This window comes from Crinia signifera, chromosome 9, assembly GCF_055691185.1.
Source record: "Crinia signifera chromosome 9, ASM5569118v1, whole genome shotgun sequence".
In the NCBI taxonomy this organism is placed as follows: domain Eukaryota; kingdom Metazoa; phylum Chordata; class Amphibia; order Anura; family Myobatrachidae; genus Crinia; species Crinia signifera.
In genome coordinates, this window is record NC_139225.1 from 167,955,985 (window position 1) to 168,028,073 (window position 72,089).

General features: G+C 46.7%; 1 protein-coding gene and 1 long non-coding RNA gene across 3 annotated transcripts; one reads left to right on the forward strand and one right to left on the reverse strand.

Moving 5' to 3' along the window:
* Positions 1-7,613: 7,613 nt before the first annotated feature.
* Positions 7,614-41,243, reverse strand: LOC146036427 (RNA-binding protein Nova-2-like). 2 transcript variants are annotated; one of them, XM_083160425.1, is made up of 4 exons: positions 40,651-41,243; positions 25,073-25,216; positions 10,305-10,471; positions 7,614-10,060 (listed from the first exon to the last, which is right to left on the reverse strand). In XM_083160425.1, exons 1-4 carry the CDS (start codon positions 40,802-40,804, stop codon positions 9,218-9,220), a joined length of 1,308 nt encoding a protein of 435 aa, XP_083016551.1. In that variant the 5' UTR covers positions 40,805-41,243; the 3' UTR covers positions 7,614-9,217. The 2 variants fall into 2 exon arrangements, with proteins under 2 accessions (XP_083016551.1, XP_083016550.1); XM_083160424.1 differs by having other exon boundaries at positions 25,073-25,219.
* An 8,668-nt stretch (positions 41,244-49,911) lies between these two features.
* On the forward strand, positions 49,912-50,532 carry LOC146036797 (uncharacterized). The gene is made up of 2 exons (XR_014460967.1): positions 49,912-49,962; positions 50,369-50,532. It is a non-coding gene; the product is annotated as an uncharacterized LOC146036797 (long non-coding RNA).
* The last annotated feature ends 21,557 nt before the right edge of the window (positions 50,533-72,089 follow it).

Consider the following 72,089-nt stretch of genomic DNA (forward strand, 5'->3'; position numbering starts at 1 on the left):
CATGTGTCATACATTTCTGCATCTCAAGACTCTTGGTGCCGTCTGTTCTATATTGTGAAATATTGCAGCCGTATCTATTGTATGCTGGGTGAGTGCCGATCCAATACATCACAACACTCTACAGTATACATACTGTATATATATATATATGTGGCTTGAGCACCCCCCCTTCAGCTTAGGAGTGTGCACAGCAGCTCAGAGGACTCTATATATATATATATATATACTGTATATATATATATATATATATATATATATACACACACACACACACATCCAAATATCCCTTATCCAAATTATTCCGAAAACCATTGTTTCCAAAATTTATTTTTTTCTTTCTTTTTTTGATAAAACCCTACTGGGTATATCTGTAACTGACACTACTGGGGACATGATATGTAACTGGCACTACTGGGTATATCTGTAACTGACACTACTGGGGACATGATATGTAACTGGCACTACTGGGTATATCTGTAACTGGCACTACTGAGTGCATGATATGTAACTGGCACTACTGGGGACATCTGTAACTGACACTACTGGGTATATCTGTAACTGGCACTACTGGGTATATCTGTAACTGGCACTACTGAGTGCATGATATGTAACTGGCACTACTGGGGACATCTGTAACTGACACTTCTGGGGACATGATATGTAACTGGCACTACTGAGGGCATGATATGTAACTGGCACTACTGAGGGCATGATATGTAACTGACACTACTGGGACATGATCTGTAACTGACACTACTGGGGACATCTGTAACTGACACTACTGGGACATGATCTGTAACTGACACTACTGGGACATGATCTGTATCTGACACTACTGGGGAAATTATATGTAACTGACACTACTGGGGACATGATATGTAACTGACACTACTGGGTAAATTATATGTAACTGACACTACTGGGGACACGATATGTAACTGACACTACTGGGGACATGATCTGTAACTGACACTACTGGGGACATGATATGTAACTGGCACTACTGGGTATATCTGTAACTGACACTACTGGGGACATGATATGTAACTGGCACTACTGGGTATATCTGTAACTGGCAGTACTGAGTGCATGATATGTAACTGGCTCTACTGGGGACATCTGTAACTGACACTACTGGGTATATCTGTAACTGACACTACTGGGTATATCTGTAACTGGCACTACTGAGTGCATGATATGTAACTGGCACTACTGGGGACATCTGTAACTGACACTACTGGGGACATGATATGTAACTGGCACTACTGAGGGCATGATATGTAACTAGCACTACTGAGGGCATGATATGTAACTGACACAACTGGGACATGATCTGTAACTGACACTACTGGGGACATCTGTAACTGACACTACTGGGAAATGATCTGTAACTGACACTACTGGGGACATGATCTGTAACTGACACTACTGGGGAAATTATATGTAACTGACACTACTGGGGACATGATATGTAACTGACACTACTGGGGACATGATATGTAACTGGCAATACTGGGGGACATGATCTGTAACTGACACTACTGGGGACATCTGTAACTGACACTACTGGGACATGATCTGTAACTGACACTACTGGGACATGATCTGTAACTGACACTACTGGGGAAATTATATGTAACTGACACTACTGGGGACATGATATGTAACTGACACTACTGGGGACATGATCTGTAATTGGCACTACTGGAGACATCTGTAACTGACACAACTGGGACATGATCTGTAACTGACACTACTGGGGACATCTGTAACTGACACTACTGGGGACATGATATGTAACTGACACTACTGGGGACATGATCTGTAACTGACACTACTGGGGACATGATATGTAACTGGCCCTACTGGGGACATGATATGTAACTGACACTACTGGGACATGATATGTAACTGACACTACTGGGGACATCTGTAACTGACACTACTGGGGACATGATATGTAACTGGCACTACTGGGGACATCTGTAACTGACACTACTGGGACAGGGATTCACAGACGCCGACTGTACAGAAAATCAGGACAGCTGAGCGACGGCTCAGCTGTCCAATCGTGTCTCACACAGCAGCCTGCCCTGCAGCACAGTGAATGACTGGGCAAGCAGGTTAGAGAGGAGCAGGAGGCGGGATTTTTGGGGGGAGGTGGGACACCATAAACTAAATTGACAGGGGGGAACAAATTTTATAGTTATGCCACTGGATTCCCCATCGCTCCCCCATTAGTGCCCACAGCCCCTCGCTCCCCACCTAACCCTGCCCGTCTCCCTGAAGCGGAAACGGGCTGGGATTCCGCCCCCCGCCACCGAGTGATGGCGGTGTGCGTGTGTGTGAGATGCTTGCGCTTCCCCGTCAGATGGGGCCAGTGGGGGGGGTTGGAATCTGGCGAAAGCTGGTGTTGAGTGAGAGGCGTTTATATGTGTATATTTATCTCAAACTCTCGTTATATACTGTATATATATATGATCATGTGACATCTCGTTATATACTGTATATATAACTGATACTGTGACATCTCGTTATATACTGTATATATATCTGATACTGTGACAGCTCGTTATATACTGTATATATATCCGATACTGTGACATCTCGTTATATACTGTATATATATCCGATACTGTGACATCTTGTTACATACTGCAGATATATATCCGATACTGTGACATCTCATTATATACTGTATATATATCATATACTGTGACATCTCGTTATATATTGTATATATATCCGATACTGTGACATCTCGTTATATACTGTATATATATATATCCGATACTGTGACATCTCGTTATATACTGTATATATATCTGATACTCTGACATCTCGTTATACAATATATATATATCTGATACTGTGACATCTCGTTATATACTGTATATATATCTTATACTGTGACATCTCGTTATATACTGTATATATAACTGATACTGTGACATCTCGTTATATCATGTATATATATCCGATACTATGAAATCTCGTGATATACTGTATATATATATCCGATACTGTGACATCTCGTTATATACTGTATATATATCTGATACTGTGACATCTCGTTATATACTGTATATATATGATACTGTGACATCTCGTTATATACTGTATATATATATAATACTGTGACATCTCGTTATATACTGTATATATAACTGATACTGTGACATCTCGTTATATACAGTACTGTAGATATAACTGATACTGTGACATCTCGTTATATACTGTATATATATATCTGATACTATGACATCTTGTTATATACTGTATAGATATCAGATACTGTGACATCTCATTTTATACTGTATATATATCGGATACTGTGACATCTCGTTATATATTGTATATATATCTGATACTGTAACATCTTGTTATATACTGTATATATATCGGATACTGTGACATCTCGTTATATACTGTATATATATCGGATACTGTGACATTTCGTTATATAAAGTATATATATCTGATACTGTGACAGCTCGTTTTATATATATATATATATATATATATATATATATAGCTGATACGGTGACATCTCGTTATATACTGTATATATATCGGATACTGTGACAGCTCGTTTTATATATATATATATATATATATATATATATATATATATATATATATATATATATATAGCTGATACGGTGACATCTCATTAATATATCTGATACTGTGACCTGAATACTTTCTTTGCTACCATCCTGAGATATACTTCATATACTGATTTATTTATATCACATCTGCCAAAAGCATAAAAAAATGGTCCGAGAGGTTCTTATCTGCCGCCACATTGTATGTGCAAGTGTAACCCTGCCCCCTAACCCTATTACCTTAGCCACACCCCTTATACCCTGACCCCTAATACCTCACCCCTAATGCAATCCCCTGCTCTGTGTTGTCCCCAAACACCGTAATCTGGATGTAGTGCATACTGTAGAAATGGATATTCTCATCACCACATTGGTCAGACGTTCTATTACTTTGTAAGACTGAGGGGGGGGGGGGTTCTGGTTTCCCGGAAACCCTGCTCCTCTTGTCAAGTGCCTTAATTTATGACAATTGCCCTGGTATAATATGATGAATAGAACTGCCACCACACCATGCAGTGTTAGGGACAGAGCAGAGCTGCCATCACAACATGCAGTGTAAGGGACAGAGCGGAGCTGCCACCACATCATGCAGTGTAAGGGACAGAGCGGAACTGCCACCACACCATGCAGTGTAAGGGACAGAGCGGAACTGCCACCACACCATGCAGTGTAAGGGACAGAGCGGAGCTGCCATCACAACATGCAGTGTAAGGGACAGAGCGGAGCTGCCACCACATCATGCAGTGTAAGGGACAGAGCGGAACTGCCACCACACCATGCAGTGTAAGGGACAGAGCGGAACTGCCACCACACCATGCAGTGTAAGGGACAGAGCGGAGCTGCCACCACAACATGCAGTGTAAGGGACAGAGCGGAGATGCTGCACATGCCCAGTGTACCAGCTTTTTCTACCACATTAACTACTACTCAAACATTGCACTGGACCAGAGTGTCTCACACAGCAGCCTGCCCTGCAGAACAGTGAATGACTGGGCAAGCAGGTTAGAGAGGAGCAGGAGGCAGGATTTTTGGGGGGAGGTGGGACACCATAAACTAAATTGACAGGGGGGAACAAATTTTATAGTTATGCCACTGGATTCCCCATCGCTCCCCCATTAGTGCCCACAGCCCCTCGCTCCCCACCTAACCCTGCCCGTCTCCCTGAAGCGGAAACGGGCTGGGATTCCGCCCCCCGCCACCGAGTGATGGCGGTGTGCGTGTGTGTGAGATGCTTGCGCTTCCCCGTCAGATGGGGCCAGTGGGGGGGGTTGGAATCTGGCGAAAGCTGGTGTTGAGTGAGAGGCGTTTATATGTGTATATTTATCTCAAACTCTCGTTATATACTGTATATATATATGATCATGTGACATCTCGTTATATACTGTATATATAACTGATACTGTGACATCTCGTTATATACTGTATATATATCTGATACTGTGACAGCTCGTTATATACTGTATATATATCCGATACTGTGACATCTCGTTATATACTGTATATATATCCGATACTGTGACATCTTGTTACATACTGCAGATATATATCCGATACTGTGACATCTCATTATATACTGTATATATATCATATACTGTGACATCTCGTTATATATTGTATATATATCCGATACTGTGACATCTCGTTATATACTGTATATATATATATCCGATACTGTGACATCTCGTTATATACTGTATATATATCTGATACTCTGACATCTCGTTATACAATATATATATATCTGATACTGTGACATCTCGTTATATACTGTATATATATCTTATACTGTGACATCTCGTTATATACTGTATATATAACTGATACTGTGACATCTCGTTATATCATGTATATATATCCGATACTATGAAATCTCGTGATATACTGTATATATATATATCCGATACTGTGACATCTCGTTATATACTGTATATATATCTGATACTGTGACATCTCGTTATATACTGTATATATATGATACTGTGACATCTCGTTATATACTGTATATATATATATAATACTGTGAAATCTCGTTATATACTGTATATATAACTGATACTGTGACATCTCGTTATATACTGTATATATATATATCTGATACTATGACATCTTGTTATATACTGTATAGATATCAGATACTGTGACATCTCATTTTATACTGTATATATATATCGGATACTGTGACATCTCGTTATATATTGTATATATATCTGATACTGTAACATCTTGTTATATACTGTATATATATCGGATACTGTGACATCTCGTTATATACTGTATATATATCGGATACTGTGACATTTCGTTATATAAAGTATATATATCTGATACTGTGACAGCTCGTTTTATATATATATATATATATATATATATATATATATATATATAGCTGATACGGTGACATCTCGTTATATACTGTATATATATCGGATACTGTGACAGCTCGTTTTATATATATATATATATATATATATATATATATATATATATATATATATATATATAGCTGATACGGTGACATCTCATTAATATATCTGATACTGTGACCTGAATACTTTCTTTGCTACCATCCTGAGATATACTTCATATACTGATTTATTTATATCACATCTGCCAAAAGCATAAAAAAATGGTCCGAGAGGTTCTTATCTGCCGCCACATTGTATGTGCAAGTGTAACCCTGCCCCCTAACCCTATTACCTTAGCCACACCCCTTATACCCTGACCCCTAATACCTCACCCCTAATGCAATCCCCTGCCCTGTGTTGTCCCCAAACACCGTAATCTGGATGTAGTGCATACTGTAGAAATGGATATTCTCATCACCACATTGGTCAGACATTCTATTACTTTGTAAGACTGAGGGGGGGGGGTTCTGGTTTCCCGGAAACCCTGCTCCTCTTGTCAAGTGCCTTAATTTATGACAATTGCCCTGGTATAATATGATGAATAGAACTGCCACCACACCATGCAGTGTTAGGGACAGAGCGGATCTGCCACCACACCATGCAGTGTAAGGGATAGAGCGGAGCTGCCACCACAACATGCAGTGTAAGGGACAGAGCGGAACTGCCACCACACCATGCAGTGTAAGGGACAGAGCGGAACTGCCACCACACCATGCAGTGTAAGGGACAGAGCGGAGCTGCCACCACAACATGCAGTGTATGGGACAGAGCGGAACTGCCACCACACCATGCAGTGTAAGGGACAGAGCGGAACTGCCACCACACCATGCAGTGTAAGGGTCAGAGCGGAGCTGCCACCACAACATGCAGTGTAAGGGACAGAGCGGAGATGCTGCACATGCCCAGTGTACCAGCTTTTTCTACCACATTAACTACTACTCAAACATTGCACTGGACCAGAGAGCAGCTGCCAGGAGGAAGAGACAGGAGCCTTACCATGGAGTAGGAGAGGGTGAGATTAGAAAGTGCAGCACTGGTTCTATTATGTTGTGTATTTATTTATTATATGTTTAACCTTTTCCTGACCACTTATCTTATTTAAATGTGTGGAACAGCCTGTGCTATAGACCATCTGTACATATTAATACTGTGTTCCATGCAGTATCCAGTGTATAATAAGACCAATATTCAGGGCTGTTACCGCTCCCCACACTCCTCTACATACTCCAATGCGCTGCAGAGTGGGAGACTTTGGATTACATTTGGAAACCCCCTTCTAAAAATCCTGCGTTTGCCACTGATAGCGCCTGTGCCAGGTTACCCCATCAGTTCTGGACTCTCGCCCTGTTCTCCATCTAGTGGGTTCTATGCAGTGTACACCATGGAAACCAATATAAAGCCAATGATGAGAGGCAGAGCCTGGCAGAAGACGACACGATACGAGGAGCCACCAGTAACAATGTACACGTATAAATCTCCAGGGTACAGCACCCAGATCCCTACAATGTGACACAGTGACATCACAGTGACATCACCAGCCATCAGCCTGACCCATGTCTGCTGCAGTGGTCCAAGTACACAGATACAGGGTAGTCACATATATAATCATGTCATTTATTTACTGCGATGCCACAGCATATGATATCAGAGATATTCCTGTGATAATAATAGGGAATGTGCTTTTCCTATAGCAGACACTGCAGGCCATCTACTTCACGTTGATAACAGAGAACAATAGCTTGCAACCAGCTGTTTAGAGAATGTAAACTTTAAACACATGGGAGCTTTATTACAAAGTGCGTGTGTAGATGTCGGCTCAGCGCACAACATGGGGACACAGTTCGGCCCCTCGCTCTCAGGAGACCCCTCCACAAACTAGGACCCCAGGCGTGCAGAGGACCAGGGGACTGTGCGACGGAGCAGATGCTAAGGTGCAGGACATTGCAGTAGGTGTAGCTTTCCCAGGCTCCTGTATGGCTTACATCAGAAGGTGCAGACACACTGAGCAGTCCCATCTAGTTGGTGTGCTGATTACGGCTATAGACGGTGTCCCACATGCCGACACAGACTGTTTCTGCCATAGTATAAGCTGTTGAAACGGCCATTTATCAATGATCACATTTACAATGGAATCTGGGTGCGATATCCAGGCCTGGGTCACATCGGGGGAATGGATCACCCTGCAGGGGCTCTGAAAGAATCCAGTCCCTGCGGTGTGCCACGCATTAGACTGACCGCCATACACAGACCATTTCCGCAGAAGGTTCCTGAAGATGGCGGTAAATCTGCCGCAATCCCCCATAAATACTGTGGTCCCTCCTATATACATTCACTGGATAATATTTGCTGTAAACGGGTGTATTGGGAAAATAGCTCCACATACTGTTGCTGAATGGGTCTCTTAGTGATGGGTGGAGGCTCAGTACTACCCCACCCAAGGGCCTAACTACCATAGGTGCAAGGGATGCAGGTGCTATGGGGCCCAGAGCTGGAGGGGGCCCATCTTTGCTGTGTAAGTAATATCACCATCAGCTGCTAAATAGGGGGCCCTTACAAACTTTTCCTATGGGGCCTACGAACATCTAGGTATGCCTCTGACCCCACCCATGGGATGCCGGAATACACAATACTGAGATATATATATATATCCAGAGACATATCACGTTTGGCGTATTATTTCCCAGAAAGCAGCAGCAGGGAATTGAGATCTGTGTTACAGCCCTAGAGGTATCCTAGCTATGGGGAAGGGTTTACGTGCAGGGGTAGGGGGTAGGGGGTTTGGCACTAGTTCTAGGTATAGACTGGATTTGGCACACAACTGTGGGTTAATCGGATGCGTAAGGGTACATGAGATGCCCACACCATCTATGTCACCCTGCGGGGGGGTAATGGCAGCGATATTCCACCCTCCGCTGTTATAGAGAGGGGAACGTTCGGACCACTCAGTGCAAAGTCTGCTCTTATTGCTATTGTTTCTGATACAAACTGGAATCTTCACATTTATAGGGACAATATAACACGTTCCCTCTGCCCTGGAGCCTGCGAGGAGCATATTTAACAGATCAGTTTCTCGAACCTTATGGTATTTGGTTCTCAGGTCCTGCTGCCATAAAGGTTCAAGCTCCCACTATCCCTCACACCTACAGGTTCTCCCCTCCCTTCCCCCCACACGCACCCACCAATCTCCCCGCCTCGTGTCTCTCTTTACCCCACTTTTTGCGGGTTGCTAGACCGCACACCTTGCTCGTAAGCCACTCTCTGCCCAATGAGATACTGGGCCGCTTGCGTTGCACCGGGAGGTCCAGTGATGGTCACCTTCCTGCTCCTCGTTCCTGGGACAAATTCCCCTTTCTTGGAGATTTGGATTCGAGCTCCCGTCAGTTCTTGGTACTCAACCAGTGTTTTACCACCTTTTCCCAGTATTGCCCCGACCAGTGTTTCTGGGACAGCCATCTCCAGAGTCTCCTTGCCTGTTACAGTCTCTGCTGCCAACTTCTCCATGAGAATCCCTCCCCCGCCGATCCCGAGAGCTGGGCCAGCATCCCCAGTGTAGGATGCCAGCAGACTGACGGCTGCTGGGTGAACACTACCCACCAGAGGGTTGAAACCCAAACCTGTGCTGTAACCATAACTGGCCAAAGTATTTAGGGCAGTAGAGATTGCCAAGAGGTCTCCTCCTGAGATTGCTGGTGGAGCTGGTGGCGCAGCTGGGAATGGCGCAATGGTCGGTTCTGCAGAACCTCCAGCATAAGGAGACCCTGTGGGGTTGGAGTTGGCCACAGGACCCTGTGAGTTGATGTAGCTGATGTTGAGATGGGATGTGCCCTGAGGTGGGTCCTCCCGTGCTTTGTGTATGATGCTTCTCATGGCACGTTCCACCTGACCAGCTTCTCCACTCACTGTCACCACTCGCTCCTGAAGGTTGGGTCCTGCAGGTTTCTGTGAGAGCTGGACCCATGCCCCAGATTCCTCCATTATGCTCCGCACAGTGGCACCACCCTTGCCAATGATCAGACCAGCTGTTGTGTTGGGCACAATGAGTTTGGCCTGAGAAAGAATTAGGAGAAACATGTTAGATGCTGCGTGTATAACGTGGCTAGTACATAGGGCTGCTCTGTACACACTGGGCAGATGTATTAAGCCGGGAGAAGAAATAAACTGGAGACAAAGCACCAGCCAATGAACTGTGGTTGAAAACGGACAGTTGGGAGTTGATTGGTTGGTGCTTTAGCTCCAGTTTATCTCTGCCCCAATGTCAGGTATGGGAGGGATGATAAGGAACCACACAGACCTGCTTGGCGCGCTCCACACTCATATTGTTTTGGGTGGGAATAAGGACTCCCAGGTCGCTTTTAGCTGCTCCTTGTGGGACCTCCCGCACTTTCTCTGCGATGAAATTGTGTACAGACAGCAACGCCTCTGCGGTTCCTTGCACCAAACACACTCGTTCTGTGGTCCCTGCAAAGACACAAACAGGGCGTTTCATTTCTACCTCCATATTAACAAGGCCACATTTGTTGCTATTGGGGGCAGCGGAGATTCGGCGTAACATACTGCAACCATTGCAACTCCCAACACCCCGTGTTACTGCAGCAGGTATATGAGTCAGTTTGTGCCCAGGGAACAGAGAATCCAGGACATTATATTATCTGATGTGCCCAGCATTGCCCATTCCTGTGTTACCTATCATACCCCCCCATTCTGCACCCGACAACAGCACCACAATCTCAGCCCCCACCCTGACTACAGCACCCTGATCTCAGCCCCCACCCTAACTACAGCAGCCTGATCTCAGCCCCCACCCTAACTACAGCACCCTGATCTCAACCCCCCACCCCATCTACAGCACCCTGACCTCATCCAACCCCCCCAACTACAGCACCCTGATCTCAGCCCCCCACCCCATCTACAGCACCCTGATCTCAGCCCCCACCCTAACTACAGCACCCTGATCTCAGCCCCCACCCTAACTACAGCACCCTGATCTCAGCCCCCCACCCCATCTACAGCACCCTGATCTCAGCCCCCACCCCATCTACAGCACCCTGATCTCAGCCCTCACCCCATCTACAGCACCCTGATCTCAGCCCCCACCCCCCAATTACAGCAAACCAATCTCAGCCCCCACCCCAACTACAGCACCCTGATCTCAGCCCCCACCCCAACTAAAACACCCTAATCTCAGCCCCCACCCCAATATCAGTCTCCCCCCAACTACAGCACCCTGATCTCAGGCAACCCCCAACTAAAACACCCCAATATCAGCCTCCACCCCGACTACAGCACCCCAATCTCAGCCCACCCCCAACTACAGCACCCCTATGTCAGCCCTAACCCCAACTACAGCACCCCGATCCCAGCCCGCCACCCCCAACTACAGGAACTCAGTCTCAGCCCCCACCCCAATATCAGTCTCCCCCCCAACTACAATACTCTGATCTCAGCCAACCCCCAACTACATCACCCCAATCTCAGCCCCCACCCCAAGTACAGAACCCCAGTCCCAGCCCCCACCCTGACTACAGCACCTCAATCTCAGCCCCCCCAACTACAGCACCCTGATCTCAGCCCCCACCCCAACTACAGCACCCTGATATCAGCCCACCTCCCCAACTAAAACACCCCAATATCAGCCTCCACCCCGGCTACAGCACCCCAGTCTCAGCCCCCCTCAACTACAGCACCCTAATCTCAGCCCCCACTCGAACTACAGCACCCTGATCTCAGCCCACCTGAACTACAGCACACAAAACTCAGCCCCCACCATAACTATAGCACCTCGATCCCAGCCCACCACCCCCAACTACAGCATCCTAATCTCAGCCCCCACCCCAATATCAGTCTCCCCCCAACTACAGCACCCTGATCTCAGGCAACCCCCAACTAAAACACCCCAATATCAGCCTCCACCCCGACTACAGCACCCCAATCTCAGCCCACCCCCAACTACAGCACCCCTATGTCAGCCCTAACCCCAACTACAGCACCCCGATCCCAGCCCGCCACCCCCAACTACAGGAACTCAGTCTCAGCCCCCACCCCAATATCAGTCTCCCCCCCAACTACAATACTCTGATCTCAGCCAACCCCCCAACTACATCACCCCAATCTCAGCCCCCACCCCAAGTACAGAACCCCAGTGCCAGCCCCCACCCTGACTACAGCACCTCAATCTCAGCCCCCCCAACTACAGCACCCTGATCTCAGCCCCCACCCCAACTACAGCACTCTGATATCAGCCCACCCCCCCAACTAAAACACCCCAATATCAGCCTCCACCCCGGCTACAGCACCCCAGTCTCAGCCCCCCTCAACTACAGCACCCTAATCTCAGCCCCCACTCGAACAACAGCACCCTGATCTCAGCCCACCTGAACTACAGCACACAAAACTCAGCCCCCACCATAACTATAGCACCTCGATCCCAGCCCACCACCCCCAACTACAGCACCCTGATATTAGCCCACCCCCAACTAAAACACCTCAATATCAGCCCCCACCCTGACTACAGCACCCCATTCTCAGCACCCACCCTGACTACAGCCCCCCCAACTACAGCACCCCTAACTCAGCCCTAACCCCAACTACAGCACCCTGATCTAAGCCCACCCCCCCAAACACAGCACCCCAATCGCAGCCTCCACTATGACTACAGCACCCCAATCTCAGCCCCTACCCCAACTACAGCACCTCAGTCTCAGCCCCCACCCTGACTACAGCACCCCTATCTCAGCCCTAACCCCAACTACAGCACCCTGATCTAAGCCCACCCCCCCAAATACAGCACCCCAATCACAGCCTCCACTGTGACTACAGCACCCCAATCTCAGCCCCCCCCAACTACTGCACCCTGATCGCAGCTACCACCCCAACTACAGCACTCAAAACTCAGCCCCCACCCCAACTACAGCATCCCGATCCCAGCCCACCACCCCCAACTACAGCACCCCAAACTTAGCCCACCCCCAACTACAGCACCCCGATCCCGGCCCACCGCCCCCAACTACAGCACCTCAATCCCGGCCCACCGCCCCCAACTACAGCACCTCAATCTTAGCCCATGCCCCAACTACAACACCCCGATCCCAGCCCTCACCCAACTATAGCACCCAAATCGTAGCAACCCCCCCCCCAACTACAGTACCCCAATCTCAGCCCCTTTCCCAACTACAGCACCCCAATCTCAGCCCCTATCCCAATTGCTGCCCTCACCTCAACTATAGCACCCTGATCTCAGCCCCGACCCCAACTTCAGCCCCCTGGTGTACATATTAGTGACTGATAGGGAACTGTACGATGAGACTACAAGGTATGAAGCACATTCGGCACAGAGGACCCGGTGTCAGGTGGTGGCTAAGATGGGGACGAGATATGGGGACAGGACACGGAGATGGCTGAGATGGGGACAGGACATGGGGAAGGACATGGGGGCAGGACAAGGACATGGCTGAGATTGGGTCATGATATGGGGGCAGTAACTGGAGACAGGACATGGGAATGGCTGAGATTGGGACAGGACATGGGGGCATCTGAGATGGGGCAGCAGGACATGGAGAAGGCTGAGTTGGGAGAAAGGACATGGGAATGGCTGAGATTGGGACAGGACATGGGGACATCTGAGATGGGGCAGGACATGGGGCAGCAGGACATGGAGAAGGCTGAGGACATAGGACCCCGCCTGGTAGTTACAGTCCGCCCCCGCCTGGTAGTTACAGTACCTACCCGCCTGGTAGTTACAGTACGCCCCGGCCTGGTAGTTACTGTACGCCCCCGCCTGGTAGTTACAGTACGCCCCCACCTGGTAGTTACAGTACGCCCCCGCCTGGTAGTTACAGCACGCCCCCGCCTGGTAGTTACAGTACGCTTCGGCCTGGTAGTTACAGTACGCCCCCGCCTGGTAGTTACAGTACGCCCCCGCCTGGTAGTTACAGTACGCCCCCGCCTGGTAGTTACAGTACGCCCCCGCCTGGTAGTTACAGTACGCCCCCGCCTGGTATATACAGTACGCCCCTACCTGGTAGTTACAGTACTTCCCCGCCTGGTAATTACAGTACGCCCCCGCCTGGTAGTTACAGTACGCCCCCCACCTGGTAGTTACAGTACGCCCCCCACCTGGTAGTTACAGTACGCCCCCCACCTGGTAGTTACAGTACGCCTCCCACCTGGTAGTTACAGTACGCCTCCCACCTGGTAGTTACAGTACGCCCCCCACCTGGTAGTTACAGTACTTCCCCGCCTGGTAATTACAGCACGCCCCCGCCTGGTAGTTACAGTACGCCCCCCACCTGGTAGTTACAGTACGCCCCCCACCTGGTAGTTACAGTACGCCCCCCACCTGGTAGTTACAGTACGCCTCCCACCTGGTAGTTACAGTACGTCCCCCGCCTGGTAGTTACAGAACACCCCCACCTGGTAGTTACAGAACACCCCCCACCTGGTAGTTACAGAACACCCCCCACCTGGTAGTTACAGAACACCCCCCGCCTGGTAGTTATAGAACACCCCCCGCCTGGTAGTTACAGAACACCCCCCGCCTGGTAGTTACAGAACACCCCCGCCTGGTAGTTACTGACTGTGGATGCTTTGGTCGACAGTGTCTACAGCATTCATACACCCAGTCATACAGCTGAATACAGCATTCATACACCCATTCATACAGCTGAATACACCCAGTCAGACATCTGATTACAGCATTCATACACCCAGTCATACAGCTGAATACAGCATTCATACACCCATTCATACAGCTAAATACAGCATTCATACACCCAGTCATACAGCTGAATACAGCATTCATACACCCAGTCATACAGCTGACTATAGCATTCATACACCCAGTCATACAGCTGACTATAGCATTCATACACCCAGCCATGCAGCTGAATACAGCATTCATATACCCAGTCACACAGCATTCATACACCCAGTCATACACCCAGTCACACAGCATTCATACACCCAGTCATACACCCAGTCACACAGCATTCATACACCCAGTCATAGAGCTGAATACAGCATTCTTACACCCAGTTATACAGCTGAATACAGCATTCATACACCCAGTCATAGAGCTGAATACAGCATTCTTGCACCCAGTCATACAGCTGAATACAACATTCATACACCCAGTCACAAAGCATTCATACACCCAGTCATACAGCTGAATATAGCATTCATACACACAGTCATGCAGCTGAATACAGCATTCATACACACAGTCATACAACTGAATACAGCATTCATACACCCATTCATACCGCTGAATACAGCATTCATACACCCATTCATACAGCTGAATACAGCATTCATACACCCAGTCATACAGCTGAATACAGCATTCATACACCCATCATACAGCTGAATACAGCATTCATACACCCAGTCATACAGCTGAATACAGCATTCATACACCCAGTCATACAGCTGAATACAGCACTCATACACCCAGTCATACAGCTGACTGGGTAGTTACAGTAGGCCCCCACCTGGTAGTTACTGACTGTGGATGCTTTGGTAGACAGTGTCTACAGCATTCATACACCCAGTCATACAGCTAAATACAGCATTCATACAGCTGAATACTCCCAGTCATACAGCATTCATACATACATCCATTCATACACCCAGTCATACAGCTGAATACAGCATTCATACACCCATTCATACAGCTGAATACAGCAATCATACACCCATTCATACAGCTGAATACGGCATTCATACACCCAGCCATACAGCTGAATACAGAATTCATACACCCAGTCATACAGCTGAATACAGCATTCATACACCCAGTCATACATCTGAATACAGCATTCATACACCCAGTCATACAGCTGAATACGGCATTCATACACCCAGTCATACAGCTGAATACGGCATTCATACACCCAGTCATACAGCTGAATACGGCATTCATACACCCATTCATACAGCTGAATACAGAATACATACACCCATTCATACAGCTGAATACGGCATTCATACACCCAGTCATAAAGCTGAATACAGCCAGGGCCGGCGCTACCACTAGGCAGCTTTAGGCAGCTGCCTAGGGCGCCGGCCACTGGAGGGCGCCTCTTCAGCCCAACAATTAAATCAGCAGCAGCATTCTAAAAACTGTCCCTGGTCCCTGCTGCTGGCGATGGCTGCCTAGCGCTGGTGGTGAGACACTGGTCCCAGAAGATGCCGACCTGCCCCTCACCATTGGCGTCAGTGGGGAACAGTGCCTCTGTGGCAGCAGCCTTACGCAGTCAGTGGCTGCAGCAGGGACTAGGGACGGATCTCCCCGCCAGTCGCAGAAGAAGGAACCGCTGCACGGGTCCTGACCTGTGCAGCGGTGAGTGGCACCAGCGAGGTGAGTGTCACCTCCTATACCTTCCGCCACCCCCCAGCCCCGGGAAATGATGCCGGGCATCACCCCCCGCCCCAAAACGCAGCGGTGGGCTGCCGGCGCAATCACCGGCACCCCACGTGTACAGCGGCCGGGTGAGCATCACAGCTCCCCCCCCCAGCGTCGCGGCGGCCTGCCGCCTCAATCACCAGCTCCCCTCCTCCTGTACAGCGTCCGGGGGGCGGGTGGGCACCGGAGCGTCCCCCCCCGCCTGGGGCGCTCCGGTGCCTCGCACCAGCACTGAATACAGCATTCATACACCCAGTCATACATCTGAATACAGCATTCATACACCCAGTCATACAGCTGAATACAGCATTCATACACCCATTCATACAGCTGAATACAGCATTCATACACCCAGTCATACAGCTGACGATAGCATTCATACACCCAGTCTTACAGCTGAATACAGCATTCATACACCCAGTCATACACCCAGTCACTTAGCATTCATACACCCATTCATACACCCAGTCACACAGCATTCATACACCCAGTCATACACTCAGTGACACAGCATTCATACACCCAGTCATAGAGCTGAATACAGCATTCTTACACCCAGTCATACAGCTGAATACAGCATTCATACACCCAGTCATAGAGCTGAATACAGCATTCTTACACCCAGTCATACAGCTGAATACAGCATTCATACACCCAGTCACAAAGCATTCATACACCCAGTCATACAGCTGAATACAGCATTCATACACACAGTCATGCAGCTGAATACAGCATTCATACAACTGAATACAGCATTCATACACCCATTCATACCGCTGACTGGGTAGTTACAGTACGCCCCCACCTGGTAGTTACTGACTGTGGATGCTTTGGTAGACAGTGTCTACAGCATTCATACACCCAGTCATACAGCTGAATACAGCATTCATACAGCTAAATACTCCCAGTCATACAGCATTCATACATCCATTCATACACCCAGTCATACAGCATTCATACACCCATTCATACAGCTGAATACAGCAATCATACACCCATTCATACAGCTAAATACGGCATTCATTCACCCATTCATACAGCTGAATACAGAATTCATACACCCAGTCATACAGCTGAATACAGCATTCATACACCCAGTCATACATCTGAATACAGCATTCATACACCCAGTCATACAGCTGAATACAGCATTCATACACCCAGTCATAGAGCTGACTATAGCATTCATACACCCATTCATACAGCTGAATACGGCATTTATACACCCAGTCATAAAGTTGAATACGGCATTCATACACCCAGTCATACATCTGAATACAGCATTCATACACCCAGTCATACAGCTGAATACAGCATGCATACAGCTGAATACAGCATTCATACACCCAGTCATACAGCATTCATACACCCAGTCATACAGCTAAATACAGCATTCATACACACAGTCATGCAGCTGAATACAGCATTCATACACACAGTCATGCAACTGAATACAGCATTCATACACCCATTCATACCGCTGAATACAGCATTCATACACCCATTCATACAGCTGAATACAGCATTCATACACGCAGTAATACAGCTGAATACAGCATTCATACACCCAGTCATACAGCTGAATACAGCATTCATACACCCATCATACAGCTGAATACAGCATTCATACACCCAGTCATACAGCTGAATACAGCATTCATACACCCAGTCATACAGCTGAATACAGCACTCATACACCCAGTCATAAAACTGACTGGTTAGTTACAGTACGCCCCCACCTGGTAGTTACTGACTGTGGATGCTTTGGTAGACAGTGTCTACAGCATTCATACACCCAGTCATACAGCTGAATACAGCATTCATACACCCAGTCATACAGCTGAATACAGCATTCATACACCCAGTCATACAGCTGAATACAGCATTCATACACCCAGTCATACAGCTGAATACAGCATTCATACACCCAGTCATACAGCTGAATACGGCATTCATACAGCTGAATACTCCCATTCATACAGCATTCATACATCCATTCATACACCCAGTCATACAGCTGAATACAGCATTCATACACCCATTCATACAGCTGAACACAGCAATCATACACCCATTCATACAGCTGAATACGGCATTCATACACCCATTCATACAGCTGAATACAGAATTCATACACCCAGTCATACAGCTGAATACAGCATTCATACACCAAGTCATTCATCTGAATACAGCATTCATACACCCAGTCATACAGCTGAATACAGCATTCATACACCCAGTCATACAGCTGAATACAGCATTCATACACCCAGTCATACAGCTGAATACGGCATTCATACACCCATTCATACAGATGAATAAGGCATTTATACACCCAGTCATAAAGCTGAATACAGCATTCATACACCCAGTCATACATCTGAATACAGCATTCATACACCCAGTCATACAGCTGAATACAGCATTCATACACCCAGTCATACAGCTGAATACAGCATGCATACAGCTGAATACAGCATTCATACACCCAGTCATACAGCTGAATACAGCATTCATACACCCAGTCATACAGCTGAATACAGCATTCATACACCCAGTCATACAGCTGACTATAGCATTCATACAAACAGTCATACTGCTAAATACAGCATTCATACACCCAGTCATACACCCAGTCACACAGCATTCATACACCCAGTCATACACCCAGTCACACAGCATTCATACACCCAGTCACACAGCATTCATACACCCAGTCATAGAGCTGAATACAGCATTCTTACACCCAGTCATACAGCTGAATACAGCATTCATACACCCAGTCATAGAGCTGAATACAGCATTCTTACACACAGTCATACAGCTGAATACAGCATTCATACACCCAGTCACAAAGCATTCATACACCCAGTCATACAGCTGAATACTGCATTCATACACACAGTCATGCAGCTGAATACAGCATTCACACACACAGTCATACAACTGAATACAGCATTCATACACCCATTCATACCGCTGAATACAGCATTTATACACCTATTCATACAGCTGAATACAGCATTCATACACCCAGTCATACAGCTGAATACAGCATACATACACCCATCATACAGCTGAATACAGCATTCATACACCCAGTCATACAGCTGAATACAGCATTCATACACCCAGTCATACAGCTGAATACAGCACTCATACACCCAGTCATACAGCTGACTGGGTAGTTACAGTACGCCCCCACCTGGTAGTTACTGACTGTGGATGCTTTGGTAGACAGTGTCTACAGCATTCATACACCCAGTCATACAGCTGAATACAGCATTCATACAGCTGAATACTCCCAGTCATACAGCATTCATACATACATCCATTCATACACCCAGTCATACAGCTGAATACAGCATTCATACACCCATTCATACACCCATTCATACAGTTGAATACAGCAATCATACATCCATTCATATAGCTGAATACGGCATTCATACATCCATTCATACAGCTGAATACAGAATTCATACACCCAGTCATACAGCTGAAAACAGCATTCATACACCCAGTCATACATCTGAATACAGCATTCATACACCCAGTCATACAGCTGAATACAGCATTCATACACCCAGTCATTCAGCTGAATACGGCATTCATACACCCAGTCATACAGCTGAATACGGCATTCATACACCCATTCATACAGCTGAATACAGAATACATACACCCATTCATACAGCTGAATACGGCATTTATACACCCAGTCATAAAGCTGAATACAGCAGTCATACACCCAGTCATACATCTGAATACAGCATTCATACACCCAGTCATACAGCTGAATACAGCATTCATACACCCATTCATACAGCTGAATACAGCATTCATACACCCATTCATACTGCTGAATACAGCATGCATACAGCTGAATACAGCATTCATACACCCATTCATACACTCATTCATACACCCATTCATACACCCATTCATACAGCATTTATACACCCAGTCATACAGCTGAATACAGCATTCATAAACCCATTCATACAGCATTCATACACCCTGTCATACAGCTGAACACAACATTCATACAGCATTCATACACCCTTTCATACAGCTGAATACAGCATTCATACATCCTTTCATACAGCTGAATACAGCATTTATACACCCATTCATACAGCTGAATACAGCATTTATACACCCATTCATACAACTAAATACAGCATTCATACACCCAGTCATACAGCTGAATATAGCATTCATACACCCAGTCATACAGCTGAATACAGCATTCATACACCCAGTCATACAGCCGAATACAGCATTCATACACCCAGTCATACAGCTGAATACAGCATTCATACACCCAGTCATACAGCTGAATACAGCATTCATACACCCAGTCATACAGCTGAATACAGCATACATACATACACCCATTCATACAGCTGAATACAGCATTCATACACCCAGTCATACAGCTGAATACACCCAGTCATGCAGCTGAATACAACATTCATACACCCATTCATACAGCTGAATACAGCATCCATACCCCCAGTCATACAGCTGAATACAGCATTCATACACCCATACATACACCCATTCATACAGCTGCATACAGCATTTATACACCCATTCATACAGCTGAATACAGCATTCATACACCTGAATACAGCATTCAAACACCCAGTCATACAGCTGAATACAGCATTCATACACCCTTTCATACAGCTGAATACAGCATTCATACAGCTGAAAACAGCATTCATATTTTTGCTGGTGTATGTTGGATACCATGTTTGCCGATGTACAGTATGTTGGATGCCATGTTTGCTGATGTATGTTGGATGCCACGTTTGCTGATGTAAGTTGGATGCCATGTTTGCCAATGTATGTTGGATGCCATGTTTGCCAATGTATGTTGGATGCCATGTTTGCCGATGTATGTTGGATGCCATTTTTGCTGGTGGATGCCATGTTTGCTAATGTATGTTGGATGCCATGTTTGCTGGTGGATGCCATGTTTGTATAAAGAGAGAGTGAGCGACTTAGGTCAGCCTTGAAAAAGCCGACACAGGCGAAATGCGCATCGGCAGCTCGCTCTGTTGTAACTGTTTAAATGTATAATTGAAATGTATCCATATATTATTATGTGTCAATAACTCTGTTACTAGGAACGTAGTCTGTGACAGCGCGTATCACAGCGCTTGTCCTAGCAGGGAGAGCGGGGTGCACGCGAGACGCTGCAGTACTAGCAGAGCTCGGTGACCCGACTTCAGTGAGCGTTTGCTGCGGACTGCTCACCTCCCGGAGAGCGCTCCGGCGCTGCTATACCTGAGAAGTGTGTGTTAAACACACAGACAATAAGCGCTATTAAAAGTGTATGTATAGAGGAGTTATTTAACTGCTCACCCGGCATTGGGCTGAGGACAGCGTGGGCTGTGGACTGCTCACCTTCCGGAGAGCGCTCCGGCGCGTCTATAGAAATGTTTATAAAACACAAGACTAGAAGCACTATCAATATCTAACGTGTATGGGTGTCACTAACTGTTCACCGGGTACTTGATAATAATAACCCGTAATTAAAGCGTCACTTAAACTAGAAGCGCTATTAAGAATGTACGTGTATAGGAGCCAGTAACTGCTCACCCTGCATTGGGTAATAATAACCCTCAATTAAAGTGTCACTTATTCACGCTTAACAAATATTACGCCATGCAAAGGGCACTGTACTGACCAGTCAGAAATTATCTATAGTATACTTTAAATTGCGTGCATGTCTGGCTGTGTCATATACAGAACAGACTGTGCAATCTGCTCTTACCAATTTGGAAGAATATATCCAATCAACTATTATATGCATGAAGAGCTGAAGTATACACATTTCAAGTTGGATAATATATTGAGAGCAATTTATTGCATACACGACTGATTGCAATACATGCTGTACAGACTGGGCAACTTGCTCTAATAATAAACACTGTTAGTGAACCCATGCACCCACTTATATGAATGTTACTATAAAAATTTTGAATTACCAGATTGTGATTATAGAAGTGGTGTACTAGGCCGTACGGCAGGTCACCACCCGCTCTCATATCTGGTACCAATCAGGCGCATGTGCGGTTCAAATAACGCACTCACAGGATTAAGCTTATACTAATATAGTATACATTCTATGGTGGTAGCAATACAGTGAACGTGTCACTTTTACTGATTGCCTAACTAAGCAATAATTAATAATAAAAAATAAAAAACAAGACTACGTTAGCGGCAGAGCTGGGAATAAAAACCCATTTATTATTGCATTTCAATTTACATTATACTTACCTGAATTGATAACAGGAACTTTCTCAGAAATACTCTATACTAAACGGCCAACAGAGAACAATTTTAATCTTTCTACAAATTTCTTTTTCTCTATACCTATTATTCTTCTTATTTTAATATTTTCGCCATTGTAATCCCTGACACAGGGACACAAATTATCGGGTCAAATATTGTTTAATAAATATTAAAAATTTAAAATTACTATTTAAATAATGATGACCTGTTAGTGATACCTAAAACTACATATCATCTAATAAACTTACTTAAATTTTAGTCAATTTTGACATTTTTGTGAAGTAGGAGTGCGTCACAGTCAAACTGATTTGCCTTTTCTTCTCTACATGGATGCCATGTTTGCTAATGTATGTTGGATGCCATGTTTGCTGATGTATGCTGGATGCCAGGTTTGCTGATGTATGCTGGATGCCATGTGCATGGTATGTTCGATGAGACACGATTTGCTAATGTATGCTGGATGCCATGTTTGCTGGTGGATGCCATGTTTGCTGGTGGATGCCATGTTTGCCGATGTATGTTGAATGCCATGTTTGCTAATGTTTGCCGATGTATGTTGGATGCCATGTTTGACGATGTATGTTGGATGCCATGTTTGCCGATGTATGTTGAATGCCATGTTTGCTAATATAGGTTGGATGCTATGTTTGATGTTATATGTTGGATGCCATGTTTGCTATTTACTGATGCATGTTGGATGCCATGTTTGCTATTTACTGATGCATGTTGGATGCCATGTTTGCTATTTACTGATGCATGTTGGATGCCATGTTTGCTATTTACTGATGCATGTTGGATGCCATGTTTGCTGTTTGCTGGTGTATGTTGGATGCCATGTTTGCTGGTGCATGTTGGATGCCATGTTTGCGGTTTGCTGGTGCATGTTGGATGCCATGTTTGCGGTTTGCTGGTGTATGTTGGATGCCATGTTTGCTGTTTGCTGGTGTATGTTGGATGCCATGTTTGCTGTTTGCTGGTGTATGTTGGATGCCACATATGCTGATCGGGATGCTGTCAAAATCCTGACCGTCAAAATCCTGAATGGGTCATAATACCGACAAGGACAAAATCCCGACAAGGACAAAATCCCGACATTTAAAATCCCGACAAGGTCAAAATACCAACATATAGAATGTACAGGTGAAACTGTCAACATAACTTTGGGTCGACAGGTCGCGAGGTCGACATGGGTTTATTCACTGTTTTTTGAGCCGACACGTGCCGACAAGCAGTATTTCATGCCCTACCATCCACTAGGGCGTGGTGGGACAATAAAATAGTGCGCCGAGCGCAGCAAGGCACCGAGCCCGAAGCATTGCGAGTGAAGCGATCTATGCGAGGGGCTGCGGTTCACCTCCAACTGTGTCCATGTCGACTGTGTCGACATTCGGGTAAAAAACAGTGAAAAAACCCATGTCGACCTCGCGATCTGTCGACCCAAAGTCATGTTGACAGTTTCACCTGCACACTCTATATGTCGGTATTTTGACCATGTCGGGATTTTATCCTTGTCGGTATTATGACCCATTCGGGGATTTTGACCCTGTCGGGATTTCATACCGAATCCTGCTGATCTGGGCTTGCTGCAACATTTACTGATGTATGCTGGATGCCATGTTTGCTGGTGTATGTATGATGCCACGTCTGCTAATATATGTGGGATGCCACGTTTGCTGATGTATGTTGGATGCCACCTTTTCTAATATACAGTATGTTGAATGCCACGTTTGCGGATTTAGGCTTGGTGACACGTGTGCTGCTGCTCTAAGCTTGGTGCCATGTCTGGTCTTCCTGCTGCTCTGTAACGATTTAGGAGCAGAACGTCTGATACCTTGCGGAGCAGGATGGAGAGAATGCATCATCCATGGCATCACTTAGCTGCCTCGCAATAAGCTGTTTCCATGGTAACGCATTAGGGCCTGTGCTACAAGTAAGATTACAATGGCACAGGCTATGGCATACTCAGTCTGGGCAGTAGTGAGCTGTTTCCATGGCAACTTGATCCCTTCTCTGTTCTGTCAAGCTTGATTGGCTGCAGGACATATCCATGGCGACCACTTTTAGTTCAAGCTTCGGCCTACAGGGACTCGTCTGAGCCTTTGTATGAGTGAGCGCCAGCCTGGTTTACAAGACACTGGCACCTTGACATTCATAGCACGCCTGAGGATGAGGAGGAGGGTGACGGGCAGATGATATCCCTTGTGCTTCGCCCTGCAGCGCCTCCTGTGCCCCGTGTTATCACCCCCTCCCTTATTATGGCTACCTACCTATTTTATAGTGTGGCACATGCTGGACAGAGAGTTCCATCCTCTAATGTACTGTACTCCTGAGCCAGCGCCTCTGTCACTCACCTGGGTAGAAGTCCTTGGATTTGGAGAGTTTGATAGTGGCGCCCGTCTCCCGCTGCAGCTGGACAATGGTCTGACCGCCTTTCCCGATAATAGAACCGGCTGCATAGCTGGGTATTAACACCTTCAGGAACAGCTCCCCATCTTCTGCTGGAAGGGAAACAGGGTCACCACATTAGTATCAGGCGGAAGCACTGCGGAGCATTCAGACATACTGTATACCAGGCATGTCCAAACTGTGGCCCTCCAGCTGTTGTGAAACTACAAGTCCAATCATGCCTTGCCACAGCTTTGCTAAAACTATGGCAAGGCATGCTGGGATGTGGAGTTTCACAACAGCTGGAGGGCCACAGTTTGGACATGCATACTGTATACAGATAGGCGGTAACCCCCTGCATGCTGTATAACACCCGGGTATTACTGATGGAGCATACAGCCAGGCGGTGGTACTGCGGAGTATTCCAGACATACTGTATACAGATAGGCGGTAACCCCCTGCATGCTGTATAACACCCGGGTATTACTGATGGAGCATACAGCCAGGCGGTGGTACTGCACAGCATTCCAGACATACTGTATACAGATAGGCGGTAACCCCCTGCATGCTGGGGACCATACAGAGGCAACTGGCTATTGGTTTGTGTGGTGGGGACCATACAGAGGCCCTTGGGTACGGGATGGAGTGGTGGGGACCATAGAGCAGCACCTAGCTATGGGATGGAGTAGTGGGGACCATAAAGAGGCACTTTGCTACGAGATGGAGCGGTGGGGACCATAGGAGACACCTGGCTAGGGAATGGAGAGGTGGGAACCATAGAGAGGCACCTGCCTATGGGATGGAGCGGTTGGGACCACAGAGAGGCTTATGGCTACAGTATGGAGTGGTGGGGACCATAGAGAGGCACCTGGCTATGGGATGGAGTGTAGAGGATCATACAGAACCACATGGCTGTGGGATGGCGTGGAAGGGACCATAGAGAAGCATATGGCTATGGGATGGAGTGGTTGGGACCGTAGAGAGGCACCTGGTTAAGGGATAAAGAAGTGGGGACCATAGAGAGGCATTTGGCTATGGGATTGAGTGGTGTGGACCATACACAGGCACCTGGCTATGGGATGGCCTGATGGGGACCATACAGAGGCACCTGGCTATGGAATTGCGTGGTTGGGACCATACAGAAGCACCTGGCTATGGGATGGCACGGTGGGGACCATACAAAGGCACCTGGCTACAGAATGGCATAGTGGGGACCATACAGATGCACCTGGTTATGGGATGGAGTGGTTGGGTCCATACAGAGGTGGTGGGGACCATAGAGAGGCACCTGGCTATTGGTTTGTGTGGTGGGGTTCATAAAGAGGCACCTGGCTATGGGATTGTGTGTTGGGGACCATACAGAGGCCTCTGGGTACAGGATGGAGTGGTGGGGACCATAGAGCGGCACCTGGCTATGGGATGGAGTAGTGGGGACCATAAAGAGGCACTTGGCTACGGGATGGAGCGGTGGGGACCATAGGAAACACCTGGCTATGGAATGGAGAGGTGGGAACCATAGAGAGGCACCTGCCTATGGGATGGAGCAGTTGGGGCCACAGAGAGGCTTATGGCTACAGTATGGAGTGGTGGGGACCATAGAGAGGCACTCGGCTATGGGATGGATTGTAGGGGACCACAGAGATGGACCTGAATATTGGAAGGAGCGGTTCGAACCATAGAGAGGCACCTAGCTATGGGATGGAGCAGTGGCTTATGGACAGCTTTAATAGCCATACTGCAGGAAGGGCAGATCTCCATGAAGTGAGGGCATATGTATACTGCCTTGTGCAGTTGGTTGTCCCCAAAATATAATATCTTCTCTGTGCATCTTCTAGAACTGAACCCTTCACAATTCTGTTTTCCATCTCTTTGAATAACGATAGAATTATGCAGATGGAGACTGGCTCAGTGCTGATCTTTTATGGGTCCAGCTACAGTTTGCCAAGTCTATTGCCTATCAAGGGCTGCCAAGATGGAGTTTATGGGGTAATATTTACCCTGGTCCACTTATGCTGAACCCCTCTTACCCGTCTGTAGCAGCCCCTTCCCCCAGCTCAGCACCCACTGCTGGGTGTTGGGCTGCAATGGGGCCAGTGAGGCTGTGCGGGGTACACACTGATTGCACTACCCCCTCCCTGGATTCACCTCTGGCTGGGAGCTCATGGGGCAGCTTTGTATTTTCAAAGGGCTGTGATCACGCCTCCCACAATTAGGCCACATCCTCTGAAAAGTACCTGGGACAGGCCAAGCTCTGCAGTGTTTGATATGAATGCAGGATAATTCTGCCTTCCTTGCTGCACCACACAGTTTAGAAGAGAACCTAATGCTGCCAAGTAATGGGGGGCCCTAGTGCCGCCAAGTAATGGGGAGGCTCTAGTGCCGCCAGGTAATGGGTATGCCCTAGTGCTGCCAGGTTACAGAGAGGCTCTAGCACCACCAGGAAATGGAGAGGCTTTTGCGCCGCTAGGTAACAGAGAGGCCCAAAGGCAGAAGTTGGAGAGACAATGGGCCAGTTAGAAAATAAATGGGCAAAACTTTTTTCAGGTATATAAGTGACAGAAGAAAATCAAATGTAGGAATAATTAGACTTAAGGCAGAGAGTGAGTTAAGGCAATAGCAGATCAATGCTATGTAAGTAGCTATTTCTGCTCAGTATACACTACAGAAGAAGAAGTGAAGAGGGATATGCATATAAATAAGGTGGATGGAAGTACGTTCACAGAGGAGAAGGTCCAAAGAGAACCCTTATAATAGGGACCAGATGGGATACATCCAAGGATACAAAAAAGGCGTAAAAGGGGTGCTGGTAGAACCATTAACAGAATGATTCAACACACCACAAAAGTGGAAGCAAGGAAGACGCAAACAACTACCGACCAGTGAGCCTCACATCAGTGGTATGGAAATTGAGGGAAACAATCTTAAAGAAAGTGTTATAGATGTCAGTGTTGAGGTGGTATAGATGTAGCATATCTAGACTATCAAGCTTCTGTCCCACATCGCAGACTGTGAAAGGGTGCCGGATGGGTTCCCGACAGTCGGGATCCCCGACAGTCATTTACCCAATGTCGGGATCCCGACTGTCAAAATGCCGGCAGCCGGGTGCCCGACGGCCACCCGCTATTTTCCCTCGTGGGGGTCCACGACCCTCATAGCGGGAGAACAGAATAGGTGGCTTGAGTAGCGAGCCACCGTGCCCGCAGCGTAGCAAGCCCACAAGGGGCTTTTTTGCGCTCGCCACGTCGGGATAATGACTGTCGGGATAATGACTGTCGGGATCCCGACTGTCGGAGTCGCATACCACACCCCTGTGAAATGCATAGGAAAGCAGTGTAGGGTAGAAAAATTATTAATATTAAATATTAGCTTTTGCCAGTACAATATATATTTAATAAATATAATGCAATTGAATACAATTTACTAGTCCTTAGATTCTGAAGTCAAGACAGTACTTAGCAAGGTGACCTGCAGCGGTTTTGCTGTGGACATTCCTCGGTGGCGGTAGCAAATGTTCTTTTGAAGAACTGGAGGGAGATATCCCCAGTGATGCAGGATTAGCAGTGGTGGAAGGAGATTGCCCCTCTGACGCACGATAAGCAGCACTGGAGGGAAATTGGGGGGGGGGGTAGAGTCAATCCAGCCTAGAAGAATGGTTTTCCTGCCCTCAAGGCTAGTAGTAGTTTTTTATAGTGCCCAGTTCTGTATAGGTCACTGGTGCGGCCTCATCTATATACTGTGCCCAGTTCTGTATAGGTCACTGGTGCGGCCTCATCTAGATACTGTGCCCGGTTCTGTATAGGTCACTGGTACGGCCTCCTCTAGATACTGGGCCCAGTTCTGTATAGGTCACTGGTGCGGCCTCATCTAGATACTGTGCCCAGTTCTTAATAGGTCACTGGTACGGCCTCATCTAGATACTGTGCCCAGTTCTGTATAGGTCACTGGTGCTGCCTCATCTAGATACTGTGCCCAGTTCTGTATAGGTCACTGGTGCGGCCTCATCTAGATACTGTGCCCAGTTCTGTATAGGTCACTGGTGCGGCCTCATCTATATACTGTGCCCAGTTCTGTATAGGTCACTGGTGCGGCCTCATCTATATACTGTGCCCAGTTCTGTATAGGTCACTGGTACGGCCTCATCTATATACTGTGCCCAGTTCTGTATAGGTCACTGGTACGGCCTCATCTAGATACTGTGCCCAGTTCTGTATAGGTCACTGGTGCAGCCTCATCTAGATACTGTGCCCGGTTCTGTATAGGTCACTGGTGCGGCCTCATCTACATACTGTGCCCGGTTCTGTATAGGTCACTGGTGCGGCCTCATCTAGATACTGTGCCCAGTTCTGTATAGGTCACTGGTGCGGCCTCATCTAGATACTGTGCCCGGTTCTGTATAGGTCACTGGTGCGGCCTCATCTAGATACTGTGCCCAGTTCTGTATAGGTGACTGGTGCAGCCTCATCTAGATACTGTGCCCGGTTCTGTATAGGTCACTGGTACGGCCTCCTCTAGATACTGGGCCCTGTTCCGTATAGGTCACTGGTTCCGCCTCATCTATATACTGTGCCCAGTTCTGTATAGGTCACTGGTGCGGCATCATCTAGATACTGTGCCCGGTTCTGTATAGGTCACTGGTACGGCCTCCTCTAGATACTGGGCCCAGTTCTGTATAGGTCACTGGTGCGGCCTCATCTAGATACTGTGCCCAGTTCTGTATAGGTCACTGGTGCGGCCTCATCTAGATACTGTGCCCAGTTCTGTATAGGTCACTGGTACGGCCTTATCTATATACTGTGCCCAGTTCTGTATAGGTCACTGGTACGGCCTCATCTATATACTGTGTTCAGTTCTGTATAGGTCACTGGTGCGGCCTCATCTAGATACTGTGCCCAGTTCTGTATAGGTCACTGGTGCAGCCTCATCTAGATACTGTGCCCGGTTCTGTATAGGTCACTGGTACGGCCTCCTCTAGATACTGTGCCCGGTTCTGTATAGGTCACTGGTACGGCCTCATCTAGATACTGGGCCCAGTTCTGTATAGGTCACTGGTGCGGCCTCATCTATATACTGTGCCCAGTTCTGTATAGGTCACTGGTGCGGCCTCATCTAGATACTGTGCCCAGTTCTGTATAGGTCATGGGTGCCGCCTCATCTAGATACTGTGCCCAGTTCTGTATAGGTTACTGGTGCGGCCTCATCTATATACTGTGCCCAGTTCTGTATAGGTCACTGGTGCCGCCTCATCTAGATACTGTGCCCGGTTCTGTATAGGTCACTGGTACGGCCTCATCTAGATACTGTGCCCGGTTCTGTATAGGTCACTGGTGCGGCCTCATCTATATACTGTGCCCAGTTCTGTATAGGTCACTGGTGCCGCCTCATCTAGATACTGTGCCCGGTTCTGTATAGGTCACTGGTGCGGCCTCATCTAGATGCTGTGCCCGGTTCTGTATAGGTCACTGGTGCGGCCTCATCTAGATACTGTGCCCGGTTCTGTATAGGTCACTGCGGCCTCATCTATATACTGTGCCCAGTTCTGTATAGGTCACTGGTGCCGCCTCATCTAGATACTGTGCCCGGTTCTGTATAGGTCACTGGTGCGGCCTCATCTAGATACTGTGCCCGGTTCTGTATAGGTCACTGGTGCGGCCTCATCTAGATACTGTGCCCGGTTCTGTATAGGTCACTGGTACGGCCTCATCTATATACTGTGTCCAGTTCTGTATAGGTCACTGGTGCGGCCTCATCTATATACTGTGCCCAGTTCTGTATAGGTCACTGGTGCGGCCTCATCTAGATACTGTGCCCAGTTCTGTATAGGTCATGGGTGCCGCCTCATCTAGATACTGTGCCCAGTTCTGTATAGGTTACTGGTGCGGCCTCATCTATATACTGTGCCCAGTTCTGTATAGGTTACTGGTGCGGCCTCATCTAGATACTGTGTCCAGTTCTGTATAGGTCACTGGTGCGGCCTCATCTATATACTGTGTCCAGTTCTGTATAGGTCACTGGTGCCGCCTCATCTAGATACTGTGCCCAGTTCTGTATAGGTCACTGGTACGGCCTCATCTAGATACTGTCTCCAGTTCTGTATAGGTCACTGGTATGGCCTCATCTAGATACTGTGCCCAGTTCTGTTTAGGTCACTGGTGTGGCCTCATCTAGATACTGTGCCCAGTTCTGTATAGGTCACTGATGCGGCCTCATCTAGATACTGTGCCCGGTTCTGTATAGGTCACTGGTGCGGCCTCCTCTAGATACTGTGCCCAGTTCTGTATAGGTCACTGGTACGGCCTCATCTAGATACTGTGCCCGGTTCTGTATAGGTCACTGGTACGGCCTCATCTAGATACTGTGCCCAGTTCTGTATAGGTCACTGGTACGGCCTCATCTAGATACTGTGCCCTGTTCTGTATAGGTCACTGGTGCGGCCTCATCTAGATACTGTGCCCAGTTCTGTATAGGTCACTGTTACAGCCTCATCTAGATACTGTGCCCAGTTCTGTATAGGTCACTGGTGCGGCCTCATCTATATACTGTGCCCAGTTCTGTATAGGTCACTGGTGCGGCCTCATATAGATACTGTGCCCGGTTCTGAATAGGTCACTGGTGCGGCCTCATCTAGATACTGTGCCCGGCTCTGTATAGGTCACTGGTGCGGCCTCATCTAGATACTGTGCCCAGTTCTGTATAGGTCACTGGTGCGGCCTCATCTTGATACTGTGCCCAGTTCTGTATAGGTCACTGGTGCGGCCTCATCTAGATACTGTGCCCAGTTCTGTATAGGTCACTGGTGCGGCCTCATCTAGATACTGTGCCCAGTTCTGTATAGGTCACTGGTGCGGCCTCATCTAGATACTGTGCCCAGTTCTGTATAGGTCACTGGTGCAGCCTCATCTAGATACTGTGCCCAGTTCTGTATAGGTCACTGGTGCGGCCTCATCTAGATACTGTGCCCGGTTCTGTATAGGTCACTGGTGCGGCCTCATCTAGATACTGTGCCCAGTTCTGTATAGGTCACTGGTGCGGCCTCATCTAGATACTGTGCCCAGTTCTGTATAGGTCACTGGTGCAGCCTCATCTAGATACTGTGCCCAGTTCTGTATAGGTCACTGGTGCAGCCTCATCTAGATACTGTGCCCAGTTCTGTATAGGTCACTGGTGCGGCCTCATCTATATACTGTGTCCGGTTCTGTATAGGTCACTGGTGCGGCCTCATCTAGATACTGTGTCCGGTTCTGTATAGGTCACTGGTGCGGCCTCATCTAGATACTGTGCCCAGTTCTGTATAGGTCACTGGTGCGGCCTCATCTAGATACTGTGCCCAGTTCTGTATAGGTCACTGGTGCGGCCTCATCTAGATACTGTGCCCAGTTCTGTATAGGTCACTGGTGCTGCCTCATCTAGATACTGTGCCCAGTTCTGTATAGGTCACTGGTGCGGCCTCATCTAGATACCGTGCCCAGTTCTGTATAGGTCACTGGTGCGGCCTCATCTAGATACTGTGCCCAGTTCTGTATAGGTCACTGGTGCTGCCTCATCTAGATACTGTGCCCAGTTCTGTATAGGTCACTGGTACAACCTCATCTAGATACTGTGCCCAGTTCTGTATAGGTCACTGGTGCGGCCTCATCTAGATACTGTGCCCAGTTCTGTATAGGTCACTGGTGCGGCCTCATCTAGATACTGTGCCCAGTTCTGTATAGGTCACTGGTGCGGCCTCATCTAGATACTGTGCCCGGTTCTGTATAGGTCACTGGTGCGGCCTCATCTAGATACTATGCCCGGTTCTGTATAGGTCACTGGTGCGGCCTCATCTAGATACTGTGCCCGGTTCTGTATAGGTCACCGGTGCGGCCTCATCTAGATACTGTGCCCGGTTCTGTATAGGTCACCGGTGCGGCCTCATCTAGATACTGTGCCCGGTTCTGTATAGGTCACTGGTGCGGCCTCATCTAGATACTGTGCCCAGTTCTGTATAGGTCACTGGTGCGGCCTCATCTAGATACTGTGCCCGGTTCTGTATAGGTCACCGGTGCGGCCTCATCTAGATACTGTGCCCGGTTCTGTATAGGTCACCGGTGCGGCCTCATCTAGATACTGTGCCCGGTTCTGTATAGGTCACTGGTACGGCCTCATCTAGTTACTGTGCCCAGTTCTGTATAGATCACTGGTGCGGCCTCATCTATATACTGTGCCCAGTTCTGTATAGGTCACTGGTGCGGCCTCATCTAGATACTGTGCCCAGTTCTGTATAGATCACTGGTGCGGCCTCATCTATATACTGTGCCCAGTTCTGTATAGGTCACTGGTGCGGCCTCATCTAGATACTGTGCCCAGTTCTGTATAGGTCACTGGTGCGGCCTCATCTAGATACTGTGCCCAGTTCTGTATAGATCACTGGTGCGGCCTCATCTATATACTGTGCCCAGTTCTGTATAGGTCACTGGTGCGGTCTCATCTAGATACTGTGCCCAGTTCTGTATAGGTCACTGGTGCGGCCTCATCTAGATACTATGCCCGGTTCTGTATAGGTCATTGGTGCGGCCTCATCTAGATACTGTGCCCGGCTCTGTATAGGTCACTGGTGCGGCCTCATCTAGATACTGTGCCCGGTTCTGTATAGGTCACTGGTGCGGCCTCCTCTAGATACTGTGCCCAGTTCTGTATACAGATGGGGTAGGTCCCATCTTTATAGGGGATGGCGATGGCGACGCCAGCCGCCATCCCCCGCCAGCACCATATCTATAGCGAGAAGGGGATGCGCGTACACGAGAGGCGCTTCCAGCGCTTCCCCCGGGTCACAGTATGATCAGCTGTGTGTGTGTATGATGGACCCGGCCAGTGTGATCAGCTGTGTGTGTGTGTGTGATGACTGTGATACAACGTGGCGTGCTATATATGGGGCTGTGATACAACGTGGCATGCTATATATGGGGCTGTGATACAACGTGGCATGCTATATATGGGGCTGTGATACAACGTGGCGTGCTATATATGGGGCTGTGATACAACGTGGCATGCTATATATGGGGCTGTGATACAACGTGGCATGCTATATATGGGGCTGTGATACAACGTGGCATGCTATATATGGGGCTGTGATACAACGTGGCATGCTATATATGGGGCTGTGATACAACGTGGCATGCTATATATGGGGCTGTGATACAACGTGGCATGCTATATATGGGGCTGTGATACAGCGTGGAATGATACATAGGACTGTGATACAATGAGGAATGATACATAGGACTGTGATACAACGTGGAATGATACATGGGACTGTGATACAATGTGGAATGATACATAGTCCTATGTATCAGTCCACGTTGTATAATAGTGATATGTATCATTCCACGTTGTATCACAGTCCCATATATAGCACGCCACGTTGTATCACAGTCCCATGTATCATTCCACGTTGTATCACAGTCCCATGTATCATTCCACGTTGTATCACAGTCCTATGTATCATTCCACGTTGTATCACAGTCCTATGTATCATTCCACGTTGTATCACAGTCCTATGTATCATTCCACGCTGTGTCACAGTCCTATGTATCATTCCACATTGTATCACAGTCCCATGTATCATTCCACGTTGTATCACAGTCCCATGTATCATTCCACGTTGTATCACAGTCCTATGTATCATTCCACGTTGTATCACAGTCCCATGTATCATTCCACGTTGTATCACAGTCCTATGTATCATTCCACGTTGTATCACAGTCCCATGTATCATTCCATGTTGTATCACAGTCCCATGTATCATTCCACGTTGTATCACAGTCCTATGTATCATTCCACGTTGTATCACAGTCCTATGTATCATTCCACGTTGTGTCACAGTCCCGTGTATCATTCCACGCTGTGTCACAGTCCCATGTATCATTCAACATTGTGTCACAGTCCCATGTATCATTTCACGTTGTATAATAGTCCTGTGATACAACGTGGAATGATACATGGGACACGCTGGCCGGGTCCATCATACACACATACAGCTGATCACACTGGCCGGGTCCATCGGACACACGCAGCTGATCACACTGGCCGGGTCCATCGGACACACGCAGCTGATCACACTGACCGGGTCCATCACACACACACAGCTGATCACAGTGGCCGGGTCCATCAGACACACACAGCTGATCACACTGGCCGGGTCCATCAGACACACACAGCTGATCACACTGGCCGGGTCCATCACACACACACAGCTGATCACACTGGCCGGGTCCATCAGACACACACAGCTGATCACACTGGCCGGGTCCATCGGACACACGCAGCTGATCACACTGACCGGGTCCATCACACACACACAGCTGATCACAGTGGCCGGGTCCATCAGACACACACACACAGCTGATCACACTGGCCGGGTCCATCACACACACACAGCTGATCACACTGGCCTGGTCCATCACACACACACAGCTGATCACACTGGCCGGGTCCATCACACACACACAGCTGATCACACTGGCCGGGTCCATCACACACACACAGCTGATAACACTGGCCGGGTCCATCACACACACACACAGCTGATCACACTGGCCGGGTCCATCAGACACACACAGCTGATCACACTGGCCGGGGCCATCAGACACACACAGCTGATCACACTGGCCGGGTATATCATACACACACACTCACAGCTGATCACACTGGCCGGGTCCATCGGACACACACAGCTGATCACACAGGCCGGGTCCATCGGACACACACAGCTGATCACACTGGCCGGGTCCATCAGACACACACAGCTGATCACACTGGCCGGGTCCATCAGACACAGCTGATCACACTGGCCGGGTCCATCGGACACACGCAGCTGATCACACTGGCCGGGTCCATCGGACACACGCAGCTGATCACACTGACCGGGTCCATCACACACACACAGCTGATCACAGTGGCCGGGTCCATCAGACACACAGCTGATCACACTGCCCGGGTCCATCACACACACACAGCTGATCACACTGGCCTGGTCCATCACACACACACAGCTGATCACACTGGCCGGGTCCATCACACACACACAGCTGATCACACTGGCCGGGTCCATCACACACACACAGCTGATAACACTGGCCGGGTCCATCACACACACACACACAGCTGATCACACTGGCCGGGTCCATCACACACACACACAGCTGATCACACTGGCCTGGTCCATCACACACACACAGCTGATCACACTGGCCGGGTCCATCACACACACACAGCTGATCACACTGGCCGGGTCCAACACACACACACAACTGATCACATTCTTTGTTTTGACAGTGTAGTATTCTCCTGTGCAGTTTGCAGCCAGTAATGACGAGTTGGAGGGGGGCACCCTGTCTAAAGTGACCCAGGCCCCACGAAGGCTTAATCCGGCCCTGTTTCTATCTCTCTATCAATATACAGTAAGTTCTAAGTTAAACAGCTGCGGAGTGAGAACCGGACCACCAGTACTGTCACATTGTAGGTGTCCATGTGAATGAGGGAGAGATAAAACATGCTCCGATCCCTCTGAATCTTACATTGCAGATATTCGTGGATGAGTGGAAATATCAGACGGGAGGTGGAATTAGTGACAGACTGACAATGTACACCCCGGCATTGTCCTACAGTCCTCCTAACGAGACAATAGCAGCACCTGCTGTGCACCATTCTCTGCAGCTGTATACGGGGAATAGGCCATAATGCCCTCATTACCATAGTGTATAGCCGGGACACATAGATGCTGTGAATGAGTAATATATACTGTAACATGCACACATAGAAATATCCCTTCCTATGATCATCCCACAACAAAGGCCACACACACCAATACACATAATTCCGATGGATCGGGCCTATGAATGGGTGAAAGGCGTCTAGCCTCTGGTTCTGATCGGTGCGCAGTCTCTGACATGGTCTCTGACATGGTATCAGAGATGGAGATACGGTGCACGTAGGGTTTGTCAGATCTCACAGCTGGGATCGCATCCGATACATCTGTATACGATATATCGTATGAGAGGCTGAATGCGATACCATGGCAGGCACCATAAGTCATAATATAGAACATATATCACATCCTCTAAGTCACTGTACAGGGATAAATCAATGTCCTTACTTCATCACCAACAGCCCTGCATTATCCACGCAAACCACGTGGAATGATACGTAGGACTGTGATACAACGTGGCACGCTACATATGGGGCTGTGATACAACGTGGTGTGCTATATATGGGGCTGTGATACAACGTGGAATGATACATAGGACTGTGATACAACGTGGCGTGCTATATATGGGGCTGTGATACAACGTGGCGTGCTATATATGGGGCTGTGATACAACGTGGTGTGCTATATATGGGGCTGTGATACAACGTGGAATGATACATAGGACTGTGATACAACGTGGCGTGCTATATATGGGGCTGTGATACAACGTGGCGTGCTATATATGGGGCTGTGATACAACGTGGTGTGCTATATATGGGGCTGTGATACAACGTGGTGTGCTATATATGGGGCTGTGATACAACGTGGCGTGCTATATATGGGGCTGTGATACAACGTGGTGTGCTGCATATGGGACTGTGGAACAACGTGGCATGCTATATATGGGACTGTGATACAACGTGGCGCGCTACATATGGGGCCGTGATACAACGTGGAATGATACATAGGACTCTGATACAACGTGGAGTGCTATATATGGGGCTGTGATACAACGTGGCGTGCTATATATGGGACTGTGGAACAACGTGGTGTGCAATATATGGGGCTGTGATACAACGTGGTGTGCTATATATGGGGCTGTGATACAACGTGGAATGATACATAGGACTGTGATACAACGTGGCGTGCTATATATGGGGCTGTGATACAACGTTGCATGCTATATATGGGGCTGTGATACAACGTGGTGTGCTATATATGGGGCTGTGATACAACGTGGAATGATACATAGGACTGTGATACAACGTGGCGTGCTATATATGGGGCTGTGATACAACGTGGCGTGCTATATATGGGGCTGTGATACAACGTGGTGTGCTATATATGGGGCTGTGATACAACGTGGTGTGCTATATATGGGGCTGTGATACAACGTGGCGTGCTATATATGGGGCTGTGATACAACGTGGTGTGCTGCATATGGGACTGTGGAACAACGTGGCATGCTATATATGGGACTGTGATACAACGTGGCGCGCTACATATGGGGCCGTGATACAACGTGGAATGATACATAGGACTCTGATACAACGTGGCGTGCTATATATGGGGCTGTGATACAACGTGGTGTGCTGCATATGGGACTGTGGAACAACGTGGTGTGCAATATATGGGACTGTGATACAATGTGGAATGATACATAGGACTGTGATACAACGTGGTTTGCTATATATGGGACTGTGATACAACGTGGAATGATACATACGACTGATACAACGTGGCGTGCTATATATGGTGCTGTGATACAATGTGGCGTGTTATATATGGGGCTGTGATACAACGTGGCGTGCTATATATGGTGCTGTGATACAATGTGGCGCGCTATATATGGGACTGTGATACAACGTGGCGTGCTATATATGGAACTGTGATACAACGTGGCGTGCTATATATGGTGCTGTGATACAATGTGGCGTGCTATATATGGGGCTGTGATACAACGTGGCGTGCTATATATGGGACTGTGATACAACGTGGCATGCTATATATCGTGCTGTGATACAACATGGAATAATACATAGGACTGTGATACAACGTGGAATGATACATGGGGCTGTGATACAACGTGGAATAATACATAGGACTGTGATACAACATGGAATAATACATAGGACTGTGATACAACATGGAATGATACATGGGACTGTGATACAACGTGGAATGATACACGGGACTGTGATACAACGTGGAATGATACATGGGACTGTGATACAACGTGGAATGATACATGGGACTGTGATACAACATGAAATGATACATAGGACTGTGATACAACGTGGAATGATACATAGGACTGTGATACAACATGGAATGATACATAGGACTGTGATACAACGTGGAATGATACACGGGACTGTGATACAACGTGGAATGATACATAGGACTGTGATACAACGTGGAATGATACATAGGACTGTGATACAACGTGGAATGATACATGGGACTGTGATACAACGTGGAATGATACATGGGACTGTGATACAACGTGGAATGATACATAGGACTGTGATACAACATGGAATGATACATGGGACTGTGATACAATGTGGAATGATACATAGGACTGTGACAGAGCGTGGAATGATACACAGGACTGTGATACAACGTGGAATGATACATGGGACTGTGATACAACGTGGAATGATACATAGGACTGTGATACAACGTGGAATGCTATATATGGGACTGTGATACGATGCTATATATGGGACTGTGATACAACGTGGAATGATACATAGGACTGTGATACAACGTGGCGTGCTATATATGGGACTATTATACAATGTGAAATGATACATGGGACTAATACTACGTGGAATGATACATGGGACTGTAATACAACGTGGAATGATAAATAGTCCTGTGATACAACGTGGAGTGATACATGGGACTGTGATACAACATGGCGTGCTATATATGGGGCTGTGATACAACGTGGCCTGCTATATATGGGGCTGTGATACAACGTGGCGTGCTATATATGAAACTGTGATACAACATGGAATGATACATAGGACTGTGATACGATGCTATATATGGGGCTTTGATACAAAGTGGAATAATACATGGGACTGTGATACAACGTGGCGTGCTATATATGGGACTATTATACAATGTGGAATGATACATGGGACTGATACAACGTGGAATGATACATGGGACTGTGATACAACGTGGAATGATACATGGGACTGTGACACAGCGTGGAATGATACATAGGACTGTGATACTACGTGGAATGATACATGGGACTGTGACACAGCTTGGAATGATACATGGGACTATTATACAATGTGGAATGATACATAGGACTGTGACAGAGCGTGGAATGATACACAGGACTGTGATACAACGTGGAATGATACATTGGACTATTATACAACGTGAAATGATACATGGGACTGTGACAGAGCGTGGAATGATACACAGGACTGTGATACAACGTGGAATGATACATTGGACTATTATACAACGTGAAATGATACATGGGACTGTGACACAGCGTGGAATGATACATAGGACTGTGACACAGCGTGGAATGATACATGGGACTGTGATACTACGTGGAATGCTATATATGGGACTGTGATACGATGCTATATATGACTATGAATGATACATAGGACTGTGATACTACGTGGAATGCTATATATGGGACTGATACGATGCTATATATGACTATGAATGATACATAGGACTGTGATACGATGCTATATATGGGACTGTGATACGATGCCATATGACTGAATGATACATAGGGTCGGGGTGCCATACACAATAGATCCCTTATGGACAGACACTAACCTGCTGTGTTGGACCTCTTTGTGCTGGACGCCTCGGTCGGGGTCTCTAGTGGTCTCTTTCTGGAGTCGGAAGCTTCTGTCTCCATCTGTGGAGTGTGGTGCTGCTGCTGTGGCGGTGGGTACGGGGCATTCTGGTGGAGCGAACCTCCAGCCATTCTATCCCTAAAGGAACGGACTGTCACACTGATGGAGAGAGAAAGGACTGGAGAAAGCAGAGGGAGGCGGTGGGGGGTGGGGGGTGGGGGGTGGTCTCAGAATCCCATTAATGAAGCAAATCTTAGATTGTGATGCATTAATGGCAGATCCCTCCTTGTTCTGCTCACAGGTTCCTTATAGCCGCTTCTACATCTCATGTATCCCTCCCCCAACGTAGGGAACACAATAGCCAGGGATGGGAAAATACAAAAGGAGGAAGGAAATGGGACGTGTATGAGGGAAGAGGAGAGAGGATGAGGGGGGAAGGGGATTAGCTGGGAGATGGCTGGATGGGATTTGGGGAGTCTTTGTGATCACCCCAGAATAACACTAAGGAAAACAATTGTCTATGGCTTGTAAGCAGGCTGCGAATTATCATCCCTACAAAGGAGAGAGGGGCTGTGGGGGGTGGGAACAGGGTGACGTCATGATGCTGGAATTGGACAAGAGCTGCTCCCCTCTCTACACACCCGTGGCCTCTGATAGGCTGGGAACAGCTGGCCTTTATTCTAGGGATGAGGATGAAGCAGCCAGTGCAGTCACAGTGCAGCCAGTGCGATTACAGTACATACACAGTGCAGTCACAGTGCAGCCAGTGCATACACAGTGCGATTACAGTGCAGCTAGTGCAGCAAGTGCAATTACAGTGCAGTCACAGTGCAGCCAGTGCAATTACAGTACATACACAGTGCAGTCACAGTGCAGCCAGTGCATACACAGTGTGATTACAGTGCAGCAAGTGCAATTACAGTGCAGCCAGTGCATACATAGTGCGATTACAGTGCAGTCACAGTGCAGCCAATGCATACACAGTGCGATTACAGTGCAGCAAGTGCAATTACAGTGCAGTCACAGTGCAGCCAGTGCATACACAGTGCGATTACAGTGCAGCCAGTGCAGCAAGTGCAATTACAGTGCAGTCACAGTGCAGCCAGTGCATACACAGTGCGATTACAGTGCAGCCAGTGCAGCAAGTGCAATTACAGTGCAGTCACAGTGCAGCCAGTGCATACATAGTGCGATTACAGTGCAGTCACAGTGCAGCCAGTGCAATTACAGTACAGCCAGTGCATACACAGTGCCATTACAGTGCAGCAAGTGCAATTACAGTGCGATTACAGTGCAGCCAGTGCAGTCACAGTACGATTATAGTGCAGCCACAGTGCGATTACAGTGCAGCCAGTGCATACACAGTGTGATTACAGTGCAGCCAGTGCGATTACAGTGCAGCCCGTGCAGCAAGTGCAATTACAGTGCAGCCAGTGCGATTACAGTGCAGTCACTGTGCAAACAAAGTGCAGCCACTGTATACACAGTGCGATTACAGTGCAGCAAGTGCATACACAGTAGAGTCACAGTGCATCCATTGCATATACAGTGCAGCCAGTGCATACACAGTGCAATTACAGTGCAGCAAGTGCAATTACAGTGCAGTTACAGTGCAGTCACAGTGCAATTACAGTGCAGCCAGTGCAGTCACAGTGCGATTACAGTGCGATTACAGTGCAGCCAGTGCATACACAGTGCGATTACAGTGCAGCCAGTGCAATTACAGTGCAGCCAGTGCGATTACAGTGCAGTCACTGTGCAAACAAAGTGCAACCAGTGCATACACAGTGCGATTACAGTGCAGCAAGTGCAATTACAGTGCAGTCACAGTGCATACACAGTAGAGTCACAGTGCATCCATTGCATATACAGTACAGCCAGTGCATACACAGTGCAATCATAGTGCAATTACAGTGCATCCAATGCATACACAGTGGAATTACAGTGCAGGAAGAGCAATTACAGTGCAGTCACAGTGCAACCAGTGCAAATACAGTACAGCCAGTGCATACACAGTGCAATCATAGTGCAATTACAGTGCAGCCAGTGCATACATAGTGCAAGCAAAGAGCAGAGTGTTTACAGTGCAGCCAGTGCTTTATATTATACAAAGAATTGGTTGATGATGTGTAGGTTGACGTGCACATAGTTGTCACTGTAAAAAATTGCTACAAGAAAAAATCAACACAGAAAGGTCAACACATGTAAATGTTGACATAAGTGTGGCACTTCATTGGTCTCCATGTCGACACATGAGAATGAATATGAAAACATTCAAAAAAGAAAAATAAATCTTCAAAAACTCATGTCAACCTTTTTCATTGTCGACCATAGCCGTGTCAGTGTTTTGCATGTGCCATTTAATCCTGGGGTTGCTGTGAATCGCGAGCGGGGGTGGGGGGGATGGAGGAGGTGAGGTGTGTCCGCGAATCATGGGAGGAGGGGTCGTGGGTGGATGCCGTGAATTGCGGGAGGGGGGGTAGCGGGGGGGGGGGTGCCGCGAATCGTGGGAGGGGGGACGCGGGGGGTTGCAGTGAATCGTGGGAGGGTGGGTCGCAGGGGCGGGGGTTTGCCGCAATGACAGGGGGGGAATCGCGTTGGGGGGGGGGGGTGGGGGGTACCGTGAGGAAGGGGGGGCCTGGGGGGTTGGCACAAATCGTGGGGGGGGGTCGCGGGGTGCCACGAATCGCAGGAGGGGGTGTGTCACGGGGTGGGGCCGCAAATCACGGGAGTCGCCGTGAATTGGGGGGGTGTGCTGTGAATCGAGGGAGGGGGGTCGCGGGGGGTGCCGCGAATCTCCACTAGAAAAAATCAACACAGAAAGGTCAACACATGTAAATGTTGACATAAGTGTGGCACTTCATTGGTCTCCATGTCGACACACGAGAATGAATATGAAAACATTCAAAAAAGAAAAATAAATCTTCAAAATCTTCAAAAACCTTTTTCATTGTCGACCATAGCCGTGTCAGTGTTTTGCATGTGCCATTTAATCCTGGGGTTGCTGTGAATCGCGAGCAGGGGTGGGGGGGAGGGAGGAGGTGAGGTGTGTCCGCGAATCACGGGAGGAGGGGTCGTGGGTGGATGCCGTGAATTGCGGGAGGGGGGGTCGCGGGGGGGGGTGTGTGGGTGCCACGAATCATGGGAGGGGGGACGCGGGGGGTTGCAGTGAATCGTGGGGGGGTGGGTCCCAGGGGCGGGGATTGCCGCAATGACAGGGGGGGGAATCGTGGTAGGGGGGGTCGCGGGGGGTGGGGGGTACTGCGAGGAAGGGGGGGCCTGGGGGGTTGGCACAAATCGTGGGGGGGGGGTCGCGAGGTGCCACGAATCACAGGAAGGGGTGTGTCACAGGGTGGGGCCGCAAATCGCGGGAGTCGCCGCGAATTGGGGGGGTGTGTGCTGTGAATCGCGGGAGGGGGGTCGCGGGGGGGGGGGTGCCGCGAATCGCCACAAGAAAAAATCAACACAGAAAGGTCAACACATGTAAATGTTGACATAAGTGTGGCACTTCATTGGTGTCCACGTCGACACATGAGAATGAATATGAAAACATTGAAAAAGTGAAAAATAAATCTTCAAAAACTCATGTCAACCTTTTTCATTGTCGACCATAGCCATGTCAGTGTTTTGCATGTGCCATTTAATCGTGGGGATGCCGTGAATGGGAGGGGGGGGGGAGGGAGGGTGGTGCATACCCAACATGACCCTCTCCAGGAGGGACGCATTGCTCTGTTTCTGGATGTTCTTCTTAATTTATGGATTACCATCACCTGTGCTTAAACACCTTTCTTATCAATTACCCTGATACCCTGATGACAATCATAAATTGAGATGGAAGTCCACAAACAGAGCATTCTGTCCCTCCTGGAGAGGGTCATGTTGGGAGGTATGGAGGTGTGGGGCGCTCACGTGGTGTGTCTGGTGAGTAGCTGTGTCTTTGCTGTGTAACATGGAGAGGCAGAGGGTGTGTCTGGCACTGTGGGCTCACTGGGCTGGTTCTCTGTCGTGTGAGTCAGTCATGTGAGTCAGAGGCTCCACCCAGCGTTACATCTCCAGACACACTTTGAGTGACAGATGTAGCCAAATATATAAGATATATATATATATATATATATATAGACGTCCTCCAGAAGCGAGCACCCACGGACTTCTTAGAAAATAACACTCAGTACTCTGAGTTTAATGCAAGCTTTCGGGCCTCTTTAATCTAGCCCTTCGTCAGGCAACACATTTACAATAAGTCACAAACACAATTACATTTAAATACCTGAGTATCACGGTATCATGGCGCCGCCCCACCGCTGACAGCGTCCAAAGCGTGCACTCGTGCCGGTACTTCCGGTCTTCCCCGCTAGAGGCAACGCTGGATGTTGCCATGGCAACGCGGCACCTAAAAAAAACACAATATGTTACTTACATAAAAACAAACATGCAAGCACATAAACGGTTTTTTTGCAAAACATATACAAATACAGAAGGATAACAGCACTAAATCCTTGCACACATAAACAAACGATAAATACACTGACACATGTTATGTTATATAAGATCAGGAAAGGGTGAAACAATTCATAAAGCAAGTATGGGTCAGTCATGCAAATGAAGGATATAGATTAAGATACATCTCTATGAAAACACATTAAAGTTAAGCATATCATTTAGACCCTTTGGTCTCACCGTCTGCAAAATAAAAATCCATTTGGCTTCTAGGCGCAGTAGGCTTTTATGCCTATCACCACGTCTTTTACTTTCAGGTATGTGGTCTATAATGATATGCTTAAAACTTGAAATGTTATGCTTCATCTCGGCAAAATGCCTGGCATGGGGCTGATCGGAGGGCTTGCCTGCAAGGGCTGCCCTGATCGAAGTCCGATGCATGGCCATCCTTTCTTTAAAGGGCCGGATGGTTTTCCCGATATAACAGAGGCCACACGGGCATTTTACCATATATACAACGAAAGCACTGGTACAAGTTAGGGCATGACGTATGGTGTATTTTCTGCCTGTATGCGGATGGAAAAAGAACTTGGTAGCCACTTGTTGATAAAATTAACCAGAGAGATTGTACTATTAAATTCACATACCAGATGAGTTTAGAAGAGATTACATATCTTGATGTATTGATTCGGGTAGATGACAACCATATCTCTACCTCACTGTTTACTAAACAAACAGATAGGAATATGATCCTTAAGGCAGACAGTTACCACCCCCCGGCCACCATCAATAGTCTACCTTACTCTCAATATTTGAGAGCCAAACGTATTACCAGTCTTCCTTCAGCTGTCCAACCTACTTTTGAGTCTATGACCAAGAAATTCAAACAACGTGGCTACTCAGATGAGACACTAGAAGGTGCCCTAGCCAAAGTAGGGAAAGTGACAAGAGCTGAGGCTCTGAGTCATGCTAAAAAGACAGCAGTTACAAAACAGGGTGAATATATCAACTGGGTACAGCGCTATACCACTGCCCAGAAGGATGTCAACTATTGGAGCAAGAAATTATGGCCAGTTGTGCAAAATGATAATGACTTGAGTAATTTTAAACATGTACGTATTCGACCTTGCTTTAAGAAGGGTAAGAGCATACGCGATTGGCTGGTACACACAGATATCAGTGAGCATTTAACCACTGACACTAGATTTCGTAGAAGGGAGCCTGGCTGCTACAAGTGTGTCGGCTGTACGACATGTGGACACTCGGTGGCTACCAAGTTCTTTTTACATCCGCATACAGGCAGAAAATACACCATACGTCATGCCCTAACTTGTACCAGTGCTTTCGTTGTATATATGGTAAAATGCCCGTGTGGCCTCTGTTATATCGGGAAAACCATCCGGCCCTTTAAAGAAAGGATGGCCATGCATCGGACTTCGATCAGGGCAGCCCTTGCAGGCAAGCCCTCCGATCAGCCCCTGGCCAGGCATTTTGCCGAGATGAAGCATAACATTTCAAGTTTTAAGCATATCATTATAGACCACATACCTGAAAGTAAAAGACGTGTTGATAGGCATAAAAGCCTACTGCGCCTAGAAGCCAAATGGATTTTTATTTTGCAGACGGTGAGACCAAAGGGTCTAAATGATATGCTTATTTTCTAAGAAGTCCGTGGGTGCTCGCTTCTGGAGGACGTCTGTATATTTTACTGGCTGGAAGCACCGCGGCTGTTGTGTTTGATGAGGAGTGTGCCTGTCATCTGGATTTGTATATATATATATATATATATATATATATATATATATATTAATTACCTGTGACTCTAATTATGTTGTGTATTTAATAAGATGTGGCTGCAATATGTTGTACGTCGGGAAAACGAAACGATGTATCAAATTGAGGATACAAGAACATCTTCGTAATATCAAAAACAAGGTCCAGAACCACAGTCTTCCACGCCACTTCCAAACCAACCATGAGTCTAAAACAGGGGAACTAAAGTTCCTAGTACTTGAGCACATCAAACCGGATGATAGGGGGGGGGGCGACAGAGACCTCTTTTTGTCCAAGAGGGAATCTTACTGGATTTTCCACCTTGACACCCTGAGCCCGAGAGGCCTCAACGAGAGCATCGATATGGTCTCGTTCATCTGAGAGTTCCTTATTTGAATATGACCATCCTCATTAGATCATAGATCACTCATCATTGGGATATATAGGAATTAAAAGATTGTACATGAGCATATTGATGTAATAACAATGCAAATTTTTTTGGGATACAGTGGGGCAGATGTATTAAGCCTTAACAAGAGATAAATGCAAGGATGATAAGGAGAGATAAACGTCCAGCCAATCACCTGCTAACTGCCATGTTACAGGCTGTGTTTGAAAAAAGTCAGTAAGGAGCTGATTGGCTGGACGTTTATCTCTCCTTATCATCCTTGCATTTATCTCTTGTTAAGGCTTAATACATCTGCCCCATTATACCTTTAAAAGAACCAGTAAATTATGGGAGTTAGGGTAATTTAACAGGATAAGCTAGTAGCATTATAATACTAATGTTTCTACCACTAGAAATTATAACCATAAGAATACTCTAAATTATCAGATATCAACAGATATTGAGAATTATGAGTCCTTTGTAGCATAAGTGGCATTATTAGCTTAAATCACCTCCATTAAGTTAACCCTTATGGGTCAGACCCATAGTGGTCTACGCAAACTAGGGAATTGTTTTGATATTGTAACCAACAACAGGATATTGTATTAAATTATGAAATAAGGGTCAAGGTCTATCACTTAATAGTTTTACAGATTTATTTTTTATAATAATCACTAACCAATAATTGCAATTACTAACATAACTACACCGATTCACCATTTTTCTTAGAGTTCACTTTGATATTCTAGTAAAGTACTCCAAAATTGTCCATCACTATTTACATTATTATATTACAATATTTAATATATAATTTACCATATATATATATATTGTCTATATCTATATATATACTGTATATATATATATATATATTTTATATATATATATATATATATATATATATATATAGGTCTTTCATACGTATATCTTTATTTATATATTATTAGTTGTTATTCACATATTTATATTTTTGTAGATTCAAAATACATTATTCTGCTAAGAGTATGCAATTATTGGAACTGGTCCGATAATCGATCCACCAGTAGTAGGAAGCACTAATCTAACAAACTTTACTGTATAGGTCACCTATAATATTGTAATGAACAATCACCTATAGAGTCCCAATAGGAACCATTCCATCAATCTTTAATGGTGGGGAACCATTTAAAACATCCTACTTGTTGCAGTATTTAGGTGGGGACCTCTAATCTTGACCGGATAGTGCCTAATTGCGGCACTTCCGGTGTTTGGAACGCACTTCCGGCTGCGGTGGAGCACAACCCGGAAGTGCGGCGCAGTAAGGAGACAGCGGATAGCGCCGCATATCTAGCACTATAAGGGGGAGATCAGACAAGGGTACACTGATCCCCTACCTTACTACCACACCACCAATGCCGAGGAATTATCATTAAAGTTATATAAAACCGTAAATAGCCACTAAAAGCAGGACTAACAGCCGCAAAGTATGCTGGGAGATCCAGCTGCAGTAGTTATTTTTCCCCTTTTTTTCCCCCTTTTTCTTCATTATTATTATTATATTAGCTATCTGGTTGAAATAATCAATTAAGCAAAGTTTATATTAGAAAATGGTAAGGAGGTTTGCTAGGATTTTAAAACACCTGTAATACAGGCCATTAGGATAATTGGAGGAAGTGATGTCACACTCTAGTCCTATATAAACCCATACCAGACAATGGGATAGCCACATTCAGACTGAACCAGTGACCAGAGCACATCTACTAAGGGGTAAGCTACTTATATTGATTAACACTTTCAGTATGCAGAACTTTGCATTGTTATTCTATGCTTGTGAGGAAGGAATTGTACTATGTTTACCATTTACCTAAGGAAAGTTGAAAAAATGGACCTTGTAGTCTCTCATGGGAAAAAAAAAAATACTTTTATATACTTTGTATATTCTCTGTTTTTGGATTAAGTGGTTATTGTTTGATATAAGAGGTATAACATCTAACATTTGGTCGAATTTATATTAAACAAAAAACTATACTAAGGGCCTTAAGAGTCCCCCTTACCCATTATATACTTCTAAGGAATTTTCCCTTTTTTTTTAATTTGAAATAGAGGGTCTGTATATGCCTCTCATATCTTTATATTACTTTTTTGTATCAATCAGTGAGGATTGCCTCCTGGAGCTCCCCTGATTCTGTACTGAATTTATCGCCTTTTAAATTGTATTAAGGTATGTACACTCCCTTTGTATTTTTCTTTCTCAACTGGGAGATGGGTGCTATAAATTAGTGAGTGGCACATTATCATAGATGTTTCATTATCTGTTCGAACAGCTGGACCTACCTGATATCTAGCCCTTAAACCAACTGGGCTCCCCCCAGATCCTTTAGGAAGACAGTTATCATCATTTTTATCCACTATAGGTATGTATCCCTAATTATAGGGGAATACCACACTAGATATGTCCTCAATCGTATTGATGATCATGTAATCTGTAGGTATAGCCACCTCTAAAGGCTCCTTTTTTGGAAAATTGTTGTTCAAAGGGAGAAAGGAATCTTTTATAGCAACATTGTAAGTAATAAAAATATCAGACTCAGTATAAAAAATGTTCTTGCATATTTGACATTATGTACTCAATACTGTTAAATCAACAATTTCATAGGATTGAAAAAAATCTTTCCCCACCAACCGGTCCTCCTACATAGACATTGGAAATAGGTAAATTCCTGAAATTTTCCACATTTTTTTTTCTATGCATTGTTCTCATTAGGTCATTCATTTGTACAAGGACATATTAACAATCGTGTTATGAATTGTCTCTACCTGTGAAAATTATACAAAATCTTGTCGTGAGATCAGTTATGTAATTTCTTTTGTTGTAATTGCACGCTACGTGAAATGACTTACTATCAATCTTTTGCCACCTTCCGCTTCTGTTCACCTATTCACTCCTTCCGCTTTTTTATATAGACCTCTTTAATATTTTTCTGTATATTATGTCTATAAGTATTAAGATGTATGCTGCCAAAGACATCGTATACTAGCCTGTTATGATGAAAACTGTCCATATTTAAATTTTTTAACAATGACTGTTTGAATAAATTATTCTTGTACAACTTTACAGTTAACCCCTGATGAAGTCCCGCTAAAGGGGCGAAACGCGTTGGGTTACTTTCTTCTGCTGTTTCCATGTACCAGAGATGTATCAATGACATGTACAAAGATCTGGAATAACTATTACCACTGTGTGGAAAGAAAATACTTTTTAATAAATATTTAAAGATTGAATGGACTTTTTTCCTATGTGCTAGATTTATATTGACTAAGGCTTGGTTGATCTAATTGGAGTGATCAACATTAGGGGCGCCAACCCACTATTGCTCTCCATATTTCCCCCCCTATCCCCCATCCAACAGGGAATTCAGTGAGTAGGGCAGCCCCGTATAAATTGACCATAAATTCTGTGGCGCGACACAAGGGTCTGCTCACTATATATATATATATATATATATATATTAAGCAATGGGGGGGGGGGGGCGAACCCCTTCCTGCGCTCAGAGTGTACGAGCAGCTCCTCTGAGGGGTCCTCTGTTAGACAGGACCCAAAAGATAGGTATGTAAAGAAAAGGAGTTTCAGAGAGTGCTTCAGAATATAAGACAATTTAAAATAATTGATATTTAATAAAATATACAGATATATAAAAAACCTGTAATCAGGTAATATACAGATACATGTGATGAACAATGAATACAGCTCTTATTAGTTGTTCAGTTCATATGATGACAGGGCCCAACGCGTTTCGTCATAATCATGACTTCATCAGGGGCGAGAAATGAAATCGGATATCACTATGGTTGTCCTATACCGTGATATCCACAGATGAACAATTCTAGATAATATTCGGGAATATCCCAATCATTAGAGACAGGAAAAGTTTTTCTCAAAATCAATGAGGTTGTTTTTAGGGACTTTTGTTGGAAGAGAATTTCCACAATAATGGGCTCAGGAGCAGTAGCATGCAGCTGGAGTTCACCACAGTGAACTGAGCCGGAGCTCAAAGTATGCGTGCGCGATGATGTCATCGCGCAACCGCGTCACTGAGCTGCCGTCCTCACTCATAGGCTTACCGCTTGGCCTCCTGCGTTTCCATGGTGTTCACTACAACACAAACAGCTTCACTGAATCAATTCACAATGCCGCAGCTCTGGCTATCTGTCAAAGCCGTGGCTTATCAGTATTCCAGGGATATTGGCGCTTCATCACTCTAGTGGTAGAAACACCACTTATCATATCATGTGATCGCCACTTTGTGGAACTTGGTATCAAAACTTAATAAGAGCTGTCTTGTGCAGGCTTCTGCTTCCACTCCGCTCACAAGCTATGTTGCCTGTAGGCAGAGGCGTACCTACATATTCATGGGCCCCATAGCAAAAGTTTGTATGGGCCCCCTATTTAGTAGCTGATGGTGATAAATGTATGTAAAACATATTACTTAGACTGCAAAGATGGGCCCCCTTCAGCTCTGGGCCCCATAGCAGCTGCACCCCTTGCCCCTATGGTAGTTACGCCCTTGCCTGTAGGTCAGCCAGCTAAACATATCACCAAAATACACATAATAATAATCAAATACATACATTCCAAACACTTATTTACATATCTACACATAGCACTTAGGGAAAATATTCCTACATGGATCAAACTGATCACTCAGCTAAACAGGTCTTCATTATCTTCATGGAGACACCAGGATCTGCAGCTATGATTCTCGAGGGGACCAGTTACAAATAAACAGACATAGGAAACTCATCGTTTAGACCATTCGGTAAGAGAGTGTGCAACTTCTTTATCCATTGGCATTCCCGCTGCAATAGCATCCTATGCCTGTCCCCACCTCTCTTCAGCGGGGGTATGTGATCAAAAGGCATAAATGCAAAGTCTCTCAGAGTATGCCCTACATCAAAGAAGTGTCTTGCTACTGGGGGAGTATTAGCATCTACACCACTCAGAGCCTTCTATATTGGTGACCGGTGCATCCCAATTCTTTCTTTAGCCATACGTATGATCTTGCCCACATACAGCTTTTTACATGGGCAGGAGATCACATAGACCACGTATTTTGTTTCAGAGTTCATGCGATGAAATAGTTTATGTATGGTTCCAGTGATGGGATGGGTGAATTCAGTGCCCACAGTCAAAAATCTGCAGTTGGTGCATCCAGTGAATGCTCCATTTTTTAATGTCAGCCAGTTCTTGTTGGCAGTGGCCCCAGGGCTAATGTCTGAACAGGTTATTCGCTGCTTGATGTTAGGGCTACGCTTGTAGCTAAAGAGCGCTAGTTCCTTACAATCTCCGCCAATGATAGGATCAGTCCTAATAATATGCCAATGTCTTTGTACAGCCTTCCTAATGGCCCCTGATAGTGTGGAGTATGTGCTTGGAAAGACCACTCGATTGGACGTTTTGGCTTAGAAGATTAATGTAATGCCAGCAATAGGCATGGAATGGGTTAAACATCCAAAACTGTGTGTGTGACCCTTGGGAAGCATGTGACTCGGGGATCCAATAAGGTGCTTGGGAATGGCAGAGTTAGATGAACATTAAGGCAGGAAGGGGAGGAGTCTTCCTCTCTTTCCTGCTGATTTGTGGTGAGTGGACGCTTCTTCCTGAGCTCCCACTTTTTTTAGTATCTTCATCCTAATAGCCATGTCCCGGGCTCTGGCCTCCCGGTCCCCGTGCCCACAGTGCTCTGCCCGGCTGCCCACTAGATTCTCCGCTGAGGGCGATCAGGTGCTCACCCCTGGCCTTGCGGTGCGTTTGCCTGTGTCAACGGCGGCAGCTCTGCCCGTGTCTGGTCGGCGCGTGAGGAGGGCCGTGGCTGCGGTCGCGGCTCCCTCCGGGTCGGCCGGTGGGCGGCGTGGCGCTGTGTCGTGGCAGGTGTCATCAGGCCGCGGCGGCCTGACGCTGACTCTGCATCCCCAGCCCCTGCTAGGAGTCGGCGGGGGACGGGGGGAGGTGACGAGGTCGTGGAGGAGCGTGTCTCCTCTGCCTGAGAGGGGACTCATTCAAAGCCCACAGCCTGCTGCTGGGGCTGGGCGGGCAGTGCTGGTGCGCACTCTGGATACTAGGGCCCGGGGAGGTGCGGGGGCCCGCAGATATCAGGGGCTGGCTAGGGATTCCCCTCCGGGGTCCCCAGTGATGCAGATGCCCACCTTGTTGCGCAGCAGGTCCTGGCATGCAAGGGAGGCGCTGCGGCGGGGGTGCTTAGGGGTTCTGGGCCCGCTGGTCGCATGGGCTCCGTCCGCGGGCGTCGACATGGTTCCAGGGGGACTGGTCGAGGCCCTGCGGCGGGGGATGCCGACACGGCCTTTGACCCCACGGCCCTCTCTGCTGCTCTCTCCTCAGTTGCAGGGGCGCGGGGGTGAGGGGGCTAGTGGGAGGTCACCTGTTTCTGTCACTAGGGGCATTGCCCGGGGTTGCGCCCAGTTTATGCAGGCTTTCCAAGACATAGGGTCTGCAGTAGCGGTTATAGAGGGGAGGTCTGCCCATAGTCCAGACACCCCCAGCCACACTCCGCGGTGTGTCAGTAGGTGGGGTCCACCCCGATGGTCCTCGGGCCTCCCAGCCCCCGTCCCTGATGGCGGGGATGAGTATAGTGTCGACGCGGAGGAAGATTTCCCTGATGTGGACGATTGACGCCAAGGAGGCCGATGCAGCCGACAACATCGACACTGACGACGACACATGGGCTGCTCAGCCGAAGTCGTCAGGTGAGGCCTCTGATGAGGAAGGGGAGGGGTCTGTTTCTGGGGGATCCTCAGGTAGCTTGCAGGGTACCCGATCTACGTCTTCTTCCTCTTCTTCTGCCGGTGGGTCTGACCACGGCAGTGCGGCTAAGGCCCGCAAGCGGGCGGCTAAGTATGCCAAAAAGGCTGCTGGGCATTTGGTGCAGGGGACCAAGCATAGGAAGAGGGCAGCCTTGTCCCGTAGAGAGCGTAACCTTCCTGGGGTAGTTCACTGTGATTACACGGCAGTGTTGAGGGGCCTCCGAGAAAGTTGCAGGGTAAAACTACAGAAAGGGGACTTTGTAGATGTGTTCAGCCTGACTGAGGAGTCAAAGAAGGTATTCAAGGAGGCTAAGGGTAAAGGGGGGATAGGCTCAGAGGCTTACCGCTCCTATGATAATTGGCTCGCAGGATTTTGCGTTTTCGCGGCCTGCTATCTAGAGGACAGAGCATATGAATGTAATTCGGTACATTCACATGGTCCATGACATGCACCTTAAATATGGCGGCACTGCTTGGCATACCTACGACGAGCAGTTCTGGCGCAAACAGGATTGTTTGCATATATTAGGCCTGGGGTGTAAAGATGTGGAGGTGTGGATGGAAGTTGTTAGGGTTCATTTGAGTGCGGTCGAGGGCGTCGCTACGGCCACGGCTCCCTCCACTGTGCCTAGGGTCGCTTTGGCGCCCCCGCAAGGACAACGTGCTGCCCCTGGGGGCCGAGCTTCGGGGCCCGGACAGGCGAAGGGGAAGTGTTATGCTTATAACAACTCCTCTTGTCAGCTGGGGCAGAAGGGCAGGTTTAAACAAATGTGCATCAACTGCTCTGGGAACCATCCCGCCTCGACCTGCTTTCGGGGCAGCCGCTCCACCAGATGGGTGGGTGCAGGCTCCGCCTCCAGGGCGGGCCCTTCCAGGACTTCTCGATAGGGCACATACCCCTGTTAGGGTCGAGGCAATGGCCGGCTGGCTTCGCCGATACCCTGATAGGGCAACTGCAGAGTTTTTGTTTTGAGGTATCTGTCAGGGTTCCAGTTGGCAGTTCAGGGCGTAGTTAGAGGGGGCTCCTTCAGAAACCTGCAGTCTGCTCATTCACTCCCTAATGTGTTAAGGGAAAAAGTGGACAAGGAGCTTCAGTTAGGGCGTATGGCTGGCCCTTTCGACCAGCCCCCAGTGGAGGGTTTGGTTATTTTCCCGGTGAGAGTCGTGCCGAAGAAAGTCCCCGGCAAATTCCGCCTAATTCAACATTTGTCTTACCCTGCAGGTTTCTCTGTCAATGACGCCATCCCTGAGGCATGCTGTTCGGTGGCTTATCAGTCATTTGACGATGCTCTGGCTATGGTCCGGTCGCATGGTACAGGGGCCCTCATGGCTAAGATTGATGTTGAATCCGCATTCCGGCTGCTTCCATTGCACCCCAATGCTTTCAGGTTAATGGGCTTCCGCATAGGAGAGAAGTATTTCATCGACAAATGTTTGCCGATGGGGTGTTCAAGAGGTTCCTTTTCGAGAGGTTCAGTACCTTTTTGTATTGGTGTGTGGAGCAGTCGTCAGGTGAGAGCGGAATCGCTCATTACCTGGAGGACTTTCTGTGTGTTGGGCCGGCCGGGTCCTCCTGATGTGCCGGCATCCTGGCCAGTATCCGTCCTCTTTTCCGTCACTTCGGTGTCCCGATTGCGGAGGAGAAGACGGAGGGCCCTGTTACGTGCCTTTCCTTTCTGGGGATCCAGATTGACTCCGCCCAGGGGCTTTGCTCCCTGCCACAGGATAAGGTCATGAAACTCAGGGAAGCCATAGATGTTTGTCGCCGGGCTAAGAAAGTCCCATTGCGTCAGGCTCAGTCATGGTTGGGACAGTTAAATTTTGCTTGCAAAGTTATCCCTATGGGCTGGCTATTTTGTAGGAAATTGGAGCGTGCCACTGCGGAAGTGGCACACCTGTCAAGCGAGATCAGACGAGACCTGGAGGTTTTGGCCACATTCCTCCAGCATTTTAACGGTGTGCGGCTCTGGTTGGCTCCCGTAGTCGACAATCTTCAGTTGCAGCTGTTCACTGATGCGGCTGGATCCACAGGTTTCGGGTGTTTTTTAGGTGGAAGTTGGTGTGTTGCCCCTTGGCCCCCTGGTTGGTTTGTTGGAATTGTTCCCCATCATGGTTTCCATGGAAATCCGGGTGCCGCGCCTGGCAAACAGGAGTCTGCTTTTCTGGTGTGACAATTTAGGGGCTGTTCACACCATCAACAGCAATGTTTGCGCTTCAACATATTGTTCAGGGCGCGCCACGTGCCGGGGGTCGAGAATGAAGTGGCTGACGCTCTTTCCCGTTTTCAGTGGCAGCGTTTTAGGGAATTGGCCCCCAATGCTGACTCTGTGGGGGTACCCTGCCCCTCTTCTGTTTGGCAGGTGATCGGGCCGGATTGGAGGGCTTAGCCGAGTCCTCCCTGGAGCCTGCTACCCTTAAGACCTATCGGCAGGCCTGGACGGAGTGGGAGGAGTTCTCTGGAGGGGCCGTGCGTTCAGGTAGCCGAGGGTGTAGGTGTTTGTCATCCTTCTTTTGGCATTTGTACAGCACCGGCAGGCAGTGGCAGCGCGTTATTTAGCGGGTATATCCATTTTTGCTAAACTTAGGGGCTATCCCGATTACACTAAAAGTTTCCTAGTTTCTAGGGCAATGAAGGGTTGGTCCCGGGTTTCCCCAGTTCCCCCGGAAGCCCGGCATCCCATAGATGTCTCCGTGCTCCCGGCTCTGATGGATGGGGTCGGTCGGTCGGTCGCTGCGCTGACTCAGCATATGAGACCCTTCTGTTCCGCCTGGCCTTTTCTTTGGCATTCCACAGGCTTTTCGGGTGTCTGAGATTGTAGCGCCGGCTAAGTCTAGGGAGGCTGTCCTTCTGGGGTCTGATATACGAGTAGATTCTGGGGCCCTCTGGGTTCGGCTCAGGCGACGTCGACCGTGCACAACAAACAATCCAGTGGCACATTCCACAAATGTTGCGGGTACGCAGGATTGTGAGTGACCCAGAGGATTTGGAATCCTCGTTATCTCAGATGGTCAACAAGTTCATGGAACGGGGTTACCCGTTACCTGATCTATTAAAATCCAAGCAACGGTGTTGTAACTCACTAGGGAACAGTCATTGACTCCTTCCAAGAGAGCCAATGAGGAGAAGGTCATCTGGGTGAATGCCTTCCACCCTAAAAGTGGAGCCATCCACAAGATGGCCAAATCCCATTGGCCAATCATTAACACTGATGTCACGCTTCGGTCCTTGCACCATAGAAAGCTAATGTGTGCCTACACTAGAGGCAAAAATCTTAAAGATTATCTAGTAAAAAATGACATTGTGGACATGGAGAGTCCATCCACCTTTTTGGGTACACCCAAAATGGGGTGCTTTAAGTGCAGTGGTTGCACTACGTGTAACTACATGGTCATCGGGGATACTTTCAACCACCCGTACTCCGGTAAACCATACAAGATCAGGCAAAGGGTTACATGTTCTTCATGCTACATAGTATACTTGATCTGTTGCCCTTGCAGCAGATACTATGTTGGCAAAACGATACGTTCTTTCAAAGAGAGAGCAGCTGCCCACAGATCAGCAATCAAACATGCTCTGACCTCAGGATCCAGTGACCAAGCACCCCCTGTCATCACTCAGATATAGGATTATTGAACAAATCCCCAAACCCAAAAGAGGGGGAGATAGAGGTCTTATGCTCTGCAGAGCAGAAAGCCGCTGGATATATCAGCTTGACACGTTGGCCCCCAGGGGTCTTAACGAGCACGCCGGGTTATCATATTTTTTGTGAAAGATCAGCCAAATTATGCTATTGTCTTTTTAATTCATTTGAATTTATTAGTGTACAGCACGTAACACATGACATTGTACACCAGATGTTGTACTGCATCGGGTATGAAACTCAGAGTGTCTCTAATGATTACAGCTCCTTCTGTCTAGTGCAGTTATAGTCTATTGTTTACATAACGTGAGACCAAGAGCTGTCAGTATGCACAGCGCTATCAGAATCCCGGCTAGTCCCTTGCGTTTTTGGGAAGCGGTCATCTATTAGAATGAACTTAGGTCTACAGTCATTAGGTCGACCCCACTAGGTCGACTGGCAGGAAGGTCGACCTGACTTAAGGTCGACATGGGCCAAGGTCGACATGACTTAAGGTCGAATTTGCATAAAGGTCGACATGAGGAAGGTCGACTGGTCATAAGGTCGACATGGGTTTTTCACTGTTTTTTGAGCCGACATGTGCCGACAGGCGGTATTTCATGCCCTACCATCCACTAGGGCGTGGTGGGAGAATAAAATAGTGTGCCGAGCGCAGCGAGGCACCATGCCCGAAGCATTGCGAGCGAAGCGAGCGATGCGAGGGTCCGATTCTCATTGCCAACTGTGTCCATGTCGACTGTGTCGACATTCGGATAAAAAAACTGTGAAAAACCCATGTCGACCTTATGACCAGTCGACCTTCCTCATGTCGACCTTTATGCTAATTCGACCTTAAGTCATGTCGACCTTGGCCCATGTCGACCTTAAGTCAGGTCGACCTTCCTGCCAGTCGACCTAGTGGGGTCGACCTAATGACTGTAGACCTAAATGCAGTCTGACGAATGATCCCATTCCGCGTTTTTGCACATTTATTTACATCACTACTTTTGCACGTTTTAAACATTTGACTACATCAGTCATCATATATGGTATTTGTACGCCTCTTCTATGTATTTTTTAACATGCATTTACAATGTTTTTTCATTTCATGGTAAGGGCAGATTCTGGACGGCCTCCATGGCTTCAACGGCGCCCGAGGGGCGGTGACGTCATGATGCTGCGCCGGAGGGACGCCGGGAAGACGCGTGGAAGGCTCAGACCTGCATAAAGACCTTGTGGCACCATATCAATAACCCATAATAATATATACACACATACATATACACCGTAGTATTCCCCTCATCTATGTATTGTCAGGCGCTGCAGAACCCTTGTGGCCCCATATAAATAACACATAATAATATATACACACATACATATACACCGTAGTATCCCCTCATCTATGTATTGTCAGGTGCTGCAGAACCCTTGTGGCCCCATATAAATAACCCATAATAATATATATATATATATATATATATATACATACATATACACCGTAGTATTCTCCTCATCTATGTATTGTCAGGTGCTGCAGAACCCTTGTGGCACCATATAAATAACCCATAATAATATACACACATACATATACACCGTAGTATCACCTCATCTATGTACTGTCAGGCGCTGCAGAACCCTTGTGGCCCCATATAAATAACCCATAATAATATACACACATACATATACACCGTAGTATCACCTCATCTATGTATTGTCAGGTGCTGCAGAACCCTTGTGGCCTCATATAAATAACCCATAATAATATATACACATACATATACACCGTAGTATTCCCCTCATCTATGTACTGTCAGGTGCTGCAGAACCCTTGTGGCGCCATATAAATATCCCACAATAATATACACACATACATATAAACCGTAGTATTCCCCTCATCTATGTACTGTCAGGCGCTGCAGAACCCTTGTGGCACCATATAAATAACCCATAATAATATATACACATAAATATACACCGTAGTATTACCCTCATCTATGCACTGTCAGGCGCTGCAGAACCCTTGTGGCCTCATATAAATATACCATAATAATATACACACACATATACACCGTAGTATTCCCTCATCTATGTACTGTCAGGTGCTGCAGAATCCTTGTGGCGCCATATAAATAACCCATAATAATATATACACATACATATACACCGTAGTATTCCCTCATCTATGTATTGTCAGGCGCTGCAGAACCCTTGTGGCGCCATATAAGTAACCCATAATAATATATACACACATACATATACACCGTAGTATTCCCCTCATCTATGTACTGTCAGGTGCTGCAGAACCCTTGGCCCCATATAAATAACCCATAATAATATATACACATACATATACACCGTAGTATTCCCCTCATCTATGTACTGTCAGGTGCTGCAGAACCCTTGGCCCCATATAAATAACCCATAATAATATATACACATACATATACACCGTAGTATTCCCCTCATCTATGTACTGTCAGGTGCTGCAGAACCCTTGGCCCCATATAAATAACCCATAATAATATATACACATACATATACACCGTAGTATTCCCCTCATCTATGTACTGTCAGGTGCTGCAGAACCCTTGGCCCCATATAAATAACCCATAATAATATACACACATACATATACACCGTAGTATCCCCTCATCTATGTACTGTCAGGTGCTGCAGAACCCTTGGCCCCATATAAATAACCCATAATAATATATACACATACATATACACCGTAGTATCACCTCATCTATGTATAGTCAGGCGCTGCAGAACCCTTGTGGTGCCATATAAATATCCCATAATAATATATACACACATACATATACACCGTAGTATTCCCCTCATCTATGTACTGTCAGGTGCTGCAGAACCCTTGTGGTACCATATAAATAACCCATAATAATATATACACATACATATACACCGTAGTATTCCCCTCATCTATGCACTGTCAGGTGCTGCAGAACCCTTGTGGTGCCATATAAATAACCCATAATAATATATACACACATATACACCGTAGTATTCCCCTCATCTATGTATTGTCAGGTGCTGCAGAACCCTTGTGGCCCCATATAAATATCCCATAATAATATATACACACATACATATACACTGTAGTATTCCCCTCATCTATGTATTGTCAGGTGCTGCAGAACCCTTGTGGCCCCATATAAATAACCCATAATAATATATACACATACATATACACCGTAGTATTCCCTCATCTATGTATTGTCAGGTGCTGCAGAACCCTTGGCCCCATATAAATAACCCATAATAATATATACACATACATATACACCGTAGTATTCCCCTCATCTATGTACTGTCAGGCGCTGCAGAACCCTTGTGGTGCCATATAAATAACCCATAATAATATACACACACATACATATAAACCGTAGTTTTCCCCTCATCTATGTACTGTCAGGTGCTGCAGAACCCTTGTGGTCCCATATAAATAACCCATAATAATATATACACATACATATACACCGTAGTATTCCCCTCATCTATGTACTGTCAGGTGCTGCAGAACCCTTGTGACGCCATATAAATATCCCATAATAATATATACACATACATATACACCGTAGTATCACCTCATCTATGTACTGTCAGGCGCTGCAGAACCATTGTGGCCCCATATAAATAACCCATAATAATATATACATACATATACACCGTAGTATTCCCCTCATCTATGTACTGTCAGGTGCTGCAGAACCATTGTGGCCCCATATAAATAACCCATAATAATATACACACACATACATATACACCGTAGTATTCCCCTCATCTATGTACTGTCAGGCGCTGCAGAACCCTTGTGACGCCATATAAATATCCCATAATAATATATACACATACATATACACCGTAGTATTCCCCTCATCTATGTATTGTCAGGTGCTGCAGAACCCTTGTGGTGCCATATAAATAACCCATAATAATATATACACATACATATACACCGGAGTATTCCCCTCATCTATGTACTGTCAGGTGCTGCAGAACCCTTGTGGTGCCATATAAATAACCCATAATAATATATACACATACATATACACCGGAGTATTCCCCTCATCTATGTACTGTCAGGTGCTGCAGAACCCTTGTGGCGCCATATAAATAACCCATAATAATATACACACATACATATAAACCGTAGTATTCACCTCATCTATGTACTGTCAGGCGCTGCAGAACCATTGTGGCCCCATATAAATAACCCATAATAATATATACATACATATACACCGTAGTATTCCCCTCATCTATGTACTGTCAGGTGCTGCAGAACCATTGTGGCCCCATATAAATAACCCATAATAATATACACACACATACATATACACCGTAGTATTCCCCTCATCTATGTACTGTCAGGCGCTGCAGAACCCTTGTGGCACCATATAAATAACCCATAATAATATATACATACATATACACCATAGTATTCCCTCATCTATGTACTGTCAGGTGCTGCAGAACCCTTGTGGCGCCATATAAATATCCCATAATATTATACACACATACATATACACCGTAGTATCCCCTCATCTATGTACTGTCAGGTGCTGCAGAACCATTGTGGCCCCATATAAATAACCCATAATAATATATACATATACACCGTAGTATTCCCCTCATCTATGTACTGTCAGGTGCTGCAGAACCCTTGTGGCCCCATATAAATAACCCATAATAATATACACACATACATATACACCGTAGTATCCCCTCATCTATGTACTGTCAGGTGCTGCAGAACCCTTGTGGCCTCATATAAATAACCCATAATAATATATACACATACATATACACCGTAGTATTCCCCTCATCTATGTACTGTCAGGTGCTGCAGAACCATTGTGGCCCCATATAAATAACCCATAATAATATATACATACATATACACCGTAGTATTCCCCTCATCTATGTACTGTCAGGTGCTGCAGAACCATTGTGGCCCCATATAAATAACCCATAATAATATATACATACATATACACCGTAGTATTCCCCTCATCTATGTACTGTCAGGTGCTGCAGAACCATTGTGGCCCCATATAAATAACCCATAATAATATACACACACATACATATACACCGTAGTATTCCCCTCATCTATGTACTGTCAGGCGCTGCAGAACCCTTGTGGCACCATATAAATAACCCATAATAATATATACATACATATACACCATAGTATTCCCTCATCTATGTACTGTCAGGTGCTGCAGAACCCTTGTGGCGCCATATAAATATCCCATAATATTATACACACATACATATACACCGTAGTATCCCCTCATCTATGTACTGTCAGGTGCTGCAGAACCATTGTGGCCCCATATAAATAACCCATAATAATATATACATATACACCGTAGTATTCCCCTCATCTATGTACTGTCAGGTGCTGCAGAACCCTTGTGGCCCCATATAAATAACCCATAATAATATACACACATACATATACACCGTAGTATCCCCTCATCTATGTACTGTCAGGTGCTGCAGAACCCTTGTGGCCTCATATAAATAACCCATAATAATATATACACATACATATACACCGTAGTATTCCCCTCATCTATGTACTGTCAGGTGCTGCAGAACCATTGTGGCCCCATATAAATAACCCATAATAATATATACACATACATATACACCGTAGTATTCCCCTCATCTATGTATTGTCAGGTGCAGCAGAACCATTGTGGCCCCATATAAATAACCCATAATACTATACACACATACACCGTAGTATTCCCTCATCTATGTACTGTCAGATGCTGCAGAACCATTGTGGCCCCATATAAATAACCCATAATAATATATACACATACATATACACCGCAGTATCAACTCATCTATGTACTGTCAGGCGCTGCAGAACCCTTGTGGCACCATATAAATAACCCATAATAATATACACACATACATATACACCGTAGTATTCCCCTCATCTATGTATAGTCAGGTGCTGCAGAACCCTTGTGGCCCCATATAAATATCCCATAATAATATACACACATACATATACACCGTAGTATTCCCCTCATCTATGTACTGTCAGGTGCTGCAGAACCCTTGTGGCTCCATATAAATAACCCATAATAATATATACATACATATACACCGTAGTATTCCCTCATCTATGTATTGTCAGGTGCTGCAGAACCCTTGTGGCCCCATATAAATAACCCATAATAATATATACACATACATATACACCGCAGTATTCCCCTCATCTATGTATTGTCAGGTGCTGCAGAACCCTTGTGGCCCCATATAAATAACCCATAATAATATATACACATACATATACACCGTAGTATTCCCCTCATCTATGTACTGTCAGGCGCTGCAGAACCCTTGTGGCACCATATAAATATCCCATAATAATATATACACATACATATACACCGTAGTATTCCCCTCATCTATGTATTGTCAGGTGCTGCAGAACCCTTGTGGTGCCATATAAATATCCCATAATAATATACACACATACATATACACCATAGTATTCCCTCATCTATGTACTGTCAGACGCTGCAGAACCCTTGTGGTGCCATATAAATATCCCATAATAATATATACACACATACATATACACCGTAGTATTCCCCTCATCTATGTACTGTCAGGTGCTGCAGAACCCTTGTGGCCTCATATAAATATACCATAATAATATACACACATACATATACACCGTAGTATTCCCCTCATCTATGTACTGTCAGGCGCTGCAGAACCCTTGTGGCACCATATAAATAACCCATAATAATATATACACATACATATACACCGTAGTATTCCCCTCATCTATGTACTGTCAGGTGCTGCAGAACCCTTGTGGTGCCATATAAATATCCCATAATAATATATACACACATACATATACACCGTAGTATTCCCCTCATCTATGTACTGTCAGGTGCTGCAGAACCCTTGTGGCCCCATATAAATAACCCATAATAATATATACACACATACATATACACCGTAGTATTCCCTCATCTATGTACTGTCAGGCGCTGCAGAACCCTTGTGGTGCCATATAAATAACCCATAATAATATACACACATACATATACACCGTAGTATTCCCCTCATCTATGTACTGTCAGGCGCTGCAGAACCCTTGTGGCCCCATATAAATAACCCATAATAATATATACACATACATATACATCGTAGTATTCCCCTCATCTATGTATTGTGAGGTGCTGCAGAACCCTTGTGGTGCCATATAAACAGTGGTGTAACTAACATTTTTGACCCCCCCCGCCGATATTGACATCGCCCCCTCACCCACCCGCGTAAAGTTAAGCACCCCCTTTACCCCTCCGCATGCCGCCGCCGCGTTCCAGGTCCCGCAGGGCAGACATTCTCCTGGCTCTGTCTCCTGCAGTTTTAATGAAAATGTACACCACAAAATGGCTGCCCCCTAATAGCAGACAGTTTTTAAGGATGCTAGAGGATGCCGTCGCCTCCTTTAACATTCCTAAATGTAGGGGGCAGCCATTTTGTGGTGTAAATTTTCATTAGAACTGCAGGAGACAGAGCCAGGAGGATCCAATGCATACAGGAAAAGATACCACATTACCCCATTAGCGCTGGTCACAGTTTTTCCTGTACTTTCATGTGTTTTACCCAAATGAGAAGAAAAAGGGGAAAAAAACTGTAGTGTAAAACAGTTTTGTGCGAATTGTGTCCAAATATTTCATATGGTGAAACTCGTACCCTTCTAATATGTCTACTCTGAGAGCAGAGAATATAGCATCCTTGGGGGAGTGGTAACGTCACCGTACAGACAAGCCGATCTGTCTATATGTTTTAGCCATAGAAGGAAAACACGGAATATAGTGCAGTACAGAATATTATAATACAAGACACTGTGGTCTACAAGTGTTTGCAGACAATAAAGCAGTTTTTATTTTAAAAGGGGGTCACAGGCGTCCCTGGTCGCTCCGTGGGTCAAGTCACACCAAGTGCTTTATATATCCTCCAGCCACCACACTGCTTCTTTTTCAAGGCATATGGAGGAGATGGCAAACATCTGGTATTTATACCGGGTACAAGAGGAACCTAAGGCCAGACACGGGTTCATCCTAACCTTCTATTCCAAAGGGGGTAAAGTTCCCTCACTGAAATCTGGGTCGTACTTTAAGTACAGACATTCCTCACTTAACGACCTACCTGTTTACCGACCACCTGGATTTACGACCCGGGCCTTCGTTTAGCGTCCGTGCTGTGACTCCTCGGACTTACGACCCCGCCTGCTCTGATTTACAACCTGCCCGCCTCCTCTCTCGCAGTTACGACCTGCCCTGCCTGTTTAGCGACCCGCGTCTCAGAAGTCTTATGGGGTTTTATATATGCTCGTTTAGCAACCAATTCACTTAACGACCAGGTCGTAGAAACGTCTGTACAAGCTGTTCTCATTAGCGACAAACTGTTCAGTTCCCGGTAATCCAGGAAGCGGAAGTGACGTCTGCGTTCCAGCTAGACGACTTCCGTTCGCCGCCATCTTACTTTTGCGTTCCACTTCGTTTTATATCCGGAAATCTCTTTGGTGCTTTGCGTTCCATTCAGTTTTCTATCCGGAAATATTTTATGCACATTGCGATGTTCTGGATGGGCAGATCTTTCTCTTTATATGTCCCGGTTTTCGATATGCATTAGAAGGAAAATTGAATGAAAGAGGTTAAAATAAAACAAAATTTTAAGATACATTTTTAAAAAACTTTTCTTAAAAATACAACCAATTTTTTATAAATACATTCTTAAAAAATTCACAAAGAACCATTTAAAATCACATAAACCATTTTAGTTCGAAGTCTTTGTTTAAACCTTGCAGGATTAAAGTCTGATGATTAAAAATCATGGTCATTTCATTTTTGGCCAGACTAGCCGCGATGTCACCCCCTCTTCTATGTGGAGCCAGTAGGATATCTGCGCTGCGAAACCTGGAATGCGGCGGCGGCATGCGGAGGGGTAAGGGGGGTGCTTAACTTTACTTGGGCGGGCGGGTCTAGGGGGAGGGGAGGGGTGGCGCTGTCAATATGTCCCGGGCTCCGGGCTACCAGTAACTACAGACCGGCGGCCACAATTACTCAGCGCCTCCCCGCCACAGCAGGGGCTGCGGGGCTATCGTTACTAGAGATGTGCGGTCCGGATTCTGAAGAATACGAACCGCTACGAACTTGGGGATCCGAGTATTTCCGAGGCGCGGCTCGGTAATTCCCGCCAGACTCAAATAACATTCATTTCCACTCATTTCCAGTGTATTCTGAACACCTCACAATATTGTTTTTAGGGCAAAAGGTTGCACCGAGGTAGGTGGATAACTATGCTAAGCCACACAAGTGTACGGCACAAACAAGTGGCTCATCTAGGAGTGGTACTGCAGCGGCAGACAGGATGGCAGTTTGAAAAACTAAGCCCCAATAAGACCCCTATTTGGCTTGATCAGAGTACCGTATAAACAGATGAGGTAAGGACAGCAGTCACAGTACCGTATAAATAGATGGGGTACCAGCAGTCACACTACCGTATAAACAGATGAGGTACGGACAGCAGTCACAGTACCCTATAAACAGATGGGGTACCAGCAGTCACAGTAACATATAAACAGATGAGGTACAGAGCTGCGGACAGCAGTCACAGTACCGTATAAACAGATGGGGTACCAGCAGTCACAGTAACGTATAAACAGATGAGGTACGGAGCTGCGGACAGCAGTCACAGTACCGTATAAACAGATGGGGTACCAGCAGTCACAGTAACATATAAACAGATGGGGTACGGAGCTGCGGACAGTAGTCACAGTACCGTATAAACAGATGGGGTACCAGCAGTCACAGTAATGTATAAACAGATGAGTTACGGAGCTGCGGACAGTAGTCACAGTACCATATAAACAGATGGGGTACCAGCAGTCACAGTAACGTATAAACAGATGAGGTACGGAGCTGTGGACAGTAGTCACAGTACTGTATAAACAGATGGGGTACCAGCAGTCACAGTAACATATAAACAGATGAGGTACGGAGCTGTGGACAGTAGTCACAGTACCGTATAAACAGAGGTATGGAGCTGCGGACAGTAGTCACAGTACCGTATAAACAGATGGGGTACCAGCAGTCACAGTAATGTATAAACAGAGGTATGGAGCTGCGGACAGTAGTCACAGTACCGTATAAACAGATGGGGTACCAGCAGTCACAGTAACGTATAAACAGATGGGGTACGGAGCTGCGGACAGTAGTCACAGTACCGTATAAACAGATGGGGTACCAGCAGTCACAGTAACGTATAAACAGATGAGGTACGGAGCTGCGGACAGCAGTCACAGTACCGTATAAACAGATGGGGTACCAGCAGTCACAGTAACATATAAACAGATGGGGTACGGAGCTGCGGACAGTAGTCACAGTACCGTATAAACAGATGGGGTACCAGCAGTCACAGTAATGTATAAACAGATGAGTTACGGAGCTGCGGACAGTAGTCACAGTACCATATAAACAGATGGGGTACCAGCAGTCACAGTAACGTATAAACAGATGAGGTACGGAGCTGTGGACAGTAGTCACAGTACTGTATAAACAGATGGGGTACCAGCAGTCACAGTAACATATAAACAGATGAGGTACGGAGCTGTGGACAGTAGTCACAGTACCGTATAAACAGAGGTATGGAGCTGCGGACAGTAGTCACAGTACCGTATAAACAGATGGGGTACCAGCAGTCACAGTAATGTATAAACAGAGGTATGGAGCTGCGGACAGTAGTCACAGTACCGTATAAACAGATGGGGTACCAGCAGTCACAGTAACGTATAAACAGATGAGGTACGGAGCTGTGGACAGTAGTCACAGTACTGTATAAACAGATGGGGTACCAGCAGTCACAGTAACATATAAACAGATGAGGTACGGAGCTGTGGACAGTACTCACAGTACCGTATAAACAGAGGTATGGAGCTGCGGACAGTAGTCACAGTACCGTATAAACAGATGGGGTACCAGCAGTCACAGTAATGTATAAACAGATGGGGTACGGAGCTGCGGACAGTAGTCACAGTACCGTATAAACAGATGGGGTACCAGCAGTCACAGTAACGTATAAACAGATGAGGTACGGAGCTGTGGACAGTAGTCACAGTACCGTATAAACAGATGGGGTACCAGCAGTCACAGTAACATATAAACAGATGAGGTACAGAGCTGCGGACAGCAGTCACAGTACCGTATAAACAGATGGGGTACCAGCAGTCACAGTAATGTATAAACAGATGAGGTACGGAGCTGCGGACAGTAGTCACAGTACCGTATAAACAGATGGGGTACCAGCAGTCACAGTAACATATAAACAGATGAGGTACGGAGCTGCGGACAGTAGTCACAGTACCGTATAAACAGATGGGGTACCAGCAGTCACAGTAATGTATAAACAGATGAGGTACAGAGCTGCGGACAGCAGTCACAGTACCGTATAAACAGATGGGGTACCAGCAGTCACAGTAACATATAAACAGATGAGGTACGGAGCTGCGGACAGTAGTCACAGTACCGTATAAACAGATGGGGTACCAGCAGTCACAGTACCGTATAAACAGATGGGGTACCAGCAGTCACAGTACTGTATAAACAGATGGGGTACCAGCAGTCACAGTACTGTATAAACAGATGGGGTACCAGCAGTCACAGTAACATATAAACAGAGGTACGGAGCTATAGACGGCAGTCACAGTATCAGCATATACTGTACTACACACAGTGGATGTACAGTATGCAGTGCACTGCACACACTGGGTTATGTGGAGTTATACACTTTAGAACAAATACTGCTGGTGGTGCTACTAAACTTAAATAAAATTAGAACGTGTGCCCACTGTAATGCTGCACTAAAGCTGCCCACTGTAATGCTGCACTAAAGCTGCCCACTGCCTATGAAACAAAGCTGCCCACTGTAATGCTGCACTAAAGCTGCCCACTGTAATGCTGCACTAAAGCTGCTCACTGTAATGCTGCACTAAAGCTGCCCACTGTAATGCTGCACTAAAGCTGCCCACTGTAATGCTGCACTAACGCTGCCCACTGTAATGCTGCACTAACGCTGCCCACTGTAATGCTGCACTAAAGCTGCCCACTGTAATGCGGCACTAAAGCTGCCCACTGTAATGCGGCACTAAAGCTGCCCACTGTAATGCGGCACTAAAGCTGCCCACTGTAATGCGGCACTAAAGCTGCCCACTGTAATGCGGCACTAAAGCTGCCCACTGTAATGCGGCACTAAAGCTGCCCACTGTAATGCTGCACTAAAGCTGCCCACTGTAATGCTGCACTAAAGCTGCCCACTGTAATGCTGCACTAAAGCTGCCCACTGTAATGCTGCACTAAAGCTGCCCACTGTAATGCTGCACTAACGCTGCCCACTGTAATGCTGCACTAAAGCTGCCCACTGTAATGCTGCACTAAAGCTGCCCACTGTAATGCTGCACTAAAGCTGCCACTGTAATGCTGCACTAAAGCTGCCCACTGTAATGCTGCACTAAAGCTGCCCACTGTAATGCTGCACTAAAGCTGCCCACTGTAATGCTGCACTAAAGCTGCTCACTGTAATGCTGCACTAAAGCTGCTCACTGTAATGCTGCACTAAAGCTGCCCACTGTAATGCTGCACTAAAGCTGCCCACTGTAATGCTGCACTAAAGCTGCCCACTGTAATGCTGCACTAACGCTGCCCACTGTAATGCTGCACTAAAGCTGCCCACTGTAATGCTGCACTAAAGCTGCCCACTGTAATGCTGCACTAAAGCTGCCCACTGTAATGCGGCACTAAAGCTGCCCACTGTAATGCGGCACTAAAGCTGCCCACTGTAATGCTGCACTAAAGCTGCCCACTGTAATGCTGCACTAAAGCTGCCCACTGTAATGCTGCACTAAAGCTGCCCACTGTAATGCTGCACTAAAGCTGCCCACTGTAATGCTGCACTAAAGCTGCCCACTGTAATGCTGCACTAACGCTGCCCACTGTAATGCTGCACTAACGCTGCCCACTGTAATGCTGCACTAACGCTGCCCACTGTAATGCTGCACTAAAGCTGCCCACTGTAATGCTGCACTAAAGCTGCCCACTGTAATGCGGCACTAAAGCTGCCCACTGTAATGCGGCACTAAAGCTGCCCACTGTAATGCGGCACTAAAGCTGCCCACTGTAATGCTGCACTAAAGCTGCCCACTGTAATGCTGCACTAAAGCTGCCCACTGTAATGCTGCACTAAAGCTGCCCACGGTAATGCTGCACTAAAGCTGCCCACGGTAATGCTGCACTAAAGCTGCCCACGGTAATGCTGCACTAAAGCTGCCCACTGTAATGCTGCACTAAAGCTGCCCGCTGTAATGCTGCACTAAAGCTGCCCGCTGTAATGCTGCACTAAAGCTGCCCGCTGTAATGCTGCACTAAAGCTGCCCGCTGTAATGCTGCACTAAAGCTGCCCGCTGTAATGCTGCACTAAAGCTGCCCGCTGTAATGCTGCACTAAAGCTGCCCGCTGTAATGCTGCACTAAAGCTGCCCGCTGTAATGCTGCACTAAAGCTGCCCGCTGTAATGCTGCACTAAAGCTGCCCGCTGTAATGCTGCACTAAAGCTGCCCACTGTAATGCTGCACTACAGATTTCAGTATCACTTATATGCGGATGATACTCAAATCTATCTATCAACCCCAGAGTTGTCACCAGTGGTTTTGGGCCGAGTCTCTGAATGTCTCTCTGCCATCTCACTTTGGATGTCTTCTCGCCAACTCAAACTCAATATTTCCAAAACTGAATTACTTATATTCCCGCCAACTAAGAACAGTTACCATCCTGATATCTCCATCACTGTTGACAACTCGACAATCTACCCTACCCAACAAGCTCGTTGCTTAGGGGTCACCCTCGACTCTGACCTGTCCTTTGTTCCCCACATTCAATCTGTCTCCAAATCATGTTACATGCATCTAAAAAACATATCCAAAATACGACCGTATCTCACACAAGACACTACTAAATCTCTTATCCATGCACTCATTATATCCCGCATTGATTATTGCAATAGTCTCCTAACTGGACTTCCCAAGAACAGACTCTCACCACTGCAATCCATTTTAAATGCTGCTGCTAGGCTGATCTTCCTTGCAAAACGCTCATTGTCTGCTGATCCGCTCTGCCAGTCCCTCCATTGGTTGCCTGTATATTACCGTATTCAATATAAAACACTTCTACTTGCATATAAAGCTATTAACCATACTGCACCAGCATATATCTCTGCACTTATCACACAATATCTCCCATCTCGACCACTCCGCTCTGCACAAGATTTGCGTCTCTCATCT

Bases quoted from the DNA above. Each gene is read 5' to 3' on its own strand.
- LOC146036427 (XM_083160424.1), bottom strand. From the start codon at position 40,804: ATGGCTGGAGGTTCGCTCCACCAGAATGCCCCGTACCCACCGCCACAG. The intron at 25,220-40,650 runs GTTAGTGTCTGT...TTTCCCTTCCAG, and splicing joins AAAGAGGTCCAACACAGCAG to CAGAAGATGGGGAGCTGTTC. The intron at 10,472-25,072 runs GTGAGTGACAGA...GTGTCTTTGCAG, and splicing joins ATCCAAGGACTTCTACCCAG to GGACCACAGAACGAGTGTGT.